The sequence below is a fragment of the Apium graveolens genome, chromosome 6 (genome assembly GCF_009905375.1).
Source record: "Apium graveolens cultivar Ventura chromosome 6, ASM990537v1, whole genome shotgun sequence".
Classification (NCBI taxonomy): Eukaryota; Viridiplantae; Streptophyta; class Magnoliopsida; order Apiales; family Apiaceae; genus Apium; species Apium graveolens.
The window spans coordinates 278,266,004-278,338,092 of record NC_133652.1 but is presented as its reverse complement, the minus strand read 5'-3'; the positions used below and the strand labels follow the sequence as shown (position 1 = coordinate 278,338,092).

Below are 72,089 nucleotides of genomic sequence, written 5' to 3'. Positions count from 1 at the left end.
TAGAATTTGAAAGAGATGAAGAGAGGCACTTCTCGAAAAAATTCCAGCAACTTTGTGACACTTTAGCTTGAAGAAAATGGATTGAGGTGGGGGTTTATTTATAGGAGAAGTTGGGTGTATTGAATGGTGGAGATTTGACGAAAATAAATGGTAGATGTTGTAAGTCACATGGATTGATGACATGGAAAGTAGGTTGTGTTTCTTTGACATAGCCATATAAGACAAACAACTTTATGGGACCAAAAACTCAGCTGATTTATTTTATTTATAATGTCTTTTCCTTTTTTTAATCATTGTTTATTCACTTAATTAAGGATTAAACTCCATTAATTATGACCACCTTAAAAATACCTAAATAAATACCATAAAATATATGATAATTACTTAAATAATATAAAATAATGTCCTGCAAGTTTTGGTCAACTTTGGTCAATGGTAGCTAGGTCAAATGTGGTCAACTGTGTGACCAACTGCCTCGATTTTTGTGCCTGGATAAAAATTCTCTGAATATTATGAAATTTTTATCATACTTAGAAAATACCATTTAAATGATCCATACTAAATTTCAAGTTATTTTAGCATGTGGAAGTATTTTATCTAAGATAAAATTGTTCTGTCAGCCTTTTCTTTCGAGTAAAAATATCATTGGTCTTGAAAATGAAGGTGATGGATCTTTTGACCAAAATTTTGACTTGAATAAATACTTAAAATATATTTCCTAATATATAAAATATATTTGGATGTTAGGAAATATTTATGAGTATTTTTGAATAATTTTCTTCGAGAAATGTTGATTTAACGAAACGGGAGAAAATTGCTGTAGGTGTACATGAAATGAGTTATACAGCTGGATATTAATATTCCAACCATTAATATTAATACTATTTGAATAAAAACTCTTTTGATATATGTAGAGATGTATTTTGGAGTGAAGAGTAAAATATTTAATATAGCATGAGTCCTCTAAAGAATATTTCTGATATATTTCTTATTCGAGCTTGTTGTCATATTCCTGTTGCAATACAGATCTAAGAAATATCATATCTTGATATTTCTTCTTTGATCATATTGCCTTAGAGATATATTCCATAAAGATATAATTTTGATATTTTTCAAAAATGGAATATCTCTTTAAAAAAAATGATTTTGCTAGTTTGACTTTTTGACTTTGATTTGGATCAATTAAATTCATGTCTTAATGGAGAGGATCTACGTGTAATTAAATTTTATGTTTAATCGTACACATACCAAAATAAATAACATAACGAAGATATCCGTTCATCATACTTCAAAAGGTTCAACGCAGAGTCCACGTTGGTGAGAGAAGAACCAGATGAAACATCGAAGAGTTTTCTCATTGCATGGTTGCATGTAGTGAAAGATTTCTGGAAACACTTACAAGAGAATGATCAGACATCATTTTATGATGTTCTTGCTCGGGCTGAATCCTTCAAAGCTATACAACAATCACTTGCTGAAACTAAAAAGAATGACAATGTGAGCAATCCAAAGGGGCTAGCCAAGAGAAAGGATGGATTTGTAAGTCGGGAATACAAGCATAACGCTCCTAGCCCCAATCAGGTTAATGTTACTCGTACGCAAGGAGAATGGAGTCCGCCGTCAAATTATGAAAAAAGGGCGAGTAGCTATACTCTTTTGGATGCATCTATTGATCACATCTTTGAGGTTAATAAGGACATAGGACTCCTTAAGAAGCCAGAATGTTTGACCTTATAGAAAAGTAGGGACAAGAAGAAGTACTGCGAATATCATGAATCTACTGGGCATGATACTCACGAGTGTCATCACTTAAAAGATGAAATTGAGGAACTGATCATGGTTGGTTATCATTGAGAGTGGATTGTAAAATAGGTAAAGTTTGGTTCACGTGGTTTGCAGGCTATTGCGTGAGCTCGTGGGGTTTACCAAGTGCGCACCCCAAAGGGTAGCGGCTGCGGGTTCCCTACGATAAAAAAAGAAGGTAAAGTGACGCAAAGGAAATGATGATAAAGAATGGGATGGAGAACATCCTCTATGAGCATATCTTAATGAAAACTTAATGATGCACCATCCGATATCACCTTAGAGAGATGGAATCAAGGTAGGTGCATCATCCTCACAATGATGTACGGGTGATAAGTATGCTTATCGGATCAGTGAATGTCCATCGAGTTTTCCTTAATAATGGAAGTTCCACAAATATCATATACTAAAACACCTACAAGAAGTTGGGATTCTCGATCAGTGATATAAACTATGAGGATGCACACGTCTACGGTTTTACTGGAGAAGCAACAAGAGTCATGGGTTCAATCAGATTGCAAGTTACACTCGGAAAAGAATCTCTTTCCACTACTCAGATGATAGAATTCAAGGTATTGGATTAGGATTCCGTGCATAATGTGTTAGTGAGAAGACCTTGGTTGCGGGCTTTCAGGATGATAACTTCAATACACCACATGATGATAAAGTTTCCTACACCCAACGGGGTGGGTAGTACGTGAGGATTGCGGTATGTCCGACGTGATTGTTATCACAAGGTTGTTAAAGAGTTCATAGAAAGAGCTACAATGAAGAAGTCTTCCTGAATAAAATGCAATAATTATGCAATCCCAACCTAGTGGTGAAATTCATGTCAACTACTTTGTTGAAGATCCAGAAGAAAGAAGTACACGTGAAGTGATTCCTCCAATTTAAATGTTGGAAAATGGTCTAAGAATCAGCATTGTTGAGGAGGTTATGGTGGGGCGTGAAGGAGATGTTGTGCAATGAGAAGTAAATGGAGAAAGGTTAGAAGGAAGGAATGAATCCTTTCAAATTCTGAATAACTCTCACGATGTAGATGCTTCCCTAAAAGAGGACGCGCCCTCAAGGAGTGAAATATTAAAAATGAAAATTTTGTGGGAGTTGCTCCTCTTGGGGAGAATGCGCCCTCAAATTGTGTAATATTAGAAACTTTGCCTTGTCCTGAGGTAGATGCTCTCATCAATGAGGACGCGCCCTCGGGTAAAATAATGGATGTTGAAGATCCTCGGAACTTTGATTTTGATCTAGATCCAAGAATCCTTATGCCTACAGAGAAGACGGGGTCAGCTGAAGATACAATATCTTTTCCCATAGAAAAGGATGATCCGAGTAAGTTTTTTAAGATCGGATCTCAACTAAGCCATGTGATGAAAGAAAGGCTCACCCAATTTTTATTAAATAATCTTGACGTCTTTGCATGAAGTCATTCAGACATGGTTGTAATTGATCCAAGGGTGATGTGCAACCGTTTGAACATTTTTCCCAATCAGACGGGCATACGATAAAAACGTCATCCAATGAGTGGGGAAAAAGCAGTTGCTTTGAAAGAAGAGGTGGATAGATTGTTGGATGTTGGGTTGATCAAAGAATCTTTTTATCCAGAATGGATAGCAAATCTAGTACTTGTGAAGAAACCAAGTGGAAAGTGGATGACTTGTGTGGACTTCACAAATTTAAATAAAGCTTTCCCAAAAGATAGTTTTCCACTTCCGCGAATTGATCAGTTGGTCGATACAATGTCGGACATGCATTATTAAGTTTCATAGATGCATATTCTGGCTACAACCAAATTTTCATGTACGGGCCTGATCAAGGGCATACATCCTTCATCAGTGACAGAGGATTGTATTACTACATTGGAATACCGTTTGGCCTGATTAATACAGGGGCAACCTATCAATGGTTGGTGAACATGATGTTCAAGAATAAAATTGGGAAAACCATGAAAGTTTATGTGGATGATATGCTGGTCAAATCTTTTCGTATCCTCTTGTTCTTCGGATACAATTCGATCCTTCTACGACCAAATCTCAATTTATGGAAAGCCTTCGATGGCTTCCTTGTAAAAACATTCATTTTTATTTGGGTACAAATGGTATCTCTTTATTCTTCGTGATATTGACCACAATGAAGTGGGAGACCATGTGAAACACCTGGGGGAGATGTTCAACATCTTGAGAAGATATCGCATAAAGTTGAACCCGCAAAACTGTGTGTTCGGTGTTGAATCAGGCAAGTTTTTGGATTCATTGCCAATCATATAAGAATTAAAGATAATCCTGCAAAAATCAAGGCCTTGCTCGACATAAAATCTCCCGTGAATGTAAAATAAGTGCAAATCTTAACTTGATGAATTGTTGCATTAAATCGCTTATGTCCAAATCATCCGACAGGTGAAAAAAATTCTTCAAAGTAATTAAAGGAGCAGGGAAAGACTTTGCATGGACACCAGAGTGTGAGGAGGCCAATGACGTGTTGGTAATGGAAAAATGTAATAACCCCAATTTTTGGAAAATTTTTGAAACCCTTATGAATATTGTTTTTGCTGAATGAGAAAACTTTTCATGCCACACTAGGTAGGGGTTCTTTTATGGATATTCTGAGATTTTATTGGCACTCTATATGGTATATAAGTGTATGTAAAGATCGTCAAAATCCAATTCCGAACACTTTGATTTTTCCCGAAAATCCACTAGATACGGAAAGAATTGAGTATAAGGTAACATGATAAAAAGGATTTAAATTAAAGGATTATAAGAGAGGATCATAAAAGGAATACAATATATTGAGAAAGGTTAAGGGAACTTAAGTAATAAGATCCCGGGTATGATCCCTCAAACGATAAACGAAAACGAAAGTTAAGCGAACCGTATAACAGATCAGCGGTCATTAGGCAAACAATTAGAAACTAATCAAAGAGATTAGAAGGGATGATGACATAGCAATGTGACATAAGCATGACATAAGGGGAAGGAGATGTGGTTGATTTAAAACCACACAAAGTCAAGGCTAGAAAGGTAATTAACCAAAAAACAAAACAAAAAGCAACCAACCAAGCCAAAACATTTCATTTTCATCAAAAAACACAAAACCCCCATTTTCTTCATGAAGCTCTCGGCCCCTTTTCTTAAAAAATGAAGATCCAAGCTCCACCACTTACTATTTAGCAAGGTATTTATCTAAGCTTCCCCATGGATAGTTACATACTTCCTATAAGTTTAAGCTTCTAACTCCAAGCCAATCTTTTTCTATAAATCATGGAAGAAGATGGTGAATAGTACTTTCTTGAAATTAATTTTTGTGTTCTTGATTTCTTTGAAAGAACAAGCTTGTAGGAGGTTAGATTAAGGCTTCCATGGGCATTTCAAGGATCTTTCATGGATTAAAAGCTCCAAGGAAGGTATAAACTCCAAACCCTAGCTTTGGTTTTGAGTAATTAGAAATGAATATGATTGATATAGTATATGTGAAGCATGAGGCTTGTTTGCTTAAAGTTTGGTTGAGTTTGTAGAGATTAGTTGGTTTTGTGGTGTTTTTGGAGTTGTAAATCTTGTTAATTAGTTAATGAACTTAAGTATAGCTTTTAGTTCATGTTTGAGGGTAGTATAAAGTTGATAATATTGAGTTGTTGGGGCTTTTGGAGTGTGTTTTGGATGGATGTTGGTTGTATGATTGATTTGGGGTTGATTGGTGGTTGTTTTGGAATGGTTTAAATTTGGGAAATCGCGTAAACATAGCCGCCATAATGCCCGATTTACCGTAGACTGTTTTTGTTCTTAACATCAGAACCCTTGAACTCACTGCTAGGTTTTGACCATTGCCATGTTTAGATAGTTCATGTTACGAGCTTCGTTTTGATATGTGGTTCGTTTGATTCCGATGAACGGTTTAGGAGAAACGGCCGTTTTAAGTAACGACGTTTCGCGAACGAACCCTTACCCCTCGCCTTACTTTGAAACATAGGTTAAAGACCTTAAAGGACTAATTGAAGTATGAAACATTTATGTAAGGTGTAATAGGCAGTTGGTAAGACACTTGCGAAAGAATCGCTTTAAAACTCGTAATGGTTAATTTATTAAAAATGGGGAGCCGAGGGTACTCGAGTGACTTAAGAGAATCAGTAAGCGCAAAACGAGCATGAGAGTCTGAGTTGGTTAGAGTATAGATTTACAAGTGACTTTGGTTTAATTCCAACTTACTTGTTGCTTATAGGTTACCAGACTCGTCCCGAGCCATTCGTAACCCCCAGTCGCTCAGGCAAGTTTTCTACCCGTTATACTGTTGTTGTGATGTATATGTGTATATGCATGATTCTTGCGATATATTGTAGCATGTGATATGGTATATATGCATGCCTATTTCATATTTTTGGATTATATATCTGTTGGTTAAAATGCTTACAGTTGCATAATACCTATGCTAGAGATAAGCGGTATTGAGTTTACCCTTAGTATAGGGGATCAAAAGGTGAACATATTTCTAAACCGGGAGTCGATGTTCCCGAGTATAATATATATATATTTTTATATATATGTGGTTATAGTTTTCACAAGTATTAATCGAATAAGGTTTATTCGATAACTTTATTTTATTATTAAATATTATTTCGAATATTCATCCGAGGACTTATGACTCATTTCTTTTATTATTGAATATTATTTCGAATATTCATCCGAGAACTTATGACTCCTTTATTTTATTATTGAATATTATTTCGAATATTCATTCGAGGGCTTATGACTCAGCTTATTTTATTTATTGAATATTATTTGAATATTCATTTGAGGATCTATGACTCCGATTATTTGCTGAGATATATTCTTTATTTTATTAAAGAATAAGGTGTCGATAATCAAACTTATTTTCGATTATTCAAATAAAGATAGTACTTTCATATAAGTATATATTTGGTTATTTAATATCCATTTCAAGTATAAGTTTTAAAACTTCTACTTCGATTATTTTTATAAGGATTATCTTTATGAGAATAATATTTAAATAATAATATTCAGATATTTTCTAATATATCGGGACTGATTTATTTTAATAAATCAGCAGTACTTCAAACATTCTTAAAAATGTTTTCGAGTCTTCAAAATGATTTTTAAAGTTAGAGTGGACCCCAAAACTCATTTTTTTATATTTGAGATCTTCCTTTCAAAGGGGATTTAAATACTCGCTTAAAACCTGGGGGATCCAGCTCTGTGGTGCATTTTACATTCGCAACGTGGTTGATGTTTTGAGAAAACAAATGAATTGATTACTTACCCAACGTTCGGGAAGTAAGCCCATCTAATTGAGTCGGCATAAGCGATAGGCCGGGGTACGGTCTATCAAAGTGTAAGTGGCTGGGTGGCAGTCCATCAACGCGTAAGAGGCCGGGTGGCGGTCCAGCACAAGGTCCTTATGTGGCCAGGGTGATGACCGGTGGGGGATTCATCCATCTACTAGTAGAAAAGGTTACTTATTGGTATCTTTGCCTGATCAGCAAGATATCATGTTTATGCCAAAATTTCTTTTCTTTCCAAATTCATTGGATATTGCAACTCTGTTCATACTTCACATGACAGAGGTTTTCAGGAAATGTATGAGAGATATATATAGGTGTATATATATATCGGGACTTAATGAAGTATCTCGTAACTTCATTTCAATCAATAATATTTCAAAGATTGAATCTATTCAAGTATTATCTTGTAGTCTCATCTATGTGATGAACTTTTGAAACTAATTATAACTTGAACGGTGGTAGTTCAAGTAGTATTTGGAAAAGATATAAGTATATTGGAGTATCTTGTAACTTTATCTCTTAAACTTATATCTAGTAAATGATTATCTTATGCATGACAAAGATTTTCAGAAAAACGTTGAGACAAGGTTAGATATATGAGATCACCTTGCAACGATATTTTTATACAGTTATACACTGGAACTCTGTATGTATTATGCATGGAAGAGGACTTCCCATATTTTGAAAAGTATATATATATATATATACTGAATATTTTGCGACTTCATCGCATTAAGATATCAACTTGGTTCATTTCTTTTGACCAAGAGTTTCACGAGTACTATGAGAAGGCTCATATATTGTTAATCATTATACATATTATTTTGGCGGGCTTGCTGCTCACCCTTGCTTTCTTCTTTTATCACACAACATCAGATAGACAAGATGAACAGGACCAAGCTCCCAATTCGCGAGCGGATAGGAAACGTTCCGCAGTTTCCTATAGGCGTTGATGTCGCTGTAGCTAAGGTAGGAACTACCAATAGGCTAGGCTTTCAACTTTTGATGTATCAGATTATGTATATTTATGAATTGTAATAATGGCAAAGAAATGTAAATTTATTCAGAAACCTGTTTAAGGTGTATTGGCATATAATTGTGGAATAAAACGACTTGTGATTATTTTTGGATATTCATCTCTGAGGCTATAACTTGTGGTGTGTGTGTTTAATGGTGGGGTCACAGTACAGAGTAGTTGATTATTTATTAAGATTGGGTGTTGTTAAGGGAAATGGAACTCGTGATAACCCGGATCCCCGACCCCGGATTTGGGGGTGTTACAAAAAAGATGGACAACAGTCGCCAGTGTACTATGTGAGTAAGAGGTTGCATGACACTGAGACTCGGTACACCAGTATGGAGAAGTTGGTTTATGCGTTAATCCTTGCAACACGAAAGCTACGCCCATACTTCCATGCTCACAGGGTTGAAATTCACACAACGTACCCATTACAACAAGTCCTTCACAAATCTGAATCATCAAGAAGGATATTGAACTGAGTTGTGGAATTAGGGCAATTTGATTTGGAATGCATGTCATGCACGACAATCAAAGGACAAGCCTTAGCAGATTTTCTCTTGGAATTTGATTATGAGATTGATGACAGAGCCATAGTAGCCTTATATCCTCCTTGCCTTGAAGGAAATTTTGGCCCATCACAGGAGGAAGAACTTTCACATCCCTGGTGGATTTTGTATTTGGATGATGCAGTGAATAATGAAGGGGCAGGTGCATGTATAATACTTGTATCTCCAGAGGGACATCATCTAATGAGTGTTGTTCATTTCAAGTTCCGTGCTACAAACAACGATGTTGGATATGAAGCTCTGATCATTGGCTTGAAGATCTCTTTGGAGATGGGTTTCATGAATTTGATCGTCAAGAATGATTCAGAGTTGGTTGCGAACCAGGTGAATGGGGGATTCCAAGCCCGAGGATCCCGAACAGAGTTTCACTTGAGGTATGCACAACATTTACCTTGGAACTTTAAGGAATTGAGGTTAGAATATGTACCACGAGAGAAAGACAGTAATGCAGATGCCTTGGCCAAAATGGGATCTCAACAGGAAGCCGTGTTGCTAGGCTCCATACCTATGGAAATTCAGGAAGTTCCAAGTATTCCAGAGGTGTAAGTGATGTAAGTAGACGATACTCCTAAAGTAACCTGGATGACACCTATTATAGCCTATATCAACAAAGAAAGCTCCCTAATGAGAAATTTAAGACTCCACGACTTCGATACCAAATATCGATGTATGTGATGTATGATGGAGTGCTATACAAAAGGGTTTTAATCAGCCGTTGCTTAGATGTGTTGACGAGCAAGAAGGAAACTATATATTGAGGGAGGTACATGAAGGAATTTATGGAAATCACTCGGGGTGGTAACTCGTTAGCGATGAAGATATTGCGCCAAGGGTACTACTAGCCAACAATGAAGGAAAATGCTGTAAAATTTACTAGAGCATGCGATCAATGTCAACGCTTTGCCAATTACCCATCTTTGCCTACAATATACCTGACATCTATGATGAGTCCATGGTTGTTCGCCATGTGGGGGATTGATCTAATTGGAGAACTCCTGAAAGCTAAATGAGATGTCAAATATGCAGTGGTTGCGGTTGATTACTTCACAAAATGGGTCGAGGCCATGCCCTTAGCAATTATCACTGCTAAGAAAATCTGGCACTTTATTTTTAACTCAATTGTGTGTCGGTTTGGAATTTCATACAAACTTGTCTCTAACAACGGGTATTAGTTCGACAGCTAGGAGTTGCGTAAGTTGTGCGAAAATCTGAAAATCAAGAAGGAGTTCGCATCGGTATATCACCCCCAAAGTAATGGGAAAATTGAAGATGTCAACAAGATCATAAAGCATACTCTCAAAACTAAGCTGGAGGAATGCAAAGGAAATTGGCATAAAGAACTTCCGAAGGTCTTATGGTCTTACTATATAATTCAAAGATCTATTACTATTGGGTCTCCCTTTGTGCTTACTTATGGATATGAGGTCATGGTTTCCGTGAAAGTTGGTTCGGGATCACTTCGCATGGATCATGATGCAAAAGGAGATGCAGAGGTTAAACATAGGCTTCACTTGGATTTTTTGAAGGAAGCAATTAGAATTCTCAACTGAAGTTTCCAACATATCAGCAACTTATAAGCAACATGCAGCAAAGTATTATAACCAGAAAGTGAAAAGGCAATGGAGTGATGCCTAATACGAAGAATCCTCTCCACAGGGTCTTTCGAGCTAATTGGGAAGGAACATACAAGATCAAAACAATAATTTAAAAAGAAACTTATCATCTTGAAGACTTAGAAGGGAAGCTAGTTTCGTGAGCTTGGAATGCGGAACACCTTCGAAAGTATTATCAGTAGGGTGCAGCAATGACCTTATTATTATTTCTATTTTCAGTTGATTTGAGTAAGTCTATGCCTGAATAGTAGACTAGAAGCAATAAAATTCCTACTAGCTTAGTGGTAGTGCATGTACTATTCTTCCTTGGAACTAGTTGAAGGATCGTATTTCCAATTAAATTCCCTATAGAAATAGTAACCATGGGACCGATGTAATTTCAATACTGGAGTGCATTATTTATGAAAACTTTGAAAAAGTTCTCATTTGTCGTTGGTTTTTACCTATTTACTCCTATGTAATGGAGAATTTTTATAAACACGGAAGGAGATGCATTTTACAAGGAGAATGCATCCAATGATACTAAGGGAAAAAGACTAGAAAAATGTCTAAGTAATATACCACATTAAGTGGAATAAACGAATGGCGCGCCATACAAGGATGACGCGCCTTAGGCCAAAGTAAACATAATGAAAAGTGAAATAAACTCCTATAAGGGCATTTTGATAAAGGGTGTGCCCTCAACCTTTGTAATGGGTGAATACGAGCCGTGATTTTTAAAAATATTTGAGAAAGGTTACAGTTAATTGATAAACGAGGAAGACGCACCTTAAAGGCTTGGCGCGCCTTCTTCATATAATTTTTAAGGCAAAACTATCATTTTCCATGGAAGAATAGTACATGCACTATTTTCCATGTCTGACTATTTCTATAGGGAATTTAATTGGAAATACGATCCTTCAACTAGTTCCAAGGAAGAATAGTACATGCACTACCAACTATCATTTTCCATGGAAGAATAGTACATGGAAAATTATATGAAGAATGAAGCTCCCTGTTGATAGTTTTGCCTTAAAAAATACACGATTGTATAATGGTATATAAATGATGCAATACGACAAGTATAAAGATGGTTGACGCACCTTAATGTAAGGCGCACCCTCTTTGAGGATAATGCCCTAGGGGAAAGTTTACAAGATAGAAAAATATGCTTCATATCTGATACATGTGCAGAAATGTTGAAATCAAGGCCCAAAAATATATGAGGACGCGCCCTAATATGTGAAAGCACCCCATCCAACATTTTTCCTTAAAAAAAACACGGCAAGAAATTTGAAGTGCACAAGGAATAATATGAGCTATCTCACGGATTTCAACTCCATGCACAAAGGTAGACGCGCCTTAGTATGAGGGCACGCCCTTATGATATCATTACTATTCTATGATATGCACTTATGCAATATTATAGCAATAAAAGACATGGAAAATGATAGTTGTACGTAAATTAAAACCTAAGACATGAAACCTTATATAGTATCATCCAGAAAATTAACAAGAAACCAACAACTTGCAAGGATTAAAGGGACCTGCACCCATAATTGTTTATAAATTTAAAACAATGGAACTTGTAAGGCATGTCCTAGGCTGTGGGAGCATCATGGTTGCCATCCTTAGGAGTTGAAGGTTGTGGTTGAATTTGAAGTGGAGAAGGTGGTGGAGACGCGTCCTCTTCTTCGGCTTCGTCCAAGCCAAGGGTTATTCTCTTATTCTTGATTGAATCAGCTTCCCTTGTCCTAAAATCACCTACCCATTTATGGGTTTCTTCATCAAACTTAGAGAAGGTGTACTCTGGATTATTAGAAATAAGACCATAACACCACTCCTCAAACCCAGTAGTGAAGCCAACCTGCCTCACCAGCTTCCTCTCAGCCTTCCACTCATGTTGCCTGTCATCATTCAAAACATCTAAATTTGTTTATTGAGAAGAGTTGAGGGAAACCACTTGATCAACACCATCATCTCTATAGCATTCACCTGGCCCTCTAGACGCGCCTTCTCCATCTGCAAGCTTCTAATTTCAGCATCTTTCTCCTTGGTGAGAATGAAAATGTGTTTTTCAAGAACTTGGCTTTGTCCTGAAATTTGCTTTTATCATTCTCAAAATTGGCAAGACACATCCTCAGTCTAGTAGCCATGTTTGCATTTTGATTTTCATAAAATATGGAGCTCAGCTGCATTTCTCATCATGGCTTTTTCCGTTTGCTCCTCAGTTCTGAATTTCCATTCATTAACCTCTTCTTCAGTAAAGAAACTGGATGAGGACGCGCCTGAATACCTGTGAACAAGAGAATGCTCATCAGGGATAGTTTTTTGGCGCTTCGTGGACGTGCCCGCATTGTTAGGAATATCCACCACACTAGTATCAATAATGACTTTATGAGGAGGAGTTGGAGTGTTAGCAGCAATAGCTTCCTTGATCTTGGCATCTTTCTTAATGGAGCTGATTTGCTCTTACTAGCCTTTTGCTTCTTAGATGCACCAATTGTGAATCCCTTAGGCGTCATTTCTGAAAGAAAAGCATGAGAATATTTATTGACAAGATGCGTCTAAAAGAGAAGACGCGCCCTATAGTGTTTGATATGTTGACTCTGTAAATAAGCTATGAAGGAACAAGCACAAGTAAAGGAACAACAAATGATGCGTGTTAGTCGCTAAACATGCGCTAAAATTCACGCAAGTATACGCATTCGCGAGTAATATAGAATTATTTTTAGTTCGATCCCACAGAGACTGATTTAGGTCAACCTTGTGATTTATGCACTTATGCAACAATAATATGGCTATTATTTAATGCTAAGACGGATAACAATTTGGGTTTTGATTATACTAGGATTAATTATTGAGAATTATACTAAAGAACATTAACTAAAGAGAGTAAAGAGAGTTGAATAGTATATGAAACAAACTTGGGATTCTAACTTCATTAAGTACTTCATTCAATAGCCTTTTCATTTTTAACCTTAGCATATAATGGTGATGAAACTAATTAGATAATACAAAACTGATAAATGCCAACTTTCGTTCTACAAATACCATACTACCAGACATCCACAAAAGAGATAGAAGCTGAATAGACACCAATTATATTGAGACCCTATATGTCTATAAAATTTGACAATATAACGGTTTAATGCACAAGTTATCTATCGTGATTACATAGGGCAAGTAAGATGATTAAAATTACCTACGAATCATGTATAACAATAACACATGAACCTATGCTAGCATGGCAAGTTCTAAATTTTAAATTCACTTTCGCTTCATTAAGAATTAACACTCGATCTTATAAGTTCGCGACGCTCATAAGACGAATAAGCGCAATCAATACTAGATTATCATACAATTACCACACACTAAGGCATCGAAACAAATTAACTAAATAAATCCATAAATAAATTCGCTAGAACCCCACGATAACGATTAGCCCATAATTGGACTCATCTTCAACGTGGGTTCCGATGAAAGCATGGTATAATAAACGTAGTCTTTATATTTAAATAAAACCAAGTACAAAACATAAGTAAAGGTTCAAGAATAAGAAAACTAGCATCCAACGTTATAACTAAAACAAAGAATTGTAAGAATAAACTAGATCTTCTTCGCCTTGGTTGAATTGTGCTCTCCGGTCTTCTTTACTCATTTTCCTTAGCTTTTGTACGTCTCTCCTTATGCAAAACGTCTTTATTTATGTATATGCTATAGAATTGACCAGGGCTTTAAACTCTTAAAATCCTAGTGGAAACAGAATTCTGCTACCCCGACCTGGCGCGGGCGCGCGCTTGACTAGCGCGGGCGCGCTGAGTTTCTGATCTTTGGGCGCGATCGTGCTCTTGACCAGCGCGGGCGCGCCGTTTTTCTGAATATAATTCTGAATTCTTTTCTTCTTCTTGCTGATTTGAGCCGGTCTTTTCACGAGCCTTTATTCCAACACCATCCAAACTCCCAGTTAGCACTATAACCATGCTAATTTACCTGATTACCTGGAAATTGGCTGCAATGCAAAAACACTTCAAAAACACGTAATAACACCAACAACTTGAGTACAAATACACCAATTCAAAGCTTTACGGAGCGTAATAAAGTGTCATAAATGCCACTCAACATACCCCCAAACTTCAATCAATGTTTGTCCTCAAGAATAAACAGACTCAAAGAACAAGAAATAAAAATGCATGAATGCAACTAAATGAATGCAACGATCCCCAATAGAATAACTAAACCAATCAGCAAGTAACATCTCAACAAATGCAGTTATTCGCATAAAGATCAATCAAATCTCACAAATCAACCTACAAACCAGAGACGTGCGTGTGTGCAACTGCTTACAGATAACTACCGCAACTAGATCAATAATCATGACGCACTACTCATCAAAACAATCGCAAGGTTATAAATAGAATAAAAGCTAGACTCAAAATAAATTATAACACTTCAATTCTTATTTTGGAGTTTTATATAGATTCATGCTTTTACTCACAACAAAACAACAAATATGCTTATTTGACTGTGCAATAAGTGAGGTCCACAAAAGACTTATACAATAGTACCCATGTAGCGAGTGTTAGGTTAGCGGATCCCAGACTATTAAAGCCTTAGGTCACTAGGCACAAAGTCCCCTAAGAACTTAATAACTCGAGTACTAAAGAGCCCACTCGTGATCAATTATACATAACACTTATTTTTTTCTTCTTTTTTTTAATTCTTTATTTCTTTTTTCTCTTTTTTTCACAAATTTCTGAACGAGTGCATTTTGCTCCATCTCGCTCAACCCTAGACTACTCATATAAATATGAGCCGGCTACTAGCCATTTGACACCTAGCCACAACAACTAGCAAAGAAATCCAATTTTCTCCAATTTTTTAAAAATCCATGTTATTCTATTATTAAGAGAATATCCTAAATTTTAAATATAAACAAGCGATTAAACCTTGACAAACAACAAACCATGACCATGATCTAGAACTCAAGCAACTTATAAGACTTAGTGAACTATAATTGTCTCTAGCATGCAAATCAATTCGACAAGACTTAACATCACTAAATACGACATCACTATACTAGCATCAATATCATAAGTCGATCGGAAAAATAACCTAAGAGATCATGTTATAATGCAAATGCATGAATCTATATGAACAAAATATCATAAATACTACCAAAAATAATAAAAAAAACTATCATGGTAAAAATATGCAACTAAATGCACTAAACTATCATGAATATGCAAACTATATGCGACTCACACAAAACATAATCCTTCAACTACTACCCCCAAACTTAAAATATTCACTGTCCTCGGTGAAGGTAATAGTAAGGAATCAGGCATACCTACTCGGAATCAGGATCATCACCCTCAACGGGTGGTCTTTCAGGTGTATCTGGAGGTGGATACATGGAGTCCTCACCAAATACTGGCCACTGGATGTCAACACCAGTGGCTCTGAATACAGTCCCAAGTGCCTAGGTGAGATCACGTGCAAACCAACTATGAATGTCATGTATCGCATCCATCCTCCTCGCTGCATATACTGCGTCGTGCTCAAACCAGCTCCAAAATATGCTCCCGCTTCCTCCTCCTCCTACTGTTGCGATGGACCAGCCTCACCCAACTCAGCTCTTCAAGCTGCCTTGCTCGCCTGCACCGTGCCACCAGCATATGCCTGAGGAGCTGGCCTTCCACTTGGCAGATGGTCATAAGAATATCCAAGCCCCTTAGGATCGGGCTTCCCATCATACCAATCTATCATGTTCAACAGCGTCGAATTGTCGATAGGAGCACTAGGAAGCTACAGTTGCTCATGTGTGGGCCAATGAACACCAACTGCCACACACAGCTTCGTCACAACGGACGCATAAGGTATAGAACCCGTAGTACCTCCTCTCATGAACCTCAAAATACCCTGGTAAATAACCATCCCCAAATCCACATAATCCCCCTGAAGAATACCCCACAACAGACGAGCACGCTCCACAGTAATCTCATGTACATGATAAGATGGCATGATGTTAGCATAGATAAATGAATTCCAAGCATGTACAAACCTGTTCATGCACGAAGCCGGGAACTTGGAATAATCAGTTGTGCCCCTCTTGAACTTCCAATGAATCTCAGGCACACACAAAGTAGCAACAATCAGATACATATCAAAGTCCTCTGGAGTCTTATCGTTCCAAGTGTCCTGACCGGGCTTCCTCGCGGGCTGCTCAATCACCCTTCATATCGCATCAGCACTATATTCCACAGTCATCCCCCTAATTATAGTGAAGCCATTCTTCTCCGCTTTTGCATTAGCATAGAACTCTCGAACAATATTCATGGGTACAGCAGCGGGTGCCTCACGAAAAGGAACCCAGCCCATCTCCAAGATCATATCCAATAACTTACCATCCTTCCATGATGGCAGAAACCCTCGCTCCTTCGCTATAGGCTTCGAGAGAAGCCTCGTGTACTCTGATTCAGCCTCGGGAGTTGAAAACCTTGGCCTCACACCACCCACACTCGAAGAATCGGTGGTGCTGCTGCTTACTTGAGTTCTTTATCTCTTGGGTGCCATTAGGATTGAATAAGAGAGAATAAAAGTTAAGTGTTTGAGAGAGAATTATGTTTGAGAATTTGTAAAGTAGTGAAGAAGTTTATGTATAAGTGTATGTATACTTAGGAGGTGAAAAGAGAATTAGATATAGAATAGAAGTGGGAATTGATTATAAAAAAAGTGGGAATAATGAGTTTGATTTGGAGAGGGAAATTTGGGATGTGGAAGAGAAAAATCGGGTAGAAGTTGATTTTCTATTAAAAAACCCCGATTTTCTCTTCACAAACTACTATTATTTTATTTTCTGATTCGGGACCCCAGCACGGCCGCACGCTAGACCAGCGCGGGTGCGCTCATCTTGTGCCAAATCGGTGCAGCCGTGCGCTAGATAAGTGTGGGCGCGCCTGGTTCCTGGAATTTCAGCGCGGCCGCGTGCAAGATCAGCGTGGGCGCGCCCAGCTTCAGAAGTTGGCCCTGAAATTTTCTGTTTTTCTGTTTTTTTGTGTTTTTCTCTTTTCTTCTTGCTTTCACTACCTACTAATGTACAACAAACTTGGGTTGCCTCCCAAGAAGCGCTTGTTTTACGTCGTTAGCTCGATGTAGAAATGCGAGATCAAACGGACAATAAAACGGCACCAACCATGTCGTGGTTAGCCGTGTCACCATAGTAATGCTTCAACATCTAACCATTTACCTTGAATGCTTGGCCCGGATCATTCTCAAAAATCTCCACCGCTCCATGTGGAAACACAGTTTTGACAACAAACGGCCCTTACCACCTTGACTTCAACTTTCCAGGAAAAAGACGGAGAGGAGAGTTAAATAAAAAAACTTGTTGCCCCAGCACAAATGATGTGAGCACTAGACCCCTATCGTGCCACCTCTTGACTTTCTCCTTGTACATTTTATTGTTTTCATAAGCTTGAAGTCGAAACTCATCGAGTTCATTAAATTGAAGCATCCTCTTCTTTCCAGCTGTATCCAAGTCCAGATTCAACTTCTTCAAAGCCCAATACACTTTATGCTCTAGCTCCACCGGCAAATGACACCCCTTACCATAAATCAACTGGAACGACGACATTCCCAATGGAGTCTTGTATGTTATTCTATACGCCCAAACAACTTCGTCAAGCTTCTAAGACCAATCTTTCCTTGATGGACACACCACCTTCTCTAAAATGTGCTTAATCTCTCAGTTAGATACCTCAGCTTGACCATTCCTCTGAGGATGATAAGCCATAGCAATGCGATGATTCACATTATACCTCTACATCATAGCAGTGAACTTGCGATTGCAAAAATGCGACCCCTCATCACTGATTATGACTCTAGGAGTTCTAAATCTTGTGAATATCTGCTTGTGAAGAAAATTAAGCACTACTTTTGCATTATTCGTTGGCAACACCTTAACTTCAACCCATTTCGACACATAATCAACCGCCAACAAGATATACTGATTGTTACAAGATGAGACAAATGGCCCCATGAAGTCAATTCCCCAAACATCGAAGACTTCAACCTCGAGAAGCACATTAAGAGGCATCTCATCCCTCTTAGACATATTACCCACACGTTGACATCGATCACATTTCAAAACGAACTGATGAGCATCTTTAAACAAGGTCGGCCAAAAGAAACCTGCTTGAAGAATACGAGCTGCTGTCTTTTCTCCTCCATAGTGTCCTCCATAAGCCGTTGAGTAGCAATCTCGCAAGATTCCCCCCGTTTCACTTTAAGGAATACATCTCTTGATGATTTGGTTAGCTCCTTATCGAAAAAGAAATGGCTCATCCCATATTTACCAATTTACTTCATGCAGCAACTTTTTCCTTTGAGCATATGTCAAGTCGGGAGGTATGATATTACTCACAAGATAGTTCACAATGTCTGCAAACCACGGTTCTTCCTCTAGCACTCCAAACAGCTGCTCATCGGGAAATGACTCATTGATTAATGTCTTATCTAGTGAAGTTACACATGGATCCTCTAGATGCGAGAGATGATCATCGACTTGATTTCCAGTCCCTTTTCTGTCCTTGATCTCTAATTCAAATAGCAGTATGATCAATCTAGGCTTCGAGTCCTTCTTCGAGACGAGATATCGAATAGCAGTATGATCATTGAAAACTATCACCTTCGTCCCAAGCAGATAAGATCGAAATTTCTCAAAACCATAGACGATAGCCAACAGTTCTTTCTCCGTAGTAGTATAATTCAGTTGAGCACCATTTAGATTCTTACTAGCATAGTAGACTACATGAAATATGTTGTTCTTTCTCTGCCCAAGAACTGCTCCAACTGCATAGTCACTTGCATCACACATCATCTCAAAAGGTTCACTCCAATCAAGTGCAGTTATGACAGGTGTCATGATTAAACTCTTCTTTAAGAACTGAAAAGTAGCCATGCACTCGTCGTCAAACTTAAAAGGGACATCCTTCTCTAGAAGATTAAACAAGGGTTTAGAAATTTTTAAGAAGTCCTTGATGAAATGCCTGTAGAAGCCCGCATGACCAAGAAAACTGCGAACCCCCTTAACAGAAAGTTTTTAAAGTTACCTGGGGATTGGTCTGTCTTTGTTGTTGTTGTGCCAGGTGAACTGTTTGTTGGGCCAAGATTTGGAGAATCTGGGCTATTGCTGGGTCTATGGGTCCTGGGTTCACATTCTGGTTTATCTCATCTTGGTTATTATTGTTGTTGTTGTTGGTTACTTCATTCTGGGTGTTGGTGCGGGTATTTCTTTTAAGAGGCATTTTCTGTAAAGAATCAAACAATTTATTTAGCTTTTGAATCAAATCTTTATATAAAGGAAAAGTTTTGTAAAACAGGAATATCTCCTTTTTGAAAATAATTGTAACTAAGTAAATTGCATGCTTCTTTACATAATATAAACAGTTATGGAAAACAGGGTACATGGTATCACAGGGTATAACTGGTGCAATAAATAAGGTAAAGTAAAACAGGTGCGATAAAGTAAATGACAGTGCTGGAAAAGAAAAGGTACTGATATATTGATCAAAAGTTTTAGGGTAGTACAAGCGTAAAGATGCTTCGGAAGTAAAAGCAAAAAGGGTACAACAACCTACTCACTAGTCAGCATCGCAAGTCTATATATACAACTCAAAAGTCTACTGATACACACTACACACTACTGTACATACTACACAACCATACAACACTACCCAGTCTCTCCGTCTCTGAATCTCTGACTCAGCTCCAAGGAAACTCTGGTCCTGCCAGCCTCTCAAAGTCCTCCATTACCTCAGTAGCCCAGCCCATCAGTACATCAGGGCCTCTGCCAGGTAGTGTAGCTCCATGCAGCCTAGCCTCAAGAACCCTCCGTGTCACATGAATCTCCTCTCGAAGCTCCCTCACACCACGATCAACATATGTAGTCCTGATAATATGTTCTGGCTCTCTGATTTGAGCCAACAAGGAATCACGTTCCAATAGAAGAGCCTCATACTGGTAATAAGGAACTGGGGGCAACGTGGACTGAAATGGGGCACTCACAACTGAATGTCCAGTGGAATCTGAATCAGCTGGTGGGGGTCCTCTGATAGGTGGCCTCATGCATGGGGGTGGAATAGCCTGCAGTGGTATGGGCTGCAACACCGGTGGAGATAGAATAGCCAATGCTGGTGGAATAACAGGACGTAGATCCGATGCTGGCGCTCCAACTGAAGGCTCTGAGTGATCAGCTGATACGGGAATAAAAGATTCGGTCATCGGTGTTATCTGAAATTATATCGCAATATCAGAATCTTAAACCATGACGCGAACTAACACCGGTTATACCATAACACTCAACCTCTCGACGTTCTATCATTCTATTCCTTACTTCTAATCCTAACCCTCTACCCATTCCCGTCAACCTAGGCTTGTGTCAGTGACTTATAACCTGTAGCTCTGATACCAAAACTGTGGCGCCCTCCAAACCCAGGTCAGAAGTTTGGGGTCCACACACACACCTTATTTATAACCTGCTTATAACAATACTAAAGATAATAATAATATGCAATGACACTACTTACCGACTACCACGGATCGCAACAGGTTAAAGTATGCACACAAGCCAAACACACTAATATATTACATACCGATTAAATCCCAACCATTCAAACTCGAACTGAGTATTAAATATATTACAACTTTTACAATTTACATTATTCCAAAAGAAGTCTACTAGCTCAGCTTCAATAGCCTTAATCCCTAGCTCTTGCACTGGACTGCGGATCCTTGCTATCAACTGGTTCCTTCTTAACTGGAAAGAGTATAAACAATATCGCACAAATGAGCTAACTAGCTCAGCAAGTCACAATGACAAAACCGAGAATAATAATCATCAAGTGAATATGGTTATGATATTAAGTGAACAATGGATTATGATTTAGAATTGGATACCATATTTTTATTTTAAAACCAAGGTTAGGCTGCTGATCAGTCACACACTAACCCCGAGCAAAGCACACAACATTGCTCTAACTACTGGATCCAAGGCACACATTAGCCTAACTTGACCATTATATGGTCTGACCACGAACATGGTCCACAATTTTATAAAAACAATCCAATTCTAAAATAATAACAAGATTAAACAATAATAAACAATAATCAGAATCATTAATAACAGTGAGTGTTTAACAATGAAAGGGTTTCAACCCTTGTGTGGATCAACAAGGTACTTTCAAGGCTCAGATGTTGGGTAATGAAAGAATTGGATAACAAAGGAACCAATGTTTCATGGTTTCAAGAATTTGGTCTTTCAAAGCATAAGATACCATGGGTTGAGTATATAATAATTTAGTTCAGTGTCTGGTATTTAGTTTGTATATATTTGTGGAGTAGTATCGTAGATTTGTGGTTCGTGTTTGGGTATACAATAATCAATGGCTTAGAAAGAATATGGTTCATGGCTCAAGAACAATAACTGAAATCAGGGTTTAGGTTTCTGTGCTTCAAAGCACTTGCAATGTCAACAAGACTATCAAGTACTACAATATCTCGAGAAAGATCAGAACATTTGCCTGGTATTAGCTTACTATCCTGCACTCGCTTCCAATCACAATCGTTTTACTCATCAACTACCTGTATCCCTTTCCTATGTCTTGCCTCTTCTGCTCACATAATGTAAGCATCTATCAATCAGTAACTCATAGGATTCTATTCAACACATACTTCTATCTACCCTTCGTTTCACCCAAATCCGATTAACGGATTGAAAGTTATGCAATAACCAAGTAAACACCGAATATATAGACCGATAGTCAATCAACAAGTCACGTATAACACATAATACATCACGTAATAAATGACATATCATTTATAAAGAAGTCTGGGGTCATAAATATGCTTTCGGGTATTTAAAATGATTTTTAAAGTATTTTTCAGAATTAATACGGGTCGTTGGATCAATTTCGGGTTAATAAACAAGGTTCGGTTGGCCAATTCTGGCTTCGAAATAATTTTATAATAATTATCGAGCTTTGAAAATAATTTAGAATAATATTTTAAAGCTCGAAACTATTTTTCAGAATTTTTAAATCATTTTTAAATAATTAAATCTAATTAAATAATTAATTAAAATCAATTAATAATTAATTAAATCAATTAATCAATTAATTTCCGAATTGATTGACCAATTAATTAATTAAAAATTAACTGAAATAAATTAACTAATTAATTCAGATTTATTTTTGAATTAAAAATAATTTTCGGAATTAAAATAGTAATTTTTAGAATTTTCAGAAATTAAAAACGAATTTTTCTAATAAAAAATAAATAGGAAATATGATTTTTAAACATTTTTAAAACAGGAATCCTAAATTTGCAAAGTCTGGAAACTTCAGGGACCTAACTGTATCGTCCCCAAAAGTCTAGGGACCAAACTGTAAATTTTACACCCCGTTGCCGGAAAACACAGGGGTGGCCGGAGAACACGTTCCCGGCGTCCTCACCCCACCAACACCTCCATATCACATCTATACTTTACCAGGAACACAACCAAGCCAACAAATCGTTCTAATCATCCCTGAGTTGGCCGGAATTTGGCCGTGAAGTTTGCCAGTTTCCGGCGAACTTCGGAAATATTCAAAATACAACTCCCTTCTCTACAGACCTCGTTGATTCATGAAACTTATACGACTAGATTGCAAATTTCAAAGAGAACAAAATCCACTATATCACAACATCAATCTATTCCAAAATAAGAAACCCCCAAATTTCAATTAAGAACATTCATACGGGTTATAAACCCTAATTTTAAAATTCGAAAATCAAACTCAAATTTGAACATGTTATTGAACTCCAAATCAAACGTATAATATATCAAAATCATCAGGAAATCAAGCTCTACAACATGCAATCATCAAATCATACAAACAATTATCCGAACAAAAATTCATATTTTTAATTAAAATAATTCAAAAATAAATAAAAATATATAAAATCAACCTTTGATTCTGCAGTAAAATAGGTTATGGAATCTGATAGAGCTCTTCAAGACCTTCAAATCTGGTACTCGAGCTTTTCAAACAAAGATCAATAACACCTTCAAAAGTTGGTTTGATTCTTGGAATAATTTATGAATATATGATTTTTCTCTGTAAAATTATATAATTATCTGTCTGCAAATGATTTTGATACGAAATAAAATACGGTAAAAGGCTATTTATATTTACGGGAAATTAGTATCCCGTTGGATCATTCCGGATATAAAATGATACGCTTATTTGTAAAAACTGATCCAAACGGTATCGGTTTTCGGGATAATTATCCAAATCAGTACAATTTGTATTGCGGTCTTGGTCTCAGCGCCTAGTTACACGTATTACGAAGTGATAATTGTGATAGTTTAATAAAAAGCTCCCGTTTATCGAAAATACGGGTTTTATTGATTTACCGAAACGAATATTGTATCGTAAATGTTGCGCCGGGACCCGCGCAGGACAAACCGTACGCCGGATCGAAAAAGTCAAAACATGGAAAATGCTCGGAATATTTCAATTAGGTTAGGAAGGAGTTCTCTGAAGATTTTCGGGTTCCAAAAACATAACAACGGTTGACGTCGGTTGGTTCCCGTTTTTATAAAATAGATTTTAAATACTCGGAAATTTTTTTTATAAATTTCATATGATTCATATAAATTCATAAATCAACATAATAATAATTAGGAAGATATGACAATTATCTATATTTTATTTTGGACATATAAAAATTGAAATACTCAATTAATACTATTTTTGAATATTCAAATACAAATAACACTTAACAGTTAATTCACAGAATAGATACTGAACACACATAATAATTATTTAATAGCAAAAATAATTACACGATATATCCTGGATATTACAACTTGTACCCATCTTACAGTTTTACTTTTCCATCACTTTCCTTCCTTTTCTATGCCTTGCTTCTATTCATCGATCACTTGCTTCCTTTTTCTACACTTCAGTTCTATTTACTGATCACCGGCTTTCTTTTCTATGCCTCGCTTACACTGCTAGGCATCACAAGTATCTATCAATATTCAATCTCATATCATTATAATCGTCACATAGACGTCATAAGCTTTTATCTACCCTTCGTTTTACCCAAATCCGATTTACGGATTGAAAGTTATGACTAAAACAGTCAAACAATAACCACATAAGCATATAACACATCAATCAGATAGAATGTAGCACATAGCATACATGATATTCGATCAAAATAATTTTTTAAAGAAGATTCGGGGTTAAAATGATTTTCGAGGTATTAAATACGAATTTTTGAACATTTTTTGGAATTAAAATATGACTCCAAATCATTTTATAATTAAATAACAGGGTTCGAACACCCGAATCTGACTTTAAAATGATTTAATAATAATTATCGAGTTTTGAAAATAATTTAAAATAATATTTTAAAGCTCGAAACTATTTTTCGGAATTTTTAAATCCAAATTAATAATTAAATCTAATTAAATAATCAATTAAAATCAATTAATAAATAATTAAATTAATTAATCAATTAATAATATTTAAATTAATTGATCAATTAAATAATTAATTATAAACTAAAATTAATTAATTAATTAATCCATATTTATTCTGAATTTATAAGAAATAAAAAAATGAATTTTTGGAAATTAAAATGAATTTTTGAAATTTAAAATATGAATTTTGAATTATTATTTTAAAAGAAATTGCACAAACAGAAAACTGAGTTCAAGGAGGTGGGGTTGGGGAACAAACGGTGGCAGGGGAGGGGGACAACCGACGGGACGTGGCCGGAAACTGCAAAACGATCCAGAAACCGGCGACCCCTTACCAAATCCGGCAACTCCCGAATCTGCCCGAAGATGTGCAATTTTTGCTTGGTTTTTGGTTCTAATCAAAACATACCATCTCCAAGAACCCAGAAAACACCACAACAACCATATACAGTCCCAGAATCAATTCATCCGGCTAACAATGAAGAACAACCGGCGAGTTTCCGACGAGGCACAATCGGCCTCTAACACAGCTTCTCAACATACGATTCAGTCCCAAAATCCACGATCTACCTTCTAGTATGCTTTATATCTACCCAGAACTTGTAAAAACCAAAACCCCAATTTCAATTCAAAAGCTTCAAGAACTCCTATAAACCCTAATTTCGAATTATCAATAATTAAACCACGATTTACACATGTTACTGAGCTCCAAATTTCAAGTATTATATATGAAAATGAATGGCACAACATGCTCTACATCATGGAATCATCAAATCACATAAACAACATCAAGAACAAAAATTCCTAGTTTAATCTTTAACTAATTCAAAATAAAATAATTAAATAAGAAAAATACCTTGATTTCTGCATAAAAATGGATGGTTGATTCAAAAAGGTATTTTCAAGAGATTCAATTTGATATATGGCACGCCTGAATCGGAGTTCGATAACGTCTTCGTTCGTGCGTTTAATTTTCAAGAACGCGACATGAATTCGATATTTTCTCTGTATTTTATGGGATTTTACTAACTGATTATGATTATACGAATAAAATGAAATAATAAAAGAGCTATATATATTTATGGAATATTGGTTCATTTTGGATCATTTTGGATCGATAAATTAGTTACTTAGCCGCTAAGTAACTGCAAAACGATCCGATTTGATATCCGTATTGGATAATTATCCAAACCGGGCTTTTTATAAAACACTTTATACGAAAATAATCTAATAATATCCCGTCTTTCGAGAATATGGCTTTTGTTGATTCACCGAAATGATTATCGTATTGAAAATCTTGCGCCGGGCCGCGCACGGGTCAAACTGTAATCCAGATCGAAAAAGTCAAAACACAGAAAATGTCCAGAATTACTAGATTAGGTTAGGAAGGGGTTTTCGGAAGAGTTTCGGGTTGTAAAAACGTAAAAATGGTTGAAGTTGGACGATTCCCAGCTTTATAAAATAATTTTGTAATTTTTCAGAAAATAATTAATAAACTCATAAATCAATATAAAATCATATAACAGCCCAAAAATTACCAGAAAAATACCGTAATTATCTATATTTTATTCTGGTCATAATAAAATTAACATACTTATACTTTGCCACATATAAGCATCTACATATCCACACCTATCATCATATAATTCACCAAAAATCACATAATAATCACATAAAAATCATTTATTGATAAAAATAATTACACGCGAGATCCCGGATATTACATCCTCCCCCCCTTAAAAGGATTATGTCATCATAATCACACTAAGGATCAGTCAATGATATATTCAAGTATCTCACTTCCATTTCCTCAAGTTGATCCCTCAACCTTACAACTCTTTATCACTTTTGCTCGTAGCATCATTCATTACTTAACAGCCTCTCGCTGACATCATATTCTATTAGTTACTCATAATATTCACTTCAAACCTCCATTTTATATATAATGGAGCTAAATTAGTCTTCATGAGTATACATCTATACACACCTATGAACCTGCTATACGTGTGGCGGTGAAGCTAATTCACTTACACTTATCATTTCTATTTTACTGTTCCAAAAGGACCAGCATAATGTCTAATAATTCTCTTTTCTTTCTAATTCTAGTAATTTATGCTCATGAACGTTTGCAATAGTTACTGGTTATTGAACCCCATTCCCACATGTTTCTCTGTTCAATTAACCTAGTTTGTAATCGCTTCCAATCGCATTCGAGGCTCTTTAATCTTTCTCTTAATCTTCTCGTCCATCTGCGAATGATATACTGAAACCATGGCGTACTCAATTTCTAACGTTCTCGAAATTACTTTAGAATTAAAAATTAACGAGAAAATCTCGATTGAATATGATTGACGCACAAACTTATCACCATATCTTATTTTCCTTGAATCATAATCGAGTATATTTGCTGAGCGAAAATCTCTTACTATTATGAAGAAAGTACACTAGCCTGGAGGCATCACCGGCATTTTCTAACCCATATTATCAATTATTTTGGTTCTAAGAAGTCCTCATAAGAAACTGACTGCAATGTTTTCCTTGACATCTAGTCACATATAACGTTTATTCTTTCTTTGTGCCATATTATCCGAAAGTCTTCTTTGAAATCTATGTCTCGTATCATATTCTCGGAGTAGCTTGAATCCTGAGTTATCGTAGCCAAATTCCTATCTTTTAGTTTTGCCTTACTTAATGCCCGTTCCTCTAAGAGTGGTATATACTATTATGGTTCGACATAATTCATCGTATTCTGAATACTCTTGTCAAATCCCAAATCAAACAATATTGATCATTTTCAATCAATTTCTGGATCTGATGACTTACCATCATTTCTTTAAGCAGGAATTAACCCACTTATTGGATAAATCGTCTATTAATACAAGAGAATAATTAGGTTTGGATAACCTATCGATAATGATGTAGTTAATGCTTTCCTCACCTTTGGTTCTCAGGTGACTTCACTACGACGTCTCTTGGTGAAATATATCCATCTAATCTTTGATGTCTTGCCTTAACTCTTGGGGAGGTCTAAAATTTACTTACATGTTTCTCCCATTTTCTCTTCATGTCTGATCACTAGATATTTTCTTTTAGCCCTCGGTATTTAATTGTACTTCTGAGATGCATTCCATATCTCAATTTACAAATTTTTTCCTCAAACTCTTTACGTTACTCCTATCCCACATAATAACCACATTTTACCTATATCCTGGCATTTTCTAAAGTTTCTTCATCATCCTTTTGATTCCACTTCCTTTCCTATTTTCGTTCTTCATTCTCGTAGCTCATTCAAAACCGAACCCTTGACATTAATACTCATTTTGATGTCATATCAAATTAGATATCAATAATAACTTTGATGCTCACAATATCCCATTCTGAAGTAAACATCAATCATCTATATTAATACCACTTTTAATATTTAACAACAACTTAATTATCAACATCAATCAGAAACTGATTTAAAACTGTATCTCACACTTTATCCAAAACAGAAATACTTGGTAGATAATTTATTGTATGATTATCAAACAATTTAGATACAAGACATCTTTTAATAAACTTCATTGCAGATGATAAAATATCATTGATCGACTCATAAAATCCATATTGGTGTAGTTATTAATCTCTTCTTTATTCCACCTTCCTTCTTCCTTTCCTTCCGTCTATTTGCTCTATCCTAAATCTTTAGTTCTGGAAAATATTCTTCTCACTTGTCCATACAGATAAATTTTTATTTTTCTTGTCCATTATAAAGGGCATATTCATCCAAGTAAATCCTCATGCACTTACAGCAACTTTTGAATTCTAGTGATGTCCATACCTTCTCCATATTCCTCATTGCTTTGATTTCGGATTCGGAGGTCACATCAAACTTTGACTTAATCTAATTGGAATCGATTTCCATCTATCTGACCATTAATTGGTAAAATTAACCAATTAACTCACTTAATTGATCAATTACACCAAGTGATGACTAGCTAAATGAAATCAAAGGCCAATTATATATAGTCAGATTGGCTGTAGTAACCTTTTTTAAGAGCCGAGATCACAATTATTTGGAGTATCAACATGAATATCGATAACACACGGAAGTATACTCTCTATTTTTAAGAGTAGGGTATTTTCCGAAAATTTGGGCAGCATCTCCTTTATATTATTGACTACCAGTCGGACTCAAGCCGACTTCAACAATCAATCACACGACCAACAATCAACCCAGAAGTAGACCAATCAACTTCCACCTTCTAAACTTACCATTTCACCAGCACATGCCAGCCGGTATAACCTATATTTTAGTTCAACTTAAGATTATAGAGAACAATTCTTATTATACCATACATTCTCGCATATCTTCTGATTATAACAGATTATCACTACTGAGTTCAATTATAAATTATTCTAGAATTCTTCTAGTTCGTGTTTCAATTCAAGCTCTCTAATTAATAATTTATCCATCCTTGGAAACGTACACTTATTCTTATTAGTCAACTTGTTCAGCTTCTAATAACCAGCACGTGGTCTTAACCAACTCTATTATAATCTTGTGAAAGAATTTATTTGGTTTTAAAGCATCACATCTTAAAAAAATTGTTGCAGTCAAACCACCCTACCTTCATTTCCACTTATGCTTTTCTATACTGCACCTTCTTCGCTGGCTCCGTCATGAGCATCAATTTCACCATAACTCACTTACTTGAGTGGGAAAGCCCAACCATCCCTTGATGAACACACTCAAAGTTTATTCGTAACTAGCATTTCTTCGATCTTGAATCTTCATGACAAATATCTCCCACCTGATTGAGGTATGCTTCATCTTTACAACGTATTAATCGAGTATCTGGGTATTATTAAAACTTTTTTTATTTGCTTCCGTTGTCCAATCAATCATTTGCCTTATCCGATATACGCAGCTTTTCTTCCTTATTCCTCTAGTTAATTTACTTCATACGGTTCGCTAACTACTCCAATTCATGCCAAAATCTCATACTTACAACTTATCGTGTATACAGATTTTTGCCTTTGATGTGATATCCTTGTAACAATCCCATTGTCGGCATAATGGTTCTCCTTTGCACGTAAATGTCCACCATTTATTGGATTGCAATTATCCATACTCATCATATAACTCCATCTGCTACACGGGTTTGTTTCACTTCCTTTTTAAAATATTCAAAGAATAGACCTTACACAGGAAGGAAATTTATGTATATGATTCTGGTTGGAAACCTTTTGTAAGGAATTAGAGTACAAGGAAATAATCGGAAGGATCCATGAATCAACAAATCATGATTGAAAAAGAAAGAAGGAATATTGATTTAGATATGAATGAGACAACTATATTTGTACTCAAGATGGCCAGTCTTTCATACTATATGGCATACAGCACATGATTAGGTGGCGTCCCACTAGACTCTTTGTCATTTGGACAAAGTGTCACACCATAGCATTGTTTGTCTCAATCAAAAAATAAGACTTGAGGGAAAAAAATGATTTTGAAAGGAATACAACAATTTTCTTATCACCTTATAGAGCTGATTATGAACGAATACATACTTCATTCAAGATTCATAAGAACGAATGATATTTTAGAAAATAATGATAGCATTGGTCACCATCCACATTTCATTTATTTATAGTTTCAACGCTGATTCGATCAATATATTCCAATCTGAGTCATATATTAAACTTAGAAAGTTCTCTGACATGCCTTCTTAATCAATCATTAGAATAAATTCCCCTGTACTGGGTCTTGTATCTTTAGCGTCGCGCTTCCATATTTATAATTCGAATATATTTGCAGTTTTACGAGATTTACAATCATAACTTCAAATTTCGCTTATGCTGCTGATCGTTCAACATATCGCCTCTTTTGTTAACAACGTTCTTCCTTAGAAAAGTCTGGAAATTTCTCAATCTTCTTTAATCATATTCGGCTTCTTGTAAATCGACGTACCCTTTGAACTCTAATTGTCTCAAATATTGGTTGAATAGTTTCTCCGTATATCGGTTCTGTCATTTAAACTTATCAAGAAAGATTTGCACTCTTCAGTTAGAAACAATCAAATCTTTTCGGTAATAGTGGGTCCACTTGGCCTTCTAAACGAACCATACTAACTTTTAGAACCAAAATTCTTCTAGGTAATCCAAATCTTATAACAATCGAGAAACTCAAGTAGTAATTTGACAACCAAGTTTTTTAAAACTTATTTTGTTCAAAGGATTTTTTTTTTGGAAAAAAATTGTTAAGAAAAATCTCTTTTAAAAACTGGTTTAAAATTTTTAAAATCATAAACCTGATCATCATTACTGTATGAGTTGGTTGTCGTCCTTTTCAACCACTACAAAGTATGAAACTAGGAACACAATCAGATAAAAGCCCATTCATTTCTGTATATCCTCTACCCCTTGTTGGGTCCATTTTACTTTCATTGGTCAACAAAAATTCCAATTACCGTTGCATATTATCTTATTCGTAACTTCACTTCTAGTCTTTTATATTGGTAACACTCTCATCATCATCTCTTACGATTACTAAGTATAACAAGTCTATCCAGTATTAAATCCATTTTATACAATAAGGTCGACTAATATCACATCACATTACTACTATACATATCAGGATTGATCATAACATTATCACCTAATTCCAAGAAAACTCTTGATCTTCCAATCTTCTCAAACTCCTTTAAAATCCATCTAGCTCACTTCACAAGATAATCATGGGTGGCATACTTACTAGTAGTTTCATATAACCTGGTAGCGGCTATCTTCCGGAACACATGTATCCTCACTCTCGGTTCCTTCTCTCATTTCTTAATACCTCGTGTGCTTACTATATGCTGTAACTCTCGAATCCATCCTTATAGGTGTTGTTACTTCATAAGACGAGTTTTAAGTTGATGGTATAAAACAAGGCATAGTGTAGACATAAAAGATGTGCTTACCGCTGAATATCCGGTAGAACCAGAATTAGCATGTGGGAAATTCTCAAATAGGTAGTCTCGCATCAGGGGATGAGATAATAGCTGAAAAAGGTACAACCGTCACAATAGGAGGTAATATGGCTAGCACCGGCGAAAGAGCAGGGCGTGATTCAGATGATAGTCCTCCAATTGAAGGCTCTGAATGATCAAACGATCCCGGGATAAAAGAATATGCCTTCGCCACTACCTGAAAATCGCGTCGCTAGATAAGAATCTCGAATCTCATCGCGAATCATACCAAAACCTATTGTACAGTCGCACTCAACCTTTCGATGTCCTATTTTTCTATTTCCTAATCCTAATCCTAACCTTTTATCCATTCCCGACATTCTAAACTTGTTTCAGTGACTTATAACATGTGGCTCTAATGCCAAAACTGTAACGCCCTCCAAACCCGGGTCAGAAGTTTGGGGTTTACAACACACACACCCAATATATAAACCTTTATATAAAATATTATATGCATTGACCCTTCTTTACACAACCACGGATCGCAACAGGTTAAAGTATGAAAACAAGCTACAACCTTATCTTTTATTATATCGTACCAAATCCCAACTAGTTCAACTTACAACTGATAATACTATCGTTCTTAAAATCTTGCATAACTCATCTACAATATAAAGCTCATGCTAGCACGATCCAACTTAACCTGGAATCCTAGCTTGCACACTGGACTGGGAATCCTTGTTACCAACAATTTCCTTTTTAACTGTTGAAAACATAAAAAGGTTTGCAACAGTGAGCTAACTAGCTCAACAAGTCATAATAGCAATAACTGAGGTTAAACAATAACCAATTGAAATGATTCAGAAGAATCAAGTTTTTGAATAAGCAATGATTGAGATTGGATATTCACTTTTTATTTTAAAAACCAAGGTTAGGCTGCTGATCAGTCACGCACTAACCCCGAGCAAGGCTCTCAGTTTTTGCTCTATATACTGGATCCAAGGCACACATTGGCCTATTGTGACCACGAATATGGTCTGACCACGAATCTGGTCCATATTTATAAAACCATCCAATTCTAAAATAATTCAATATGATAACCAATGAAATTCAATAAGCTGAATAATAAGCAAAATTTATCTTGAAGCATAGGGTGATTCACAATACCATGAAGGTATAATAAGGAATTCAAAAAGTTTGGCTTTTAATCAAGGAAAGAATCAGAAAGTAGAAGACCAAGGGTTCAAGGGTTCCAAGGATTGGTCTTCTGTTAAACAAGGAATAAGGGTTGGTATGTCAAGCAATTCAATATCGGAAATCAGTATGTGGTAGATATATATTTGTGGAGTAGTATCGTATGTGTCTGGCTCGTATCCGAGAATTCGACAATCAATCGTTTATGAAGAATAAGGCTTATGGCTCAAGATCAATAAGAATCAGGGTTCAAGGTTGAATAGTTTAAAGTGCTTGCAATATAAAACATGATTTATTTTGAATACTAGCAACATGTTATGAGAACGTTTGAAAATATTTACAATATATCTTGAAGAAGGATCAGAAGTACTTGCCTTATCACCGATGATTTCCAACTTTACTTGTACCCATCTAATAGTTTTACTTTTCCATCACTTTCCTTCCTTTTCTATGCCTTGCTTCTATTCATCGATCACTTGCTTTCTTTTTCTACACTTCAGTTCTATTTACTGATCACTGGCTTTCTTTTCTATGTCTCGCTTACTCTGCTAGGCATCACAAGTATCTATCAATACTCAATCTCATATCATTCTAATCGTCACATAAACGTCATAAGCTTTTATCTACCCTTCGTTTTACCCAAATCCGGTTTACGGATTGAAAGTTATGACTAAAATAGTCAAACAATAACCGCATAGGCATATAACACATCAATCAGATAGCACGTAGCACATAGCATACATGATATTCGATTAAAATAATTTTTCAAAAAAGATTCGGGGTTTAAATGATTTTCTAGGTATTTAACACGAATTTTTGAACATTTTTCAGAATTAAAATGGGACTCTGAATCATTTTATAATTAAATAACAGGGTTCGAACACCCGAATCTGACTTTAAAGTGATTTAATAATAATTATCGAGTTTTGAAAATAATTTAAAATAATATTTTAAAGCTCGAAACTATTTTTCAGAATTTTTAAATCCAAATAAAAAATTAAATCTAATTAAATAATCAATTAAAATCATTTAACAAATAAATAAATTAATTAATCAATTAACATCTAAATTAATTGATCAATTAAATAATTAATTTTATCAATTAATATTTAAATTAATTGATCAATTAAATAATTAATTATAAACTAAAATTAATTAATTAATTAATCCAGATTTATTCTGAATTTATAGGAAATAAAAAAATGAATTTTTGGAAATTAAAATGAATTTTTGAAATTTAAAATATGAATTTTGAATTATTAATTTAAAAGAAATTGCACAAACAGAAAACTGAGTTCAAGGTGGTGGGGTTGGGGATTAAACGGTGGCATGGGAGGGGGACAATCGGTGGGATGTGGCCGGAAACTCTAAAACGATCCAGAAACCGGCGACCCCTTACCAAATCCGGCGACTCCCGAATCTGCCCGAAGATGTGCGGTTTTGCTTGGTTTTTGGTTCTAATTAAAATATACCATCTCCAGGAACCCAGAAAACACCACAACAACCATATACAGTCCCAAAATCAATTCATCCGGCTAACAATGAAGAACAACCGGTGAGTTTCCGACGAGGCACAATCGACCTCTAACACAGCTTCTCAACATACGATTCAGTCCCAAAATCCACGATCTACCTTCTAGTATGCTTTATATCTACCCAGAACTTGTAAAAACCAAAATCCCAATTTCAATTCAAAAGCTTCAAGAACTCCTATAAACCCTAATTTTGAATTATCAATAATTAAACCACGATTTACACATGTTACTGAGCTCCGAATTTGAAGTATTATATATGAAAATGAATGGCACAACATGCTCTACATCATGGAATCATCAAATCACATAAACGACATCAAGAACAAAAATTCCTAGATTAATCTTTAATTAATTTGAAATAAAATAATTAAATAAGAAAAATATCTTGATTCCTGCACAAAAATGGATGGTTGATTCAGAAAGGTATTTTCGAGAGCTTCGATTTGATATATGGCACGCCCGAATCGGAGTTCGATAACGTCTTCGTTCGTGCATTTGATTTTCAAGAACGTGACATGAATTCAACATTTTCTCTGTATTTTACGGGATTTTACTGACTGATTATGATTATACGAATAAAATGAAATAATAAAAGGGCTATATATATTTATGGAATATTGGTTCATTTTGGATCATTTTGTTTCGATAAATTAGTTAGTTAGCCGCTAAGTAACTGCAAAAACGATCCAATTTAATACCCGTATTGGATAATTATCCAAACTGGGCATTTTATAAACCATTTAATACGAAAATAATCTAATAATATCCCGTCTTTCGAGAATACGGGTTTTGTTGATTCACCGAAATGATTATCGTATCGAAAATCTTGCGCCGGGCCACACACGGGTCAAACCGTAATCCGGATCGAAAAAGTCAAAACACGGAAAATGTCCAGAATTACCAGATTATGTTAGGATGGAGTTTTCGGAAGAGTTTCAGGTTGTAGAAACGTAAAAATGGTTGAAGTTGGACGATTTTCGGCTTTATAAAATAATTTTGTAATTATTCATAAAATAATTAATAAACTCATAAATCAATATAAAATCATATAACATCACAAAAATTACCAGAAAAATACCGTAATTATCTATATTTTCTTCTGGTCATAATAAAATTAACATACTTATACTTTGCCACATATAAGCATCTACATATCCACACACATCATCAGATAATTCACCAAAAATCACATAATAATCACATAAAAATCATTTATTGATAAAAATAATTATACGCGAGATCCCGGATATTACACTTAGGAGCTTTGTTCAACTCCTCCATTCCCAGAGATTCAAAAGGCATATCAATCTTCCTCTTCCAGGGAGAAGCATTCAGAAATTGCAACTGTTCATCCCCATCATCATCATCTTCCATATCAGAATTCCCCAACAAGGCCTTTTCTAAGGCATCAGATCTTAGCAATTGATCAAGTTCTGAAGTAACCACAGAATCAACCAACTCCACTTTTAAGCACTCCTCATTTTCCGTAGGGAACTTCATGGCATTGAACACATTAAAAGTTACATCCTGATCCATCACTCGCATGGTGAGCTCACCCTTCTGCACATCTATCAAGGTTCGACCAGTAGCCAAGAAAGGTCTTCCCAATATTATGGGAATCTTCTTATCCTCCTCGAAATCAAGAATTACAAAATCAGCAGGGAAGATGAGTTTATCCACCTTGACCAAGACATCCTCCATAATACCTCACGGATATGTAATAGAACGGTCGGCCAACTGCAAAGTCATATAAGTAGGCTTTGGATCAGGCAAGTTCAACTTCTTGAAGATTGACAAAGGCATCAGATTGATGCTAGCTCCCACGTCACATAGACACTTGTCAAATGACACATTTCCAATGGTGCATGGAATAGTGAAGCTTCCAGGATCTTTAAGCTTCGGAGGTAACTTCTGTTGCAGCACAGCACTGCATTCCTCCATGAGAGCAACGGTCTCTAAGTCATCAAGCTTCACCTTCCTAGAGAGAATACCTTTCTTGAACTTCGCATAACTAGGCATTTGTTTAACAGCTTCAACGAAAGGTATGTTGATGTGAAGTTTCTTGAACACCTCCAGAAACTTCTCAAACTGCTTATCCAACTTTTTCTTCTATAGCCTCTTAGGAAAAGGAGGTGGAGGATAGATCTGTTTCTCCCCTGTATTACCCTCAGGAGGAGTGTGCTCAACAGTAGTCTTCCTTGGTTCCACTTCTGCTTCCTTCTGCACTTCTTCTTCTTCAACCTCAACTTCAGATTCTGGAGTCTTTGCTTTTTCAGGATTCGCCACCTTACCAAACCTCAATATAATTGCCTTAACATGCTCCTTAGCTTCCTTCTTGCCTGGCACTTCAGTATCGCTTGGGAGCGTGCCAGGTTGATGATTTAGTAACGCATTAACAATTTGCCCAATCTAAATCTCCAAGGTCTTGATAGACACAGCTTGGCTCTTACACATGAGCCTCAACTCCTCCAATTCTAATTTTTCATTATCTTGCGATAACTGCTGAAGTTGAAGTTATTTTCTAGGGGCATATTGCGGTTGCTGAAAACCAGGAGGGTTATACGGCTTTGCCGTGTATGGGTGATAAGATTGTTGCACCGCATTCTGATTGTTACTCCAGCTGAAGTTAGGATGATTGCGGTTATTTGGATGATAAGTGGCTGGAGCTTGTTGTTGTGATATCTGAAAGTTGCTCACAAATTGAGCCGATTCACTAGAAATAGCACAATACTCTGTTTCATGCGCTCTCGCACAAAGCTCACAAACACTAGAAATTTGATTAACTCCATAGTTCGCCAAAGAGTCCACTTTCATCGTTAATGTTTTAAGTTGGGAAGTTATAGCAGTTTCTGCATCCAACTCCAGAATTTCTGCTACCTTGCCCTGAGTTAGCCTCTGAGAAGGATTCTGGTATTCATTAGCAGCCATCAGTTCGATCAGTTCATAAGCTTCATTGTAGCTCTTAGCCCATAGGGCTCCTCCCGATGCTGCATCAAGCATAGGTCTAGACTGAGTGCCCAAACCATTATAAAAACATTTTATAATCATCCAATCAGGCATGCCATGGTGTAGGCACTTCCTTAGCATCTCCTTATATCGATCACAAGCCTCACACAGAGATTCTCCAGTTTGCTGAGCAAACTGAGTAAGAGCATTCCTGATTGCAGCAGTCTTCGCCATAGGGAAGAATTTAGTGAGAAACTTTTGAGCAAGATCCTCCCATGTGGTGATAGACCCTGGTGGTAGAGAATATAACCAGCAGTTTGCTTTATCCCTCAGAGAGAATGGGAAGAGTCGCAGATTGATAGCATCTTCAGTCACCCCATTGAACTTGAAAGTGTTGCAGATCTCGATGAAATCCCTGATATGCATGTTAGGGTCTTCTGTAGGAGAACCCCCAAACTGAACTGAGTTCTGTATCATCTGAATCATGCTCGACTTGATCTCAAAAGTGTTAGCCGAGATGGCTGGTCTGATAATGCTCGATTGAATATCATTGATTTTAGGCTGAGAATAGGCCATCAAAGCCTTAGGATTTTCTGCTTAATCTCCAATCACTACTAGAGCTAGTTCCTCGACTTTCTATTCTTCTGCTACATTCTCTTCGTCCTCAAAAACTTCTCTTCAAATCAATACAGCTTCTTCCTCGGCTTGATCCAGCGTTCTCTTACGAGCCCGCGAATGCGTATGCATACACGCTCGCTAGAGTACCTAAAACACAACAAAGAAAAAGAGTAGGTAAGTAACAATATCCGAGTCAATGAACTTTAAAGATCATTGATGACAAACACATAAACTAAAAGTTTACACTGCAATCCCCGGCAGCGGCGCCAAAAACTTGTTAGTCGCTAAACACGCGCTAAAATTCACGCAAGTATACGCGTTAGTAATATAGAATTATTTCTAGTTCGATCCCACAGAGACTGATTTAAGTCAACCTCGTGATTTATGCACTTATGCAACAATGATATGGCTATTATTCAATGCTAAGACGAATAACAATTTGGGTTTTAATTATACTAAGATTAATTATTGAGCATTATACTAAAGAACATTAACTAAAGAGAGTAAAGAGAGTTGAATAATATATGACACAAACTTGGGATTCTAACTTCATTAAGTACTTCATTCAATAGCCTTTTCATATTCTTAACCTTAGTATGTAATGGTGATGACACTAATCAGATAACACGAAACTGATAAACGCCAACTTTCGTTGTACGAATACCATACTACCAGACATCCACAAAAGAGATAGAAGCTTAATAGACACCAATTATATTGAGACCCTATATGTCTATAGAATATGACAATATAACGGCTTAATGCACAAGTTATCTATCGTGATTACATAGGGCAAGTAAGATGTTTAAAATTACCTACGAATCATGCATAACAATAATACATGAACCTATGCTAGCATGGCAAGTTCTAAATCCTTAAATTCACTTTCGCTTTATTAAGAGTTAACACTCTATCTTATAAGTTCGCGACGCTCATAAGACGAATTAGCACAACCAATACTAGGTTATCATACAATCATCACACACTAAGGCATCGAAATAAATTAACTAAAGAAATCCATAAATAAATCCGCTAGAACCCCACGATAACGATTAGCCCATAATCGGACTCATCATCTACGTGGGTTCCGATGAAAGCATGGTATAAGAAACGTAATATTTATACTTAAATAAAACCAAGTACGAAACACAAGTAAAGGTTCAAGAATAAGAAAACTAGCATCCAACGTTACAACTAAAATAAAAAATCGCAAGAATAAACTAGATCTTCTTCGCCTTGGTTGAATTGTGCTCTCCGGTCTTTTTTACTCCTTTCCCTTAACTTTTGTACGTCTCTCCTTATGCAAAACGTCTTTATTTATGTATATATATGATGTAGAATTGACCAGGGCTTCAAACTCTCAAAATCCTAGTATATACAGAATTCTGTTACCCCGACCTGGCGCGGCCGCACGCTTGACCATCGTGGGCGCGCGGAATTTCTGATCTTTAGGTGCGGCCGCGCGCTTGACTAGCGCGGGCGTGATAAGTGGATTTTATATCTACTTGGAACGCTTTATAACAATCTTAAGTTGATGTTTTGGACTCAAGTTATTGGTATTTTTGATGTGTTTTTGTGTTATTGCATTTCAGGCATCAATTAAAGGAAGAAAGAAGCTTTTCAAAGAATTATGCTGAAAAACGATCAGAATTGGAAGCCCAGGCCATTCTCAAGTTGTAGATAATCTCGTTAGCTTCGCGTGGGCAGTTGAATCGCCTAATTCTGACGACCAGAACTCAAGATATGGCCAAAAGAAGAAATGTCAGAATTTTTCCAGAATGTCAGCGCGGCCGCGCCAGAACCAGCGTTCGCGCCGCTGAAAACACTATTCCAGTGCGGCCGTGCCCGAAAACAGCGCGCCCGTGCCCAGTTTCTGCCCCAGAATCCTGATTTTAGTCGAAATTGGAGATTTTAAGAGTCCTGGTCATCCTAGAGCCTATATATACCAATAAAAAGACGTTTTTAACAACAAGGAGACCTGGGAGAGCAATAAGAAGACTTAGAGAGCACGAGAAAGCTACAGAGAAGAAGACTTTTATTTTCTTTGATTTAGGCGATACTTGGATGCTTGTTTTCGATATGTTCTTGAACCTTATTACTCTTATATTGTTTATTATCATGCTTTCATTGGAACCCGTGGTGACGATGAGTTCGATTATGAACTAATCGTTATCGTGGGGTTCAAACAGAATTACTATGGATTTCTATAGTTAATTTGTTTCCATATCTTAGTGTGTGGTGATTGATATATATCCTAGTATTGGTTATGTTTATTCGTCTTATGTGCGTAGCTAACATATAAGATAGCATGTTAATTTTTATTGAAGCGACTGTGAATATAGAGATTTAGAACTTGCCATGCTAGCATAGGTTCATGTATTTGTTATGCATGATTCGTAGATAATTTTAACCATCTTAATTTCTCTATGTAATCATGACAGATAACTTGTTCATTAACCCTTTATGTTGTCAAATTCTATAGACAAATAGGTTCTCAACATAATTGGTGTCTATTCAGCTTCTATCTCTTTTGTGGATGTCTGGTAGTAGGGTATTCGTAGAACAAAAGTTGGTGATTACTAGTTTCGTGTTATCTAATTAGTTGTCATCACCATTGTATGTTAAGATTAAAAACAAAAGGCTATTGAATGAAGTAGTAATGAAGTTAGAATTCAATATTTGTCTCATATAAGTAATTCAACCTCAATTCTCTTAGTTAATGCTATTTAGCATAATCTCTTAGTTTAATCAAAACCCAATTTGTTAATTGTCTTAGCATTGAATGATAGCCATACCATTGTTGTATAAGTGCATAAATTGAACTTAACATAAACCAGTCTCTGTGGGAACGAATCTGATCTATATCTTATACTACTTGCGAACGAGTATACTTGGGTGTAATTTTAGCGCGTATTTTTGCCCTAACAGGGCGCGCCGTCCTTCTGAATATAATTTTGAATTCTTTTCTTCTTCTTGCTGATTTGAGCTGGTCTTTTCATGAGCCTTTATTCCAACACCATCCAAACACCCAATTAGCACTATAACCATGCTATTTTACTTGATTACCTGGAAAATGCCTGCAATGCAAGAACACTACAAAAACACGTAAAAACACCAACAACTTGAGTACAAATACACCAATTCAAAGCTTTACGGAGCGTAATAAAGTGTCATAAATGCCACTCAACAATGCGCTCTAATGGTAGACGCATCATAAATATGCATATAAAAGAGAAGGCAAATAAAATTACAAGCAAAAACATATATGCAACTGACACAATAGGACGCGTCCAGGATAAAGACGCGCCCAACAATCATTAATCCCACCTTGTTTTGAATAAACTTTTTTCTTGATATCAATTTGCATTAGCTCTTCAACATCAAATCTTTTGACCTTCTCAGAGGCAGTTGGGATATGCTTTCCACTTACAAATTCGCGATATTTGTAAAGGGTGTCTACTCTTTTAAAAAGAGCACCAACTCTTTTGAGGTTGGCCTCTGTAATCATATCCTTAAGGTTGAAATGCTTTCCAGCATACTTCAAAACCTTTTCAGTTCTTTTTTTCCTTTTTCTTGAATGTTCTTTTTCAGTTCCCTTGTCTAAAGAAAAAGAGTACAAGTCAATAAAATCAGTGTGAGTTATAAAAAGGAGGACGCGTCCTAGACCTAAGACGCGTCATAAATTAACTTACTTGGGTCCAAATTGAAACAGACAATATCCCTCTTCACAACATAAAGATAAAAGAATGGTTTCTTCCAATCCATTTCATGGCTGATTTTGCCTCCGTTAAAACCTTTTTTGTTAAGACATATTTTAACAACAAAAAAGTGATATCCAGAGATAGATCTTCTGATGCTGAAGAAAAAACTGAACTCCTTCATGGAGGGCGCACCCAGCTTGCAGTCATGGTACATAACATAAAAGCCCATGCAAGATTATAGGAGTTTGGAGAGAGTTGGATAGGAGAAACATCATACCATTTTAGAATCTTTTAATACATGGATGTAAGGGCGCGCCCACACCCAAAAAAAAAACTTTGGTCTCAACACCATCCAGGGAACACTTAGATTTTTGACGTTAAAAATATGAGGTCACATTCTAAAAAGAGGACGCGATCAGATGCTTTCATTGTCGTAATACTTCATACTTCACCCAATTTTCAAATAAGTGGGGGGAAGTTGAGACCAACAAATGTTAACTTCTTCTCTTTATTCCTCCAAACGTTCTTTTTTAACTCAGAAAGATTTTATAGTTCTTTCCGATCAAAGTCTAACTCCACATCTTTTGGCTCCCAATGCTCAAATAAAGAATCAGATTTTTGGGGAGAGATGGGATAATCTTCGGGTTCAGGATCCCTCATTTCAAACTCACTCTCACTATAAGGAGAGTGCGCGTCCTGAACATGAGCCACGTCCTCATGAATTTCCGTATCTTCATCATATTGAACGGGAGAATTTGATAGCTATGGGTCAGATTTTACAGCTTGAGGCTGTGATTTGTGAGAGGAAGAGGGGACAATTTTATCATCTATACAATCTTCCATAGCAGTTGTATGTGTAGCTTGGAGAGTTCTCCTGCGTTTAAGTTTATTCTTTCCCATTCTTGAGATCAAGGGAACCTCGTCAATTAAGTCATGACTGGAAGCAGACATAATGGAACCTTTGGATTTAATTTTCTAAAAAAAGCAAAGCTTCGGCATCGAGAAAATAAGTGATCTTATGATACTCAAGAAATTAAGGAATAAAGGAGATGGACTAGGGAGAACCAAAACTCAATCGTCTATTAAAAGCCTCAAAAGGATGAAAATGAGAAGATAAGACGCGCATTCTCCTTCCAGCTGAAACAAGAAAATAAAAATATTGAAGGCGCGTCTAGGAAGATAGATGTTAAAAAAGAGAAGAAGGACGCGTCGAGAGGAAGAATGCATCCTAGGCTATAAAAGTATGAAAGGATGAAAAATGCTTGTGCGTTAGATGTGTCCTACTTATTTATTATACGAGGACTAGAATAGAAACTAAATTAAAAGTTCTACGCATGCAATAACGAAATCAATTAAAAGGCAAAGTATATGAGAACTAGGACGCGCCCTAGGACGAAGACGCGTCCACATCATCATACAAGAATACGAATTGATTCTACTCAAATTGGGAAAAGTTTCTAAACCCTAGAAACATAAGATTAAGAATCAGGGAAGCAAAATATAACGGTTTTATCAGATACATACACATATAGTTACAGAAAAACATGAAGAATAGTCAAGTACAAATATGAACATGAAACATTTTACGCATTTCCATGCAATTTATACAGTCAAAATCACAAAATAAACAAGGATTGAAGTACCTTTAAAGTCTGAGAGTTGATTTGATGGATCAAAAATGGCAAAAGGATGCAGAAATAACCGGAATCTGGGTTTTTACACTTCAGACAGATTTACTATGGATTTTTATAGTTAATTTTTTAAAATATCATTATCGTATATTTTTACACTTCTGCCCCAAAATCCTGATTTTAGTCGAAATTGAAGATTTTAAGAGTCCTGGTCATCCTGCAGCCTATAGATACCAATAAAAACACGTTTTAACAAGGAGACCTGGGAGAGCAATAAGAAGACCTAGAGAGCACGAGAAGGCTACGGAGAAGAAGACTTTTGTTTTCTTTGATTTAGGCGATACTTGGATGCTTATTTTCGATATGTTCTTGAACCCTATTACTCTTATATTGTTTATTATCATGCTTTCATTGGAACCCATGGTGAAGATGAGTTCGATTATGAACTAATCATTATCGTGGGGTTATATCGGATTTACTATGGATTTCTATAGTTAATTTGTTTCAATATCTTAGTGTGTGGTGATTCATATATATCCTAGTATTGGTTGTGCTTATTCGTCTTATGTGCGTAGCTAACATATAAGATAGCGTGTTAATCTTTATTAAAGCGACAGTGAATATATAGATTTAGAACTTGCCATGCTAGCATAGGTTCATGTATTTGTTATGCATGATTTGTAGGTAATATTAACCATCTTACTTGCGCTATGTAATCACGATAGATAACTTGTTCATTAACCCTTTATGTTGTCAAATTTTATAGACATATAGGGTATCAACATAATTGGTGTCTATTCAGCTTCTATCTCTTTTGTGGATGTCTGGTAGTAGGGTATTCGTATAACAAAACTTGGAGATTACTAGTTTCGTGTTATCTGATTAGTTTTCATCACCATTGTATGCTAAGATTAAGAACAAAAAGGCTATTGAATGAAGTAGTAATGAAGTTAGAATCCCATGTTTGTCTCATATAAGTAATTCAACCTCAATTCTCTTAGTTTATGCTATTTAGTATAATATCTTAATTTAATAAAACCCAATTTGTTAATTGTCTTAGCATTGAATGATAGCCATACCATTGTTGCATAAGTGCATAAATTGAACTTAACCTAAACAAGTCTCTGTGGGAACGAATCTGATCTATATCTTATACTACTTGTGAACGCGTATACTTGCATGTAATTTTAGCGCATGTTTTTGCCCTAACAAGTTTTTGGCGCCGTTGTCGGGGACTCGTGTTGTTAATTGTTTAGTTTATGTGCTTGTCATCAGTGGTCGTTAAAGTTCACTGACTCAGGCTCTTTTACTTTCACGGTTTATTTGTTGTGTTTCAGGTACTCATTACAATGGGAGATCCAACAGCACGAATGAAATCCTTGATGGATTTTTCTCAACCCAAGATCAATGACATTTAATCCAGCATTGTCATGCCATCTATCACAGCTAATACCTTTGAGATCAAGCTTGGCATAATTCAGATGGTACAGAATTCAGTTCAGTTTGGGGGTGCTCCAACGGAAGATCCCAATACGCACATTAGGGATTTCATAGAGATCTGCGACACTTTCAAGTTCAATGGTGTTTCTGAAGATGCTGTGAAGCTGAGACTATTTCCATTCTCTCTAAGGGACAAGGCTAAGAGCTGGTTACACTCTCTACCAGCTGGTTCGATTACTACTTGGGAAGATCTTGCTCAAAAGTTTCTCACTAAATTCTTCCATATGGCAAAGACAGCTGCAATCAGGAATGCTCTTATTCAATTTACGTAGCAATCAGGAGAATCTTTATATGAAGCTTGGGAGCGCTAAAAAGAGATGCTTAGGAAGTGTCCTCATCATGGAATGCCTGATTGGATGATCATCAATTGCTCTCATAATGGTTTGGGAGCACAGTCAAGACTCATGCTTGATGCAGCATCAGGTGGAGCATTATGGGCAAAGAGCTATGAGGAAGCTTATGATTTAATTGTACTGATAGCTGCTAATGAATATCAGTATCCAACCCAGAGATTTCCACAGAGCAAGGTAGTAGGATTCTTGAAGTGGATACAGCTACGACTATCACTGCTCAACTAAAGGCGTTGTCTATAAAGATCGATTCGCTGGCTAACTATGGAGTTCATCAAATGATCAGTGTTTGTGAGTTGTGTGCAGGTCCGTATGCGACGGAGCAATGCGTTATATCTAGTGACTCAGCTCAGTTTGTGAGAAACTTTCAGAGATCGCAGCAGCCAGTTCCTGCCACTTCTCATCCTGAAACTGGAATCATCCTAACTTCAGCTGGAGCAACAATCAGAATACGGTACAATAGCCTTATCAGCTCTTTGGATCCAATCAATTCAATCCTCCTGGTTGTCAGCAATAGTATGCACCAATACAACAACTCCAACTTCAACACTACCCGCATGGAAGTGTCGATCAATCTGCTAATGAAAAATATGAATTGGAGGTGTTAAGGCTTATGTGCGAAAACCAGGCTCTTATATGCCAAAGCCAAGCTGTTTCTATCAAGACTCTGGAGGACCAAATAGGGAAAATTGCTAACGCCTTATCGAATCGACCACCAGGAACGCTTTCTAGTGCTACAGAATCTAATACAGGCAAGAGGTAAGTTGAAGAACAGGTGAACACCATCACCTTGAGGTCTGGAAAGGTCGCAAGCCCCAAATTCAGCAAGACGAAGAGCCTGAAAAATCTCAAGTTTCAGAAAATGCAGTTGTGGCTGAAAAAGATGTGCAGAAGGAAGCAAAAGTGGAATCAAGGAAGAAAACCGTGGAACACACTCCTCCTGAGGGTAATACAGGGGAGAAATAGGTATATCCTCCACCTTATTTTCCTAAGAGGCTGTAGAAGTAGAAGTTGGATAAGCAATGTGCTAAGTTTCTGGAGGTGTTCAAGAAACTTCATATCAACATACCTTTTGTTGAAGCTCTTGAACAGATGCCTAGCTATGCGAAGTTTATGAAAGGTATTCTCTTTCGGAAGGTGAAGCTTGATGACTTAGAGACCGTTGCTTTCACGGAAGAATGCAGTGTTGTGCTGCAACAGAAGTTGCTTCCGAAGCTTAAAGATCCTGGAAGCTTCACTATTCCTTGCACTATTGGAAACTTATCTTTCGACAAGTGTTTATGTGATTTGGGAGCTAGCATCAATCTGATGCCCTTGTCTATCTTCAAGAAGCTTGGTCTGCCTGATCTGAAATCGACATACATGTCATTGCAACTAGTTGATCGTTCCATCGCTTATCCGCGATGAATAGTGGAGGATGTCTTGGTTAAGGTAGATAAACTTATCTTTCCTGCCGACTTTGAGGAGGATAAGAAGATTCTCATTATCTTGGGGAGACCATTCTTAGCTACTGGCCGAACTATGATCGATGTGCAAAAAGGAGAGCTTACGATGAAGGTTCATGATCAAAAGGTCACTTTTAATGTGTTCAAGGCAATAAAGTTATCCACAGCTAAAGAGGAGTGCTTTAAAGTAGAGTGGGTCGACTCTGTAGTAAATTTAAAACTTGAGAAATTGCCAAAGTTAGATACCTTAGAGAGATCCTTAATGAGGAACTCAGTTATTGATGAAGAATGAGCAGAGAAATTGCAGGTTTTGAATGCACCTCCGTGGAAGAGGAAGTTGGATATGCCATTCGATTCTCTTGGGTTAGCAGAGCTGAAAATATCACGGGAGCGTTTTGAATGATCTATTGAAGAAGCTCCCACACTTGAGCTCAACCGACTGCCAGATCACTTGAGTTATTCATTCTTAGGTGCACCCCATGATAAGGGGTTGGGATATTTTTTGATGATATAGAGAGTGGCTGGACGGATCTTCCCGTGCATATAGAGGTTTCTTCTCATGTGCAGCAGGTAGTAGATAGGACTGGTGTTGGTGATGAGCAGTACAGGTGAGTGACTAGGCGTATGGAGGCCATGCACGACATTCACCGTCATTTTTCTGCAGATTTGACACAGGCTTTGGGCACTCTTTTCCGAGCCACTGGTGTCGAGGTTGATTGGCCACCTGATCCTCCACCCGAGGAGGGTGATCTTTCCGACAACTAGGTATGCCTAAAATCCTTATTATTACCTTCAACAAGGACATTGAAAATTTTAAGTTTTGGGGTGATAATGTAAGGATTAGTAGTGTTTGTGTGTGTCCATATAGATTCATATTGCATGTTTAGTTGTAGTTCATTCATATTTTTGCATGATTATTCATATAGGTCATATTTGTTTGTATTTTTATTTATGTTATTAAGTGATTTCATATAGTTGCATTTGTATGCATATTTAGCATGATCCCTTAAGATGAACTATGTTATTTGATAAATTAATGTTGATTTGAGTGTGGTGATGATGAATAGAGGGATGTCTAAGTCTTAATGAATTGATTTGCATGCCAGAAAAAAAAATCACAAGTCTTATAGGTTTGCTTTTTAACTAGATCATGATCAGACTTGTTTAATTGTTGAGATTTAATCACTTGTTTATATCTAGAATTTTTGGTATTCTCTTAATGGCTAAAAGAACACTGAATTTTAATCTGGAGAAAAACTTGGATTTCATTGCTAGTTGTTAATAAAGCTAGGCGTCAAATGGCTAGTAGCCGACTCATATTTTTATGAGTAGTCTAGGGTTGAATGAGATGGAGCGAAACACACTCATTCAGAATTTGTTGGAAAAAAAAGAAGAAGAAAAAAAAAGAAAATGAAAGAAAAGAAAAAGAAAAGTATATGTGTTTATGCATAATTGCATAATTTTTTTACATTTATTTTTTCTCCAATTATGTTATTTTCGGTAATTTTAAGTTATTTAACTTATTTTACTGTCTATTATATGTGTCTTTCTGCATTTCACTTAACCTATTTTAAGCTAGCTTGGTTAGACATTATTGTTAAGTTATGGTCTATTATATTAATATTATTGATCTACATATCAGAACTTATATTGTAGTCTTTTTTTAAACTCTACTGCTAGCTAAGTTTGAGCTTCCTGGAATATCAAATTTGCACTTACTGTTCTCATTTAGCATCCTTATGGTCATATTTTTATTTCTTATCTTTGAACAAAATATTTTAATTTTTGTAATGTCTGCGGTATGTAAAATGAAAACGTAAAAAAAAAATTTAATTAAATACATTTCTTTACTTAAGGTGGATTTTTTTTCATTCATCCGGTTTTACAATCGAAACCGACCCGTTATGAACCGAACCGATAATTTGGTTGCGGTTGCGATTTTCAATTTAAAACCGAAGATTGTTGGTTCCGGTTTTATCCAAAAACCGAGCTGAACCGGCCCACGCTCTCCCCTGGATGAAGGTGTTATGAGTCATTATGCATTTATTGTCTATTTTGTTTATAAACTTTTGATTATTTCGATGATAGATAAGTTATGGTTATTGATCTAGTGTCAAGAGTATATCTGTTAAGAATCCACACACGCACGTTTCTGGTTTATGAGTTGGTTTGTGGGATTTATTCAAGCTCAATTTTGAGTCATTGCATTCTTAGAGGCATTAGCTTATTCATTTGGTTATGGTTATTCTGAGGGGATCGATTGCATTATTATTTAGTTGCATTCATGCATTAGGTTTGTTTTGTAGTTTTGAGTCTGTTTATGCTTAACGACAAGCATCGATTCAAGTTTGGGGGTGTGATAAGTGGATTTTATATCTACTTGGAACGCTTCATAACAAGCTTAAGTTGATGTTTTAGACTCAAGTTATTGGTATTTTTGAAGTGTTTTTGTGTTATTGCATTTCAGGCATCTGTTAAAGGAAGAAAGAAGCTTTTCAGAGAATTATGTTGAAAAAAGATCAGAATTAGAAGTCTAGGCCATTCTCAAGTTGTAGAGAATCTCGTTATCTTCGTGTGGGCAGTTGAATAGCCTAATTCTGACGAGCAGAACTCAAGATATGGTCAAAAGAAGAAATGTCAGAATTTTTCCAGAATGTCAGCGCGGCGCACCAGAACCAGCGCGCCCGCGCCGCTGAAAACACTACTCCAGCGCGGCCACGGCTGAAAACAGCGTGCCCGCGCCCAGTTTCCGCCCCAGAATCCTGATTTTAGTCGAAATTGGAGATTTTAAGAGTCCTGGTCATCCTGGAGCCTATATATACCAATAAAAAGACGTTTTTAACAACAATGAGACCTGGGAGAGCAATAAGAAGACTTAGAGAGCACGAAAAGACTACAGAGAAGAAGATTTTTGTTTTCTTTGATTTAGGCTATACTTGGATGCTTGTTTTCGATATGTTCTTGAACCCTATTACTCTTATATTGTTTATTATCATGCTTTCATTGGAACCCGTGGTAACGATGAGTTCGATTATGAACTAATTGTTATCGTGGGGTTCTAACGGATTTACTATGGATTTCTATAGTTAATTTATTTCAATATCTTAGTGTGTGGTGATTGATATATATCCTATTATTGGTTATGCTTATTCGTCTTATGTGCGTAGCTAAGATATAAGATAACGTATTAATCTTTATTGAAGCGACAGTGAATATAGAGATTTAGAACTTGCCATGCTAGCATAGGTTCATGTATTTGTTATGCATGATTCGTAGGTAATTTTAACCATCTTACTTGCCCCATGTAATTGTTAGTCCCTTAACAATATAGCAAGAATTACAGAAGGGGGGTTGAATGGAATTCTTGAACCTTTTTCTCGAAATAAAAATGTTCAACTCGAATATAGATCTAAGTGTTTTGATTAGCACAATGCGGAATAGAAACTTAATTGAATCAAAACATAAGTAATTAAAAACAAGAGTCTTTAAAAACTTTCTGGTGGATTAAACAGTTCCACCAGAGATATATATTATATATCGAGAGAACTCTGTGTGCAAGAATGCTCACAGCTCCTTATAAATTGAACTACTGAGAATACAGGGAAATGCTAAAGATTTTGCTTACAAAGATTTCTCTGTTTTTGTATCTCAGCTCTCTTATTTTTATTTGCTACGTTCTTGGTTTATATATATTACCAAGATTATAAAGTCAAAAAGACTGAATAAATATAAAAACTATCAGTCTTAAGCTTTGCTACTTTTCGTCCTCTATTACCCAGTTAATAGGCTTCCACGGTAGATTTTTATACATCTCGACGGTTGTGCTCGGCTTTCACTGTTCAACTGTTGTTTGAATTCTTTATATGATCATCCGTTGGACTTTACGAACATCCGTTGGATATATGATAATCCGTCGACTTTCTGAACATCTGTTGATGGCTTCATTGATCATCCGTCGACTGCTATATTAAACATCCATTGATAGTCATTTGATCATCCGTTGATGGCTTTGTTAATCATCCGTTGGTAGCTATTTTGGCACTTGACTTCATTTCACTTATACAGAATTACAAGACATCATTTATATACAATTAATCAACCTATTCTGCATATCTAGTTAAAGTCAACATGACTTATAGGCTACTACAGAATCTATACAAAGATGTATACAAAACTGTGCTACAGACTCATTATTACATAAGCTACTCACTCGATGGATAATAAGTCAACATCCGTCGGGACTATAATGAGTTATCCATCGGGACTATAATTCTTATCCGTCGAGTGCTACATTATTTCACTAAGTAAAATCTACTTAGATGTTTTGTTTATGAAATCATCAAGTACACAACATATGCACAACAATCTCCCCAATTTATGTCTACTGGAATTGTAGCCATAAATTAAGAGATACTTGATGATAACAAAACATCATAAACATACAGCTTTAAAGACAAGTAGATAATACTGAAAGTGCTTCAATTAATCAAAATGTTCAAAGTTTGGCTCACAGTCATTTCAAGATGCTCCTCTAGCCTGAGCAGATTTTTCTAGTTTCTTGAAGATCCGGATCTTCTTCCAAGCTTCCTGTTGTTTTCATCAATCTGATTTTGGAGCTGCCTATGGAATTCGAGTTCATCACATTCTGAGAGATCTAGCTTTTCTTGCATTTCCAAGAGAGTCTCATTGCTAGAGATACTCAATTGGTCTTCTAACCTAAAGAATCTTCTCACACCTTTCTCATCTATGAACTCCATGAGCCAGTAGGGCCTTAGATGCACTTTTCTCCCTGTGTATGGGATGCTTAGAGTCTTTGGGAGTGCATCTTTAGCTCTAATACTCCTTAGTTCTTCAATCTTCTTCAATACTAGTCTTCTTGCAGTGACATTGAACCCAAAGTTCTTCTTGAAGGATGAATAAACTTTAATCAGTATAGCTTGGCTCTCTTGAAGAATCCTGTGAAGTGGCCACACAATCTCCTTTCTTCCTTTGTACTTGAACACTAACCTTTCAGGTAGGTTTCTGTATGCATCAATTCCCCTCACTTCATCTAGTTCATCCAGATAAAGATTTAGATCTAAAAACTCTTTAATGTCACACAAGTACAAGTAGTCTCCCCTGTTGACTTTGGGTTGAGCTTTAACTACTGATTTGGATTTGAGAGGTGACAGCTTCACTTTCTTGACTGCCCTTGACTTTGTCCTTTTTGGATTGCTAAGGATTGGTAAACTGAAGTTAGGAATTGGTATGTTATCCCACTCTATTGGCTCATCCTTGGGCACAATAGGTTCACCATGAATATTCCTGTAGGGATCCACCACCCTTATATCTTCAAATACCACAGAGGGCTTTGATGCTTGAGTTGTAGCTGGTGTGGGTACCTTAGGAAATTGATCTTCCAATTCTTTGTCAATAATATCCAGTTTCCTTTTTGTTCTTCTAGCCAATTCTTTCTTTCTTGGAGATTTCTTCTGTTCTTCAATTTGCTTCTTTGATTCAGCAGCTTCAGATGGTTGAGAGGGAATTTGTTGAGATGAATTCACAGCCTGTAGCTTGGCCAAGATAGCAATCTGCTCTTTCTTTTGTTTAGTCTTCTTTGCATCTAGAGCAGCTTGCTTCTTTTCCTGCTTTAATCTTGCCTTTTCTTCTCTCTTTGCTTGAGCAAATTGTGGATGTCCAGCTACCACACAAATTTCTTTTCCATTTCTGAATATTTTAGCAATTCTCCTTTTTGAAGTTGAATCAGCTGGATCTTTATAAAAGATAATTGATCTTGACAGAAGCTTCTTCTCGTCAGGCTTGGGTGTCTCATACACAGTGTCCAAGGGGTTCTTCAAAGATGATTTTGGATAGTTTGCCCTTGGTTTAAGAATTATTTCAGCCTTTGGAGACTTGATGCAGGAAGATTGTCCTCTTTCCAGATAATTCATGCTCATCTCATTCACACTAATTTTCTTGACTTGAGAGTGATGGATGGCTGACTTAACTGGCTCCTTGACAAGTTCAAACTTTTTATGTATCTCCTCATCAATCTTATCCCAGTTGATCAAACTCAACTTTCCTTTCTCAGCAACTTTCAAGTTTGTTGCTGCTGCTTTAATTAGATCTATACCATCTGCAACTGGTGGCTTGGAGACAGTAATTGAAGGTACAATTACTTTGATGATTTGAACTTGAAGTTTCTCCCCCTCACTTGGTCCTTTATCCCCCTTACTTGGTTCTCTCTCCCCCTTTTTCTTATCATCAAGTTGAGGAGTTAGGCCTTGTGCTTTAGCCAGTTACATGAGAAGATTTGTCTGAGACTATTGATTTTGAAGAAGGATGGCCACATAATTCTCAATAACTTGAACTCTATCTTCCAGTTTAGCCAGCTTCTTTTCAGAATCTGATTCTCTCCTCAGTCTCAGTAATAGATCCTGCATGGTACCATATGGCATGACTGAATCCAGCTTCTCAGAATTGTAGGTCTTCAAGTCAGCTATATCCTTTTTGATTTCATCTACACTCAGATTCTTTCTGACTTGTTGTAGCTTCATTAGATGTAAAGAATCTAGGTGAGCTTGAAGAACAGCCTTGGTACCGGCATTTGAGCTCTTCTGAATGGCCTTTTGGATAGTCATGATTTGTTTGACCAAGGATACATTGAATTGTCCAGGTGTGGATTCCTTAGTCAAGGCCCATTCAGGTAGATCAGGAATAGAACTTGGGCCTTCATCTCCCCCTCAGTTCATGCTTCCATCAAATGAAATAGAGTCATCATCATTAGAATTTACTCCAAATTATTCAGATGACTCATCAACTGTAGGAGGCATTAAATTGACAGCGGCTTTATCCCTTTTTAGAGATTCTGAAGTATGCACCAAATTTAATGTCTTTTCTGCCTCCTCATTGCCCTGAGCAGCCAACAATTGATAGAATGACACAGGATGAGTAAAAGTGTCAGCATCCAAGGAAATGTTATCAATTACAGCCTTGTAATTTTGCTGAAATTGTCTTTCCTTTTCAGCATCATCCACAATCATTGACTCATGAGCAATGGCTGTATCCACCCTTATTACTTCTGTACCTGCTTTTCTCTCATAATCTCTCTTTTGTTGCATTAGGGTCTCACCCTGGCTCCCCACCCTCACACCCTCACCTTCACCTACTAAGGTGGGACTCCTCTCACTCACTTTTGCCAATCCTGAATAAATGGATTGCTAATTTACAATCTTTTCCTCTCCTTTTTCCTGGGAGCAACCCAGCCTCTCACTCAATACACTCTCCTCTCTCAGTCCTAAGAGTGACTGTACAACCACTAAATCTTCTGTACTTGAAATAATTGAAGTTTGAATTTGTGCAGAGATACTCGACGGATAAGTGATATCCGTCCAGTGAGTGGTAATGCTATCCGACGGATAACTGCTGTAAGGCTTATCCGTCGGGATACAATCACTACTCGACGGATGAACAATATCCATCGAGAGAGAAAAAATGAATGAGGTGGGAAGAGAAACTATTGTTGACTCTGTGTTGATTGATTGGGGCACAGATGTCACAATAGTATCTGAAAGAATTGGCAGGTGAGCCAACAAATCATCTAAAAGATGATGCTCACTTGCACTAGATTTTGGCTTCCCCAACAGAGTTAAAGAAGGGAAATCAGGATTTGAAGTGTTTATCATATCCACTTCCAGAGAGTTTTTTGGTGAGTATGGTGTTTCAGATGCTTCTATTATTAGAGATTTTGGCTGTGACTCCACATTTATTGGAGCCACATCAAACTGAATTTGAGAGAGTGCAGGGACTGTGTCTTTAGTACCAGTTTGCACTGTGTGTGTGCCCTGTGCATCCCCAGAGGTTTTAGATTTCTTCTTTCTTGTGTAAGTTTGGGGTGAGCTTGTGTCCCTAACCCTTTTGGCCTGTGCTCTTGGCTAAGAGCTTTGTTCAATAACTGTATCCTTTTGGGAGGATTCAGCTAGAAGTGAGCTTTTATCCTTTTTAAGCACTGCAGTTTGTTGGGAAACTGCAGTGTGGCTAGGCTGGGATTCACTCAACTCTCCAACCTTATTCTTGGGGTTTCTTTGATGTTCACCCATTCCCTCACCTGACTTTCCCTCCTTCACACTCCCCTCTTTTGCTTTTGTGGATTTGTCAACTGGCATCTTTTGAGAGATGTCAGGGGGGTTTTCTTTGATTTAGATTTGGAAATTGTAGAGGGTTTGGAGGCTTTTGGTAGGCAACTGTTTGGTCAATGGCACAGTTGCCATAGCTACTCCTGAAGTCAAAGAAATAGTGGAGGTTGGAATAGTTGTAGGGATGGATGAACTTATCTCACTTACCTGAGGTGCCTGCATTACAGGAAAATAGAACATTGGCACATCCCTGTGATGGTTGGCTCTGTTCAAATCTACAATGAGTCTTCTCTCTTGAACCCAACAAGCCAGTTTGTTGTTTGGGTTCTCAAGCACAATCTCTTGACATAGATGGTCAGCCAATAACATGAAAAATCTAGCATAATACACATTCTTTCCTCTTTTAGCTAACTCACCTAGTTTAAAACCTAACTCAAACCAGACAAGGTCACTGATATTATAAAATTTATCTGTAACTAGCATGTATATCATGTTAAGCATGGAAATATTCACTGAATCAAAATTACTGACTTTTCCAGAGAAAACTTTAGTAACCACATCACACAAGAAACTCCACTCCTTCCTAAGACCCAATCTCCTAATATCACTTAGTTTAGTAGTAAGAAGTGCATAATGCATGGAATTAAGCATATTGATAATATCAGTGTCATTGTGTGGTGAAGTCACATTATTATCAGGAATTTTGAAACATGCTTTTATTACATCACTATTGATACAGATTTCATTACCTTTGATGGTTAGAGTGATGGTCTTGTCAGCAGAGTTGTAGATAGAAGTGGTCTACATCTCTTCAACAACTTCACAGAAGATTGTGGGTGACTCCAGCATGGCGTAATTTAGCTTGCAATTCTTCACAAAGTCCATCATCTTGTGATAATCCTCTGATTGCTGAATACCCTTATTGACCAAAGCAGTGAAGTTGTTCTTTTCATAATTGAACCCAGTTTGATACATAATCTTTACTACAGGTGCCATTGTTAGAGAATGAAAGCTTGAAGAGAAGGAGAATATTTGCTTGAGAGAGAATGAAATAAAAGCAGTTGAATTTGAGAATGATAAAAGAAAACAATTGCTATGAAATAAGCTTTTATACTATCTCAAAAATAACTGATAAAAAATAATAAAGTAAAGTAAATTAACCAATAGAAATTGCCTAAAATAGCCGTTTAAAAGTAAACTGTAAAAATTCCACCCATTATCCGTCATGTAATGCTTACAAACAGTAAGTATACTCGATGGATAATGTTCAGGGAATTAACGGCTGAGATTTAGACAATTAGACGGATGAGGATAAACTGATATCCGTCGAGACATAAAGTATTCTAGAAAAATAATTGACTTTTATTAGCAAGTAGTATATCGACGAATGACTAAACTCGATGGATAAGGGTATCCGTCGAGATGCAAATTTTGACTTAACCAAAATTTCATCCAAGACTTAAAAATCAACTAAATTTCTGGCTACATTACAACTTGCAAAATAACTCGGATAAATTTAAGAGTAATTAAGCATACCTAACTCACTTACCAACCTTGAAAAGATGGATTCATCCAGTGGCTTGGTAAAGATATCTGCAAGTTGCTTTTCACTTGGAACAAAATGTAATTCCACAGTACCATTCATCACATGTTCCCTTATGAAGTGGTACTTGATGTCTATGTGCTTTGTCCTTGAATGTTGCACTGGATTTTTAGTGATGGCAATTGCACTTGTGTTATCACAGAAAATTGGAATCCTCTCAACTTGAAAACCATAGTCTAGCAATTGATTTTTCATCCATAAAATTTGTGCACAACAACTGCCAACATCAATATATTCAGCTTCAGCTGTAGAAGTAGAAACTGAATTTTGCTTTTTACTGAACCAGGACACAAGCTTGTTTCCTAGAAATTGACAAGTTCCTGTTGTGCTCTTTCTATCAATTCTACAACCTGCATAATCTACATCTGAATAACCAGTTAGATCAAAACCAGAATCTCTAGGGTACCAAATGCCAAGTTTTGGTGTTCCCTTGAGATATCTGAAAATTCTCTTAATAGCTATCAAGTGAGATTCTCTAGGATCAGCCTGAAATCTAGCACATAAATATGTAGCAAACATTATATCTGGCCTACTAGCTGTTAAGTACAGAAGTGAGCCAACCATGCCTCTATAACTTGAAATATCCACAGACTTTTCAGTAGTGTTTAGTTCAAGTTTAGTTGCAGTGGCCATGGGAGTTTTTGCAGATGTGCAATCCATTAGATCAAACTTCTTTAAAAGATCAAAAATATATTTAGTTTGACTAATGAATATTCCATCACTAACTTGCTTAACTTGCAAACCAAGAAAGTAAGTTAGTTCTCCCATCATACTCATTTCATACTTACTTTGCATCAATTTGGCAAACTTTTTGCAAAGTTTCTCATCTGTAGAGCCAAAAATAATATCATCTACATAAATTTGAACAAGTATACTAGAGCCATTAACATTTCTGAAAAATAAAGTTTTATCTACAGTACCTCTTGTGAAATGATTTTCCAAAAGGAACTTTGATAAAGTGTCATACCAGGCTCTAGGTGCTTGCTTCAGTCCATAAAGTGCTTTCAGAAGACAATAGACATATTCTGGAAAATTTGGATCTTCAAAACCAGGGGGTTGACTAACATACACTTCTTCCTCCAAATCTCCATTTAGAAAGGCACTTTTGACATCCATTTGATAGACCTTGAAATCGGCATGGGCTGCATAGGCTAAGAAGATTCTAATGGCTTCAAGTCTTGCAACAGGAGCAAAAGTTTCATCAAAATCTATTCCTTCTTGCTGACAATAACCCTTAGCAACCAATCTAGCTTTATTCCTGATTACTATGCCATTTTCATCCATCTTGTTTCTGAATACCCACTTGGTGTCAATTGGATTCTTTCCTTTAGGCTTGGGTACCAGCTTCCATACATTATTCCTTTCAAATTGGTTTAGCTCCTCCTGCATAGCTAAAATCCAACAAAGCTTCTTCTACCTTCTTTGGTTCTTTCTTTGACAGAAAGTTGTTGTATAGACATTCTTCCTGAGTTGCTCTTCTTGTTTGAACTCTAGAAGAAACATCACCAATGATAAGCTCAAAGGGGTGATCTTTTGTCCATTTCCTTTGTTGAGGTAGATTAGCTCTACATGAAGAGACCTCATGATTGTCTTGATGTGTGATTGAGTTTTGATTGCTAGAAACTCCCCCTGAGTTTGTGGATCTTTGATTTGAGAAAGGGGAATTTTCTATAGGTGATCTGTCTTGACCTCCTGCTCCTTTTGATAACCCGACGGATGGTGAATTTTGAGCACCGACGGATGAGGCAGGTTGTCTTCCGACGAATAACACAGATTGCCTTCCGATGGATGAAGCATTATGCAACTCGACGGATGTTGAGTTTTGTGCTTCATTGGTGGTAGATTTGTCTGCATTATCCTTAGACACTATTTCTTGATCACTCTCATCATCACTGTCATCAATAACCATCTCCACATTGTCGAATTTGAGGCTCTCATGGTAATCTCCATCTTTCAGTCCTTCAATCTTTTTATCATCAAACACAACATGTATAGATTCCACAACAATGTTGGTTCCTAGATTGTAGACTCTATATGCTTTACCAACAGCATATCCAACAAAAATTCCTTCATCTGCTTTAGCATCAAACTTCCCATTTTGATCAGTTTGATTTCTCAGGATATAGCATTTGCAACCAAAGACATGAAGAAAGTTTAGAGTTGGCTTCTTGTTCTTGAACAATTGATAGGGAGTTATGCATCTTGCTTGATTAATCAGAGAAATGTTCTGAGTGTAGCATGCAGTATTTACAGCTTCAGCCCAGAAATATGTTGGTAGTTTAGATTCTTCAAGCATTATCCTTGCAGCTTCTATAAGTGATCTGTTCTTCCTTTCCACTACTCCATTCTGTTGTGGAGTCCTTGCTGCTGAAAACTCATGCAGAATCCCATTTTCTTCACAAAATGCTCTCATGACAGAATTGTTGAACTCAGTTCCATTGTCACTCCTGATTCTTCTAACTTTGAAATCAGGATGATTGTTGACTTGCCTTATGTGATTGATGATGATTTCACTAGCCTCATCTTTAGACTTTAGAAAATATGTCCAAGAGAACTTTGAGAAATCATCTACAATTACTAGGCAAAATCTTTTCCTTGAGATGGACAATACATTGACTGGTCCAAACAAATCCATGTGAAGCAGTTGCAAAGGCTCTTCAATTGCTGAATCAAGTTTCTTCCTGAATGATGCTTTAATCTGCTTCCCTTTCTGGCAGGCATCACACATCCATCCTTTGTAAACTCCACAAGAGGAATGCCTCTTACTAGTTCTTTTTTTACCAGTTCATTCATGGTCTTGAAGTTTAAATGGGATAGCTTCTTGTGCCATAGCCAACTTTCATCCTGACTTGCTTTACTGAGAAGGCAAGTTACAGTTCTGCTTTGGATGAGTGGAAATCAGCTAGATACACATTTCCTCTTCTCACACCAGTGAGAACCACTTTGTTGCTTTGATTATTAGTCATAACACAGGCTTCTTTGTTGAAGGTTACTGAATTTCCTTTGTCACAAAGCTGGCTGATACTCAACAGATTGTGTTTGAGACCATCCACTAAGGCAACCTCCTCAATGATGACAGTGTTCTTTGAAATCAAGCCATATCCCACAGTATAACCCTTGCTGTCATCTCCAAAAGTAATACTTGGGCCAGCTCTCTCCTTAAACTCTGTGAGCAGGGTAGAATCACCAGTCATGTGTCTAGAACAACCACTATCCAAGTACCAAAGATTCCTTCTGTTTCCCTGCACACATCAAAATCAAATCAAGTTGATTTTGGTACCCAAGTTGAAAGTGTTTGTCCTAAATCCAATCATGTATGATGAGTTAGGAAGAACTTTCTTGTATTCCTATTTGATTTCATTTTGAATTAATAAAAGACTTGTTATATTTTTATGGGCTTTATCTATTTAAAGTGTATTAAATAAGATGTTCCATAGTTTAGAGTAAAGCTTCTAGAATTATAATGAGATTATAATAATGGGATTTAGAAGATGACAACTCTGGACTTAAACAGTTCCTGATCATAGGATAACTAATCGGATGTTAGTGGATCCGTAAAGATTGGTACATACTATGCTTGCTCCCTTTAAGAGGATGTCTGTTCTCATAGGCATTTGTGTGGTGACACTATAGCTGGTATGTAGGTGCTTATTAGGGAATAAGTTCACTGAACATGACTTGATAAGTTGAACAACTAATGGAGATTACTCACGTGTCAATAGTTATACACTGAGTGATAGTTGTACAAGTGTCCTTAGACTTGAGATCGTTAAAGGTATCTTATATATAATGAACTGTGCTTTAGTTTAGTCCTTAGTCTCAAGGACATCCATTAGGTCTATTCTGGGCATAGGGATTTGTGTATAGAGATAGTTAACGTCAATAGAGGATCTACCCCTTCCAGTATAGGAAGAGAATATCCTATGTTATTCTTAGTATGCGAGTTCTGGAATCTCTGGCCAGAGTGTATGAAATTAGAAAGGAGTTTCTAATTTGCATGAATATGAACTTTGCATTATGAATAAGAAATCATATGATTAAATTTGATAGGCTTGACACAAGATCCATGCCTTGTATTTAATTGGGATATTATAAGGGTAGAAGAAATTCATTATACGGTAACTAGTCACTGACAGGTTCTTGATATTCTAAGCAGTGAATTCATATTATCCGGATAGTCGCGATATGTTGAGAAGCATCACTCACGATGTAGAATAAATATAATTAATCAGTTAATTATATTTAGTGAATTTTAATATTCATATAAATAATTAATAAAAGTTTATTATTATTTATTTCTACTACCGGCATAATATTGAACCTACAGGGTCACACCATAAAAGAATATTTTCTTTGATGAAATAATGAGAGAGAGAATTATTTTCTAAATAGTTAAGAAAAGAAATAATGATTAAAATAGTTTTAATTATTATTAAAGCATTTTATGAAGATAAAATGTGGGGGGTTAATATATATAAAGATATATTATAAAACCCTAGGAGAGTCCTATAAATAGAATGAGATGGATGGCTCAAAAATATAACACACACAATTTTGGTTTTGTGAAAACCCTAGCCTCCATCTTCTTCTTCTTCTCTCTCTCTCCCAAAAACTCCATTTTATAAAAGCTTAGTTTTATAAAAAGGTTCATTGAAGCGGATTGTTCTTGGTGGATACCGGTAGAGTGCTTCACATACTGAGGAGCAACTGCTAGCACTCCAATTTTATAAAGCTTCAATTCACGAGGTATGGTTTCGATTCCTTAGTTTTTCCCTTTTATACGTTTTTCTATATGTGCGGTATATGGTTTTTACGGAATAAATGTTATTTCGTGCTTCTGCTCATCCGTAAATTCCATCATTGGCATCAGAGCTAGGTTCTGCATATAGAGATTCATATAAAAAATTTCAGATTTTTTAATGCATGTTTGGATTTATTATGATTTTTGCAAGTTTATTTGGATTTAATTATGAATTAATTCGAAATAATTTTTGCATGAGATTTTGACTACTGATCTGGGTTCTACAAGTGTTGTAGATCATCTAGGTATTTTTTTTCATAATTTTGTGATGTGTAGATTATTTGTTATAAATTTTTAAAAATTGTTTTAATTAAAATTCATGAAATAATTATGCATGTGAATAATTATGATTAAAATTTGCACAAGGACCCATGGCTGATCTGGTATTTTTCTGCTACTCCCTGATTTGAGAAATCATATTATTTTGATTTTTATTAATTTATTAATTAAATATTAATTAATTTATTAATAATAAAATTAAAATAATAAATTAATAAAGAGTTATTAATGAGGGAGTAAAGGGAAAGGGGGGTTACATCTCCTAAATTGTAACAGCAGCAGAAAGGCAACAGGCATTAGCAGGGAAAAAGAAGAAAAAAAACCTGCTATCGGTTGGCTACTGCAGGCGCGTGCAGCGCACGCGGGGCGGGGGGGTGTGTTGCGCATTCCGTGAATGCGTTACACACTGTTGCGCATTTACGGAATGCGTTACATGCGTAAATGGCTCAACAGTGTTGTAACGCATTACGTACATGCGTTACAGCCCGTATGTCCACATTAAATTTGATTTTTTGGGAGTTTCGTAACTCCGTTTTGGGCGTGTAATTTATCGTTGGATTCGTTTTTCCGAGACGGATCTAATGGAGTGGTCAAATATTTTTTATATAAAAGTTTTGAACTGTTTATATTCCCGAAAGTGTTTTAAAGCATGTTTTAATTGTTTCAATTGCTTTTAAATGCTATAATAAATCCATACATCATTATATCAATGTGTGACATGATATTACTAGCATGCTTACTTGTTTATTTATTTTTATATATGAGATATATGCCTGTGTTTACCATGCGATGATAGATTTAGGTGAACTTAAATCAATATAAGGCGTGCTCTAGAAAATCTAGAATAGGAATCGTTTCTTGCCTTGACAATAATATTATGAATACAATCATGAGATTCTTGTGTTTATGAAACACGTAATTAAATATGAATTTTCAATTTTGAGAGAAAGGATGATTCTGTCAACAACAGATTTCTATCTGTAATAAAGGGTTATTAAGTGACGCCTCTTGACAATGCTCCACCCGATCTGGGAATCATCTGATTATCGATTATTGATTTGAAATATTTAATTTAAAAGGAAGAATCTCTTTATAATATGATTATGATTGTAACGTAATATAATCCCTCTAAAATTAAATAATATCAAGTAGTAATTGGCCAATGACACAACGGGCTTGTGTCGGTCATAGCCTTCTAACATGATAGAAAGTGGTTCTTATTTTTAAATCATTGTCGTTTCGTGCTATAGCCGAGGGCTTTGATTTCGAAATAAGGAATACTTGTCTATTACATAGAGATGTGTACATTGAATTAGAATCTAAAGGTCGTTACGTGCCACAGCCGTGGGCCGTTGGAGACTGATTCAATTGTACGGAATGTTGGGTTAGACTTGACTTAGAATATTGAGTTTGTCGTGCCACAGCCGTGACTCAATTATTCAAGAGGCTAAAATTATATTAGGGAATAACATAAGATGTAATTGACAAGAGTTGTCTGCCTATTGAACATCACATGACGTTTTGTGCTAAAGCCGAGGTTGTGTAATGGGATGTAGGATCCCTATTCCCACTAGCATTATGAATGCCTAATTTTCACTTAGGGGGTGTATAAATTAGATAAACTAGTGGGAGCCACTTATGAATAAAGACCCAATTCATATAATGTTTTGAAATAAAAATGAATATTTGCTAAGTGTTGTTATGTGTTTATCATTTACAGATTTACTGTATTCGTTATGTCTTCTGCACTATCACTCCGGAGTATACTAGATGCTCACAAGTTGACTGGTCCTAATTTTGCTGACTGGCTTCGAAACTTGAGAATTGTTCTCAGGGTGGAGAAGCTAGAATAAGTGCTTAACTCACCTAAGCATACTGAACCTGCTAACGATGCACATAATGATGAACATGTTGTGTATCGTAAGTGGATAGATGATGCAAATGTTGCTCAATGCATCATGCTAGCTTCCATGAACATTGAGCTACAGAAGCAGCATGAGCATATGGATGCTCACACTATCCTTATGCATCTACAAGAGTTATATGATGTTGCAGGGAGGACAGCTCGATATGAGATATCGAAGGAGCTGTTCGGTTGTAGGATGTCTGAGGGATCATCCGTGAATGACCATGTACTTAAGATGATCAATTTGATTGAACGTCTTGGACAACTTGGTTTTGCCATGGATGGGGAGCTGAGCCAAGACTTGGTCTTGCAATCACTTCCAAGTTCATTTTCGCAGTTTGTTGTAAACTTTCACATGAATAAGCTGGATGTCAGCCTGGCTGAACTCCAAAACATGTTGAAGACTGCGGAATCGAATTTTCCCCTTAAGAAGAGCTCTGTTCTTCTAATTGGTGAAGGTTCCAATCCTAAGAAAAGGAAGAAGAACCCTTCCAAGAAGAAGAAAGTAGGTGAGAAAAAGCCTGTTCCACCAAAAGCTGAAGACCCCAAGAGCAAAGCTGTTTGCTTTCACTGTAACAAGGTGGGGCACGGGAAGAGGAACTGCAGGGTTTACCTTGCAGAATTGAAGAAGAAGAAGGGTAGTGAGACTACCACTTCTTCTTCAGGTATGTTCATGATTGAAGTTAATATGTCATTAAATCAAATTTCTACTTGGGTATTAGATACCGCCTGTGGTTCTCATATTTGCAATTTGTTGCAAGGACTAAGGAGAAGTAGGACTCTTAAGGAAGAGGAGGTGATTCTACGGATGGGAAATGGAGCAAGAGTTGCTGCTGAAGCTGTAGGATCATTTCATTTACATATGCCTACGGGCAAGACCATTGTTCTAAATAATTGTTATTTTGTTCCTTCGATTGTGAGGAATATTATTTCTATTCCCATGTTAGACTTGGATGGATTTTCGTTTGTTATTCAGAATAATAAATGTTCAATTCTTAGAGATAACGTTCTTTATGGAAGTGGTATTTTAAATAATGGTTTGTATGTATGTGACGTAGAGCATGATTTACTACAAATTGAATATACTAATAAAAGAAAAAGGGATGATGAAAATATCACTTTTTTGTGGCACTGCAGACTTGGTCATATTAGTGAAAATAGACCGCGGACATTGCATAAGGAAGGGTTACTTGACCCTTTTGATTTTAAATCATATCCTACATGCGAGTCTTGTCTATTGGGTAAAATGACCAAATCTCCATTTAGTGGACATGGAGAGAGGGCTGCAGATTTGCTAGGATTGGTACACACAGATGTATGTGGACCAATGTCTACGCAAGCCATGGGTGGATTTTCATACTTCATTACTTTCATAGATGATCGATCTAGATTCGGATATGTGTATTTGATGAAACACAAGTCTGAAGCCTTTGAAAAGTTCAAAGAATATAAGCATGAAGTGGGGAAACAAACCAAACATAGTATTATAACTCTTCGATCAGATCGAGGTGGTGAATACTTGAATGGAGAGTTTCTAGATTATCTCAAAGAAAATGGTATAGTCTCCCAATGGACTCCTCCATATACTCCACAGTTGAATGGGGTATCTGAAAGAAGAAATAGAACTTTGTTAGACATGGTTCGGTCCATGATGAGTTATGCGAATCTTCCAGTATTCCTGTGGGGTTATGCATTGGAAACCTCGGCATATTTATTGAATAAGGTGCCTTCCAAATCTGTCCCTAAAACTCCATATGAGATATGGAAAGAAAGGAAATCGAGTCTTAAACATGTTAAGATTTGGGGATGTCCAGCTTATGTCAAGAAAGTTGACCCAGATAAGCTGGAATCTCGATCCGTAAAATGTAGTTTTGTGGGATATCCTAAAGAGACTTTAGGGTATTACTTTTACACCGATCATAAGGTGTTTATCTCCAGACATGCTACCTTCTTGGAAAAGCAGTTTATCCTTGAAGGAAACAGTGGGAGCAAAATTGAACTTGATGAAGTTCAAGAAGCACAAACTACTACGGATCAAATGGAAACACCTGTTCAGACTGAACAACCTTCTATGGAACAGCCCATTCGTAGGTCAGGGAGAGTGTCTCGCCAACCTGAGAGGTATTATGGCCTTGTCATTGAGAATGACAATGAGCTGTTAATCATTGATGATGATGACCCTATGACCTATAATGAGGCTATGAGTAGTGTTGACTCAGAGAAATGGCAAAGTGCCATGAAATCCGAAATAGAATCTATGTATACCAATCAAGTATGGACTTTGGTTGAAGCACCTGAGGGTGTGAAGCCTATTGAGTGCAAATGGGTATACAAAAGAAAGATTGGAGCAGATGGCCAGGTAGAGACCTATAAGGCCAGGCTCGTGGCAAAAGGATTCAAACAAAGACAAGGGATTGACTTTGATGAAACTTTTTCGCCTGTAGCCCTGTTAAAATCAATTCGGATTTTGCTTGCGATTGCTGCTTACTACGACTATGAGATCTGGCAAATGGACGTGAAAACGGCCTTCCTCAATGGGAAACTTGAAGAGGAAGTGTATATGACACAGCCAGAGGGTTTTCTTTTTAAGGGAAATGAACACCTAGTGTGTAAGCTGCTGCGAACCATATATGGTTTAAAGCAAGCTTCTCGTAGATGGAACATCCGTTTTGATGAGAAAATCAAAGAGTTTGGTTTTATCAAAAACATAGATGAACCATGTGTCTACAAGAAGGTTAGTGGGAGCGCGGTAACATTTCTTGTATAGTATGTGGATGACATACTTCTTATAGGAAATGATATACCGATGTTGTAATCAGTCAAAGTGTGGCTATCGAAGAACTTCACTATGAAGGACTTGGGAGAAGCATCCTACATTCTCGGTATGAAGATCTATAGAGATAGATCTAGAAGAATGATAGGTCTTACCCAGGGTACATACATCCAGAAAGTGCTTAAAAGGTTTAGCATGGAAAACTCCAAAAGAGGTCTCATACCGATGAGCCATGGAGTGTCCCTTTCCAAAAAGATGTCTCCTAAGACACCTGAGGAAAGAGAGCGTATGAGTAAGATTCCTTATGCTTCAGGAATAGGATCTATCATGTACGCAATGTTATGTACTAGGCCTGATGTTGCTTATTCAATCAGTGTGACGAGCAGATATCAGTCCAATCCAGGTGAAGACCACTGGAAAGCAGTGAAGAACATCCTTAAGTACTTGCGAAGGACTAAGGATATTTTTCTTGTTTTTGGTGGCGGATCTGAGTTGAAAATAGAGGGTTATACTGACTCTAGTTTTCAATCAGAAAGTGATGATAGCAAATCCATGTCAGGGTACGTGTTTACTCTGAACGGTGGTGCGATTAGTTGGAAGAGTTCCAAACAGTCTACAACGGCTGACTCCACAGCGGAAGCAGAATATATAGCTGCAAGTGAGGCTGCAAAAGAAGCCGTTTGGATGAGGAAATTTGTTTCTGAGTTGGGAGTTGTTCCTAGCATTGAGGAGCCTATTGTGTTGTATTGTGATAACAACGCAGCAATAGCACAAGCCAAGGAACCTAGGTCTCATAAAAATTCCAAACATGTTTTGCGACGCTTTCATTTGATTAGGGAAATCATTGAAAGAGGAGATGTCAAGATTGAGAAAGTTGACACACATAACAACGTAGCAGACCCACTCACAAAGTCATTATATCGGATTCACTTTGATCGTCATAAAGAAAAGATGGGTATTAGATACCAGGGTGATTGGCTTTAGTTCAAGTGGGAGATTGAAAGTGTTTGTCCTAAATCCAATCATGTATGATGAGTTAGGAAGAACTTTCTTGTATTCCTATTTGATTTCATTTTGAATTAATAAAAGACTTGTTATATTTTTATGGGCCTTATCTATTTAAAGTATATTAAATAAGATGTTCCATAGTTTAGAGTAAAGCTTCTAGAATTATAATGAGATTATAATAATGGGATCTAGAAGATGACAACTCTGGACTTAAACAATTCCTGATCATAGGATAACTAATCGGATGTTAGTGGATCCGCAAAGATTGGTACATACTATGCTTGCTCCCTTTAGGAGGATGTCTGTTCTCATAGGCATTTGTGTGGTGACACTATAGCTGGTATGTAGGTGCTTATTAGGGAATAAGTTCACTGAACATGACTTGATAAGTTGAACAACTAATGGAGATTACTCACGTGTCAATAGTTATTCACTGAGTGATAGTTGTACAAGTGTCCTTAGACTTGAGATCGTTAAAGGTATCTTATATATAATGAACTGTGCTTTAGTTTAGTCCTTAGTCTCAAGGACATCCATTAGGTCTATTCTGGGAATAGGGATTTGTGTATAGAGATAGTTAACGTCAATAGAGGATCTACCCCTTCCAGTATAGGAAGAGAATATCCTATGTTATTCTTAGTATGCGAGTTCTGGAATCTCTGGCCAGAGTGTATGAAATTAGAAAGGAGTTTCTAATTTGCATGAATATGAACTTTGCATTATGAATAAAAAATCATATGATTAAATTTGATAGGCTTGACACAAGATCCATGCCTTGTATTTAATTGGGATATTAGAAGGGTAGAAGGAATTCATTGTACGGTAACTAGTCACTGACAGGTTCTTGATATTCTAAGCAGTGAATTCATATTATCCAGATAGTCGCGATATGTTGAGAAGCATCACTCACGATGTAGAATAAATATAATTAATCAGTTAATTATATTTAGTGAATTTTAATATTCATATAAATAATTAATAAAAGTTTATTATTATTTATTTCTACTACCGGCATAATATTGAACCTACAGGGTCACACCATAAAAGAATATTTTCTTTGATGAAATAATGAGAGAGAGAATTATTTTCTAAATAGTTAAGAAAAGAAATAATGATTAAAATAGTTTTAATTATTATTAAAGCATTTTATGAAGATAAAATATGGGGGGGTTAATATATATAAAGATATATTATAAAACCCTAGGAGAGTCCTATAAAAAGAATGAGATGGATGGCTCAAAAATATAACACACACAATTTTGGTTTTGTGAAAACCCTAGCCTCCATCTTCTTCTTCTCTCTCTCTCTCCCAAAAACTCCATTTTATAAAAGCTTAGTTTTATAAAAAGGTTCATTGAAGCGGATTGTTCTTGGTGGATACCGGTAGAGTGCTTCACACACTGAGGAGCAACTGCTAGCACTCCAATTTTATAAAGCTTCAATTCACGAGGTATAGTTTCGATTCCTCAGTTTTTCCCTTTTATACGTTTTTCTATATGTGCGGTATATGGTTTTTACGGAATAAATGTTATTTCGCGCTTCCGCTCATCCGTAAATTCCATCACAAGTTTCCTTGGGTCCTGCCTTATTAGCTTTCTTCTTCTGTTTCTTAGGTCTTATCTCATTTGACTTAGGAATTTCAGATTCTTCCTTAGTCATTTGGGTTGGACCTTTGAAACCATTCAATGCAACAAAATTATCATGCATATTATGGCTAACAGGAAATGGCATGCTTGGTGTAAACATGTTATTCCAGTAAGGCATGCTAAATGGCATTTGAGGCATACTGTATGCAGCATAATATGGATTAGGTGCAAATGGCATATTAGCAAACTGTGCATTCATGTTCTGTGTAGGCATAGCATTAACAGGCATGGGAGGCATGGCATTCATGTTAGGAAATTGAAACTGAACTGACATGGGAGTAGGCATGGCAGATTTGCAATTAACAGACAAATGATTTACACTACCATATTTGACACAGATTTTTCTAGGAGCATATTTATCAGGTGTGTAGTTATTGTGTTTGTTAATCCCTACTTTACCATTCCTATTGTTTTTCCTTTTACTCTCTGTTTTTACCTCAATTTTCTCAAGTCTGTCACTTAACTGTTTGACAGTCATGTGACCAACATTAGCCTTTTTCCCTTTCTTAACTTGACTTGACTCTCCTGAAACAAAGTTCTTAGAAACAGACCCATACTTCTCATTCAGCTTGATTAGTTTGGCTTTGTTAATGGGCTTGCTCACAGCCGACGGATGAGGATTTTCATCTTTCGACGGATAACACTTTTTGTTATCCGACGGATAGTCCTCATCATTCGTCGAGTCTACATCTGTTAGCAAACCATCTACCAAATTAGGTTCTAGTTTCTCTTTGCTCTTTTTCCAGGCTTCATCACAAAAAGACTCAATTCCTTGAACTTTGGTGATTTGAGCATGGACATCCCTGGATGTTTTTCATGCTTTAATCACCTCTTGTTCACGCTCGAGCTGCTTCTTTAAAATCTCTTCCTTTTTCAAGGACTCAGTTAATTCCTCCTTGGCAATCTTACACTCAATTCTTAGTTTCTCAAAATCAACAAACTGAGACTCGAGCACATTATTCCTCTCACTTAAAAACAAGTTGTTTTCTTTGATTTTAGCATTTTCTTTAGTAAGAGACTTAAGTGTAATACGCAAATGATATAATTCTGTAGACATGTCATTTATGGCATCATTACACTCAGCTTTAGATAAATGTGCAAGGTTTGTAGTAATTACCTGATTACTTGAGGAACTTGTATCTGTTTCATCAGACTTGGCCATTAGGGCTAGATTGACATAGCTGACATCTTCATCTTCATCCAAACCATCTGCTGCCCAGTCATTCTGTTGTGTAATAAAAGTTCTTTCCTTTTGTTTGAGTAGATCAAAGTAGTTTTGCTTATAATCCACAGACTCAAACCTTTTCTTACTGGAATCTGACTTTCTACACTCATTTGTAAAATGCCCTGCCAAGCCACATTTGAAACATTTGAATTTTGACGTATCCGCCATGTTTCTATTTGGCTTGGCTGCTCCAATGTTCTTCTTGAACTTGAGCTTGGCAAATCTCCTGGAAAGAAATGCTAGGTGCTCATCAATGTCCTCCATGTCATCTTGGCTCAATGAATCTTCACTTTCTACTGCAAGCCCCTTGCCCTTATTCTCACAGACCTTAGAAGTTGACTCAACAGCTTCCATCTTCACTTCCTTCTCTATTTCCAAATCAGCAACTAGTGCAATGGATCCTCCTTTCTTCTTTCCTCTCTCCATCCTTTCATCTTGCTCTATCTCAAGCTCATAGGTCTTCAGGATGTCATACATTCTCTCCAAAGTAAACTCTTTAAAATCTTGTGAGTTTCTTAATGAGACTGTCATTGGTTTCCATTCCTTTGGAAGAAATCTAAGGAATTTCAGATTAGAGTCTTAATGAGTATTTAGTAGTTTTTGAAATCTTCTAAAAATGTCAGTGAGTGACTCACTTTCCTCATTGTGAAAATGCTCATACTGCTGAATCAAGAGCTGCATCTTGTTTTCTCTAACTTGCTCAGTGCCATCACAGATTATCTGTATAGTATCCCAGACTTCCTTGGCAGTTTTGCAGTTGATAATGTTGTCAAACATGTCTGCATCAACTCTATTGAACAGAATATTCATGGCCTTTTTATCCTTCCTGACTTGTTCAATGTCAGGATCAGACCATTCGTGCCTTGGCTTGGGAACTGATGGCTCGTTTCCTGTTGCAGCTCTCATTGGAACATGAGGGCCTCTTTCTATGCAGTCCACATAGGCCTCATCTTGAGAAAGCATATGAAGATGCATCTTTACCTTCTAACGATGGTAATTATCTTTATCTAGAAAAGGAATCTTGACTCCAACGTCTTTCTTGTTCATCTTGCTGAATTGTTTTGATATTTAAACTCTTTGTAGATTAAGAGCTTGCTCTGATACCAATTGTTAGTCCCTTAACAATATAGCAAGAATTACAGAAGGGGGGTTGAATGGAATTCTTGAACCTTTTTCTCGAAATAAAAATGTTCAACTCGAATATAGATCTAAGTGTTTTGATTAGCACAATGCGGAATAGAAACTTAATTGAATCAAGACATAAGTCATTAAAAACAAGAGTCTTTAAAAACTTTCTGGTGGATTTAAACAGTTCCACCAGAGATATATATTATATATCGAGAGAACTCTGTGTGCAAGAATGCTCACAGCTGCTTACAAATTGAACTACTGAGAATACAGGGAAATGTTAAAGATTCTGCTTACAAAGATTTCTCTGTTTTTGTATCTCAGCTGTCTTATTTTTATTTGCTACGTTCTTGGTTCATATATATTACCAAGATTACAAAGTCAAAAAGACTGAATAAATATAAAAACTATCAGTCTTAAGCTTTTCTACTTTTCATCCTCTATTACCCAGTTAATGGGCTTCCACAGTAGATTTGTATACATCTCGACGGCTGTGCTCAGCTTTCACTGTTCAACTACTGTTTGAATTCTTTACATGATCATCCGTTGGACTTTATGAACATCCGTTGGATATATGATAATCTGTCGACTTTCTGAACATCTGTTGATGGCTTCATTGATCATCCGTTGACTGCTATATTAAACATCCGTTGATAGTCATTTGATCATCCGGCGATGGCTTTGTTAATCATCCGTTGGTAGCTATTTTGGCACTTGACTACATTTCACTTATGCAGAATTACAAGACATCATTTATATACAATTAATCAACCTATTCTACATATCTAGTTAAAGTCAACATGACTTATAGGCTACTACAGAATCTATACAAAGATGTATACAGAACTGTGCTACAGACTCATTCTTGAAAGGAATATGTCCTAAGTCCAATCATGTATTAGGATTTAGGAATAACTTTTATGTAATATATTTTGATTTCATT

The 72,089-nt window shown here is 36.5% G+C and overlaps 1 protein-coding gene and 2 non-coding genes across 3 annotated transcripts; 2 read left to right on the top strand and 1 right to left on the bottom strand.

Annotated features, from left to right (window-relative positions):
• Positions 1–8,629: 8,629 nt before the first annotated feature.
• Positions 8,630–9,229, top strand: LOC141666099 (uncharacterized). Its single transcript, XM_074472089.1, has one exon. It carries the CDS (start codon positions 8,630–8,632, stop codon positions 9,227–9,229), a length of 600 nt encoding a protein of 199 aa, XP_074328190.1.
• A 28,301-nt stretch (positions 9,230–37,530) lies between these two features.
• Positions 37,531–37,637, top strand: LOC141670213 (small nucleolar RNA R71). The gene has a single exon (XR_012554454.1). It is a non-coding gene; the product is annotated as a small nucleolar RNA R71 (small nucleolar RNA).
• Positions 37,638–45,107: 7,470 nt separating this feature from the next.
• On the bottom strand, positions 45,108–45,214 carry LOC141669139 (small nucleolar RNA R71). The gene has a single exon (XR_012553431.1). It is a non-coding gene; the product is annotated as a small nucleolar RNA R71 (small nucleolar RNA).
• Between the last annotated feature and the right edge of the window lie 26,875 nt (positions 45,215–72,089).

Excerpts from the sequence above, each read along its gene's own strand:
- LOC141666099 (XM_074472089.1), top strand. The coding sequence starts at position 8,630 with ATGTCATGCACGACAATCAAAGGACAAGCCTTAGCAGATTTTCTCTTG.